At 40.3% G+C, this 72089-nt stretch overlaps 2 protein-coding genes across 2 annotated transcripts; both read left to right on the top strand.

The window, feature by feature from the left end:
• The first annotated feature begins 32361 nt into the window (after positions 1-32361).
• Positions 32362-46865, top strand: LOC121890623 (NACHT, LRR and PYD domains-containing protein 12-like). Its single transcript, XM_042403082.1, has 8 exons — positions 32362-32484; positions 35910-36095; positions 37328-37501; positions 38178-38345; positions 42077-42253; positions 45583-45756; positions 46419-46589; positions 46845-46865. Exons 1-8 carry the CDS (start codon positions 32372-32374, stop codon positions 46849-46851), a joined length of 1170 nt encoding a protein of 389 aa, XP_042259016.1. The 5' UTR covers positions 32362-32371; the 3' UTR covers positions 46852-46865.
• Positions 46866-47675: 810 nt separating this feature from the next.
• LOC121891260 (ribonuclease inhibitor-like) lies at positions 47676-54552 on the top strand. The gene is made up of 5 exons (XM_042404086.1): positions 47676-47689; positions 49322-49474; positions 52182-52349; positions 53202-53381; positions 54424-54552. Exons 1-5 carry the CDS (start codon positions 47676-47678, stop codon positions 54431-54433), a joined length of 525 nt encoding a protein of 174 aa, XP_042260020.1. The 3' UTR covers positions 54434-54552.
• Positions 54553-72089: the final 17537 nt, after the last annotated feature.

Here is a 72089-nt window from a genome sequence, read left to right as displayed (position 1 = left end):
CATCCAGCTGCCCTAGGATGAAGAAGGGACCTTCATATGACGGGAGGAACTTCCTGACCCTGTTCTTGGCCTTCTTTGTGCCCTTGATGAGATACCACACCGCATCTCCGACCTGATACTGTGTGCGGCAGCAGTTCTTATCATACTGCCTCTTTGCACGTTTCACGGATTAACCGAGTGCATCCCTGGCGATTTGATGCGCCAGCTCCAGCCGCTCACGGAGGCGTTGAACATACTCAGGAGCAGAGGGGGCGGTTTCAGAGTCAGGGGGCAAGCCGGTTACGAGGTCTACCGGCTCACTCACTTCCCGGCCAAACATCATGAAGTTGGGGGTGAATCTAGTGGAACTGTGCCTTGTCGCTCTGTAGGCCATGACAGCATAGGGGATCATGAGGTCCCAGTCCCAGTGACAGCGCTCCGCTGTTATGGCCAAAATCTTTTGCAGGGTGGCATTAAACCTTTCTACTTGGCCATCAGACTGAGGTCGAAAGGGCGTGGTGTGTGTTTTCTCGATACCGAACAGTGTGCACATTTTCTGGAACACTTCTGACTCAAAGTTCCGACCCTGGTCGCTGTGCAACATCTGTGGTGCCCCATAGCGACACACCCACTCAGAGGCCAGCACTTCAGCCACAGTTACTGCCTGGTCATTGGGTAAGGGGAAGGCTTCCACCCATTTTGTGAAATAGTCCTGTATCACGAGCACATAACGGTTCTTGCGCTCTGTCTCATTCAGTGGCCCCATAATATCCAAGGCGACACGCTCCATTGGGGCTCCCACCCTGACGGTTCCCATGGGGGCCTGTGGTGCCTTAAGGGGCCTGGCTTTGGATGCACAGCTGGTGCAGGTGTGGCACCAGAGGGCAACATCCTCTCTCATTCGGTACCAGTAGTATCGAGTCTGCAGCCGTGCCACAGTGCGCTCCACACCAAAATGTCCACCAACTGGTCCCTCATGCATCTGCCTCATGACGTCAGGCTGGAAGGTGCGTGGCAGCACCACCTGTGGATAGTACTGGGTGTCATCCAGACAATAGAACCGCCTGACTAGTATTCCATCTCGGACGTAGAGCCGCTTCCACTGGCTCCAGTAGGCCTTTGTGGCTGGACTGTGTGGGGAGACTGTATTCCATGAGGGACACTCGCCACTGGCCTCCCTCCATGCCCTGATAGGCGCAATGTCTGGGTCAGCCTCCTGGGCCTGTTGCAGCTCTTCCAGGGACCAGCCAGGAAACAGTGCAGTCTCCCTGGTCCTAGTGAGATAGATTCTCTCAGGGGGCTTTAAATTGTCCATGCCTGTGTGTAAGGTTTCCTCTACCCTCACTGGAGTCACTGTTGTCATGGCTGGATGTCTCTCTACCCCCACTGGACTCTGCACCACCTGGTTGATGTCAGAGTCCAACTCACACTGCACAGCTTGGTGCCTGATGTTTGCTGGAGGAGGGGCGGGGCCCGGCAGTTTACATGGACAGTTCTGGCGACACGGCTTCCTGGAGAGGCTGTCTGCGTTGTTGTGCAGCCGGCCAGGGCGATGGATGATCTCAAAGTCGTACTCGCCGAGTCTCTCCAGCCATCTGGCGAGCTGTCCTTCTGGCTCCTTCATTCTTGTCAGCCACCGGAGACTGCTATGGTCAGTGCGCACGATGAAAGGACGCCCCAGGAGGTACTGCCGGAAATGTGACGTGAACTCCACCACAGCCAGAAGTTCCCGCCGTGTGGTACAGTAGTTCTGTTCAGCTTTAGACAGTTTGCGACTTCCATAGGCCAGCACACGCTCCCTGCCCTGCTGGACTTGTGACAGAACGGCACCGATGCCGACATCGCTTGCATCAGTGTCCAGTATCATGCTACCCTGGTCTAATGGGTAACCCAGGACTGGTGTGGTGGTTAGCAGGTGCTTAAGTCTGTCGAACGCCTCCTGGCATTCAGTTGTCCACTGGAAACGGGCGTACTTCTTGGTCAGGGCATGGAGGGGCTCTGCCACAGTAGCAAAGTCTTTTACAAATCGGCGATAGTATGATGCCAGGCCGATGAACTGACGAATCTCCTGGATGGACTTTGGTGTGGGCCACTCCTGCACCTTCTGGACTTTGGAGGGGTCAGTAACAACACCATCTTCTGAGACAATATGACCCAGGTAGGCTACTTGACGACGGAAGAGGCAGCATTTAGCAGGTTTGAGTTTCAGGTTAGCTTGGTGCAGCCTGTGGAAAACCTGGCCAAGTCGCTGCAACATTTCTGGCACATCCCGGCCCAGCACAATGATGTCGTCCAAGTAGACTAGACAGGTCTCCCACTGCATACCGGCTAAGACACGGTCCATCAGCCGTTGGAATGTCGCCGGAGCATTGCACAGTCCGAATGGCATGACATTCCATTCAAAGAGTCCACTCCTGGTGCAGAAGGCTGCCGCTCGGCAAGCTCTGGGGGTCAGTTCAACCTGCCAGTAGCCAGAGGCAAGATCCAGCGTGCTGAACCATCTGGCGGTGGAGAGAGTGTCAAGGGTGTCTTGGATGCGGGGCAGTGGGTAAGCATCTTTAATGGTACAGTCATTTAGGGCCCTGTAGTCTATGCAGAGGCGGTACGTCCCGTCTTTTTTACGTACCATCACTATGGGTGAAGCCCAACTGCTGTGGCTACGACGGGCCAGTCCAGCCTCCAGGCTCTGCTGTATTTGTTGGTCAGCATCCTGTAGTTTCTCCCCCGCCATCCGGCGCGGTGGCTGCTTAACTGGGACACCTGGCCGAGTCACAATGTCGTGCTGCACCAGGGACGTGCGGCCAAGGTCGCTGGGTCCAGTTGAGAACACACTGTCATAGGTGCACAGCAGCTGAGCTAGCTGGAGCTGCTCCTCTTTGTTGAGCTCGGCTGAACTCTGGTTGTAAAGCTCCTGCAGGTGCTGGGGAACGGTGGGATGTTCTGGCTGCTCTGGCTTGGCTGTGGTGGTGTCAGGCTGCAGGGCTTTTGCAGGTTGGAGGAACCCTGCGATGACCCCCTTTTTGAGGGTTACAGCTGTATTGCCCGGATTAAAGATGCGTAGGGGTACAGCTTTAAAGGGGTGTGACTCCACCAGGACACGGGCAACTAGCACTCTATGTTTCTCAACAAAACCTTTGGTGGGGCTTAGCATCATCTCCCCCTTTACAGGTTCTCTAATGCGGGTCTGGCCTCTTACCACATACTCCCGCCCAGCCTCCAGTACCACAGTCCGGGCCACTCTCACTGCATGTGTCTTTGGTTTGCTTAGGGTGTGGAAGTATGGCACTTCCTCACCGAACAGTACAATGCGGTGGTTTCCAAAGTCCAGGCGTGCTTGGGCTTGGGTGAGAAAAGGGTGGCCTAGGAGGGCCTCGTCACTGGCAATGTCAGCAACCAGGAAATGCACGCTCACCTGCCGGTTATTGATCTGAACAGGGATGTGGGCCTCCCCCATCACAGGAACATCTCCGGGCCCAACACCTAGCACAGAGTCTTTACAACTGACGGCTGAAGTGGGGGACGGGCATCTGGGTGAATAGCATTATAATGGTGCAGAGGCAACACACTTTTCCGTGCTCCACTGTCCAGAACAGCACAGACATCCAGTTCATGCACTAGCATATGAATGCTCATTTCTTGATCATGGGTTTTAAGATGAAGCACAGTGGGCTCTGGGCAATCATGGGTGGCTGTTGGGGCTTGAATTCTGGTCATTTTCTTAGGGGAGGGGCAATTTCTTTTCATGTGGCCAATCCCAGAGCATTTATGACAACGAATATCCTCCCACTTAATATCCTTGCTGCTTTTCTGTGGAGTCGATGTGCGGTGGAAGTCCAAGGTTTTTGGCTTATAACTGACAGCTGGGGTGGCCACAACAGTCTCTGCTTCCTCTCCCTCAGTTCCTTCCCTAACCATAGCAGCACGGGACCTCCGTTCTGGTGTATTATATGCCACTGATTGCATGAGGCTGGTGACCCGCGACACCGCCTGCTTGGTGGTTTCGTGGCGGCGCGCAATGTCATAAGCTTGGGCTAGTGTGCGGGGTCGCCGTTCTAATAGTTTCTGTACAATCTCTGCATCCCCTACAGCATTTGTAAAAACTTCAACGCCTATGGCGTCCTGCTCATTATCAGTCTTGTCACTGTAGGCTACTGACACTTGCTCATATATGTCATCCCTCAACACATGAAGAGCTTCACCTGGTTTGCGGACCCGCTGTCTCAGTTCAATGGCCACGGCAGCAGCGTGCTCTGAACAGGGGCCATAAGCAGTCTCCATCTCCTCCACCAGACGGCTGTAGTCCCACTGAGAAGACCGTGGATTTCTGTGGATTACTGCCCCTGCTGCACCCACCAGACAGAACTTAAGCTGAACAGCCATAGTCTTTTTGGACCAGTAATTTGCTTTAGCACAACTCCCAAACCGGTGAATGAACTCTTTCCATGGAGTGGTGCCATCATACTGACCAGGACGTAAGGTGGGGATTCTATCCTTGTGATCATAGTCATCCTCACTTTCAGATGAAGGCTCATAGTATGTAGGACTGGGCTGATGTGCACGTGACTTGGGCCGCTCACATTTGGGGAAGGAGTGCTTTAACTGCACAGTTTGATTATTGCCCTGCTCAAATGAATGTCCATAGTTAGTGTCTTTGAGTGAACAGCAGCAAGGGGTGTGCAACTGTGGGTATGTTGGGAGTGAAGAGTAACAGGGGACTGGTGTGCTCTGAGCAAAACTCCCTGGATGGGCTGATGCAAAGGGGTTTGCACTGGGTGTTGCAGTGGCCGCAGCTGATGGCAAAACTGTGCTGTATAGCTGTAATGGCTGGACATGGGCATGGTGATTGAGCACATGGGGGTACGAGTCTTTGCTTTTTGTGTCTGCCCCACAGTCTTGGAAGCAGTAACTTTCCCCGTCGGCATCAACAAAGGGATTAGTGCTCGCTAACTTTAGCCGAGCTGGCACATAAGATGTCTCACTCGTTTGCTGTTTCACTGTAACAGTCTCACTTTCACATAGAAAGGGGTTATAATGTCCATTATTTCCGTTCCTTTTACTCACATAGTCCGTTTTTATTTCCATTTCACTTACTGCAGTCAGTGACATGAACGGATTGGAGTGACTGGTTACGTTTCCAGACTGACTGTGCCTGTTATTGGCCGCGGTGCGCTGGTTAGCTGCCGCCATTTTAGCTTAGCTTCTTAGTCAGGCGGGGAAACACAGGAACTTTTGCGGACTTTTCCGGTTTATTTCACCATTTTGCTCACCACTGCTGCTGCTTATCCTGTCGTGAGAGGGTCCCTTCGTGGTCGCCAGTGTTAACCTTTCCTGCTTCAGCGTCCAGACCGTGGTCGGGAAGCACAGGGGAGACTTAGTTTACTGCTCCAGGGCCGAAGTCACCGCTAACTTCGGGGTTAACTCCCTCCACTTTATCAACAGGTAGCAAGCAAGAAACGGGAACTCAGCTTCAATCTTGAGGAGTTGCAGCATTTATTCTCTGTCAGAACAGCTCGAACTGTACATACACTGTACTATTACTGTCACAGCTAACTGCTAACTTAACTCTCTCTCTCTGCTCCGGTCGCCCCTAACACAGTCACACCCGCTCGCTCGCTCGCTCTCGCTCGACCACACACATGCGTCATGCGCACTTCCTATGCACTGGGCTATTTCTTAAAGAGACTACGCCACTCGTATAACAACTGCTACAGTTCTGGAGCACATGTTGACTACAGACCAGAGAGGAGAGCTGCCCAAGACTCTGACTGACATGTACTCACACTTCCTGCTGGTTCAGACAAAGAGAAAGAAGATGTATCCATGGTTTTGTAAAGAGGAAGAAGCACAAGTGCAAGCTGACGAAAGCTGACAGGATAGTTCTTCTGAAGCTGGGGAGGCTGGCATTTGAACAGTTGGAGAAAGGAAACATATTCTACCAAAAAGATCTGGAGCAGTGTGGTCTTGATGTCACAGAGGCCTCAGTGTTGTCAGGATTTTGTACAAAGATCTTAAAAAGAGAAATCAAGATCCTCCAGGAACCAGTCTACTGCTTTGTTCATTGGAGCATTCAAGAGTTTCTGGCTGCAGTCTACATGTACCACTGTTACACCAAGAGAAAGACAAAGGTACTCAAGGGGCTCCTGGGAAAAGACTACAAACACAAGGAATCAAAACTAAAGTCTTTCCTCAAGAAAATTTCAGCTTTTTTCAGAAACAATAATAGCTGTGACCCATTTCTGGATGTCTTTCTGATGGGAGCCATGGAGAAATCTCTAAAAAATAAAAATGGCCACCTGGACCTGTTTGTTCGCTTCCTTCATGGCCTCTCTCTGGAGTCCAACCAGAGTCTCTTAGGAGGCCTGCTGGGTCAGACAGAGAACAGTCCAGGAATCATCCAGAGAGTCATCAACAACCTGAAGGAGATGAACAGTAAGGATATCTCTCCTGACAGAAGCATCAACATCTTCCACTGTCTGATGGAGATGAATGACTGCTCAGTACATCAGGAGATCTCTGAGATCCACTGCTCAGCTCTGGCCTACATGCTACAAATCTCAGAGGAGGTTCTGGATGAGTCTGACCTGATGGAGTTCAACACATCAAAGGAAGAACACAGAGACTGATCCCAGCTGTGAGGAACTGCAGAAAGGCTTGGTAAATCCAGTTGTGATTAGGTGGGCAGAGTGCACAGTGAACTCAGCAGCCACACATTTCTCTGTTCTCTATTTCTCTGTTTGCGTCTTCAGGCTAGGCTAACCCATTGTTGTTAACTTTGGAGCTAACTCCCTTCACTCTTCCAGTACTTGGGGAAACAACAGACGTGACTTTTTAGTATTTATTAACTGACACACTGTAGTCTGTGCTGTACATTTACTGCCAGACTGACAACTTACTACTAACCTTTTCCTCTGCTCCGCTCGCATCCACCGTCACTTCTCTGCCGCTCGTTCTTTCCCACTTGCTACGCAAACATACTACGCAATTTTGTATTCCTTAATGGAATAGTTTCCTAGGTAACAACATAGAGGGTGACTCACATACCGAACAGTGCTGCTCAGAGACTCCCAAACGGTATTGATTTCCGAATGAATGGATATTTGGCGTACATTTTTGCATTAACAAATATTTTGGCCTGGCAGGGGTTCTTGTTGTGATAATTATTGGAGAAACACTGATTCAGTAAACGTTCAGTACGTTCATTAAACGTTGAGCAGTCTCCATCTGGTTGGGTGAGTTCAAAGTTGTGAAAACATCGGGGGTGTTTTGAATACACTGCATTCACAGCTAATTTGTTAGTCTGTCCCTCCCGCCGCAGAAAATAATGGATTAATCCTGGTGAAGCTGCTGATGTAGCACTTTTCTCCTTATGAAAGTAACACAGAGATTATTTGACCAATGAGAATTTAGTCGGACGAGAGCATATCGACCAACTAATCGACCAGTTGACCAGGAGACTACAGCCCTACCGATAATGTAATAAAAGGTCCTGGCAGATATTTTAATATTTTTACCAACAATGTATTATTTGTAAAAATAAATTACCCACCTTTCAGATGGCTAATTTATTTTTTAAATCACATGATGTAAAATTTTGATGGATCATGTAATAATGTAATTAAGTATGCTTTTTTCCCTCAGAAATGTACTGTAAGCATACAAAATTTATAATACTGTTAGTGTCATGTTAGACCACTGAAAACACACGGCTTTATATGCGGTTTCTAATTACAGCATCATTTAGGTGTGTGGTGTCTAATTAGTTTATAACTGTGTTCATTTACTGTCTAGTAAAGAACATATTATTTCTAGTTTTGGTCTAATTTGATACAAAGTACAATTTATTATTTCTTCTTAGTATACCATAAAACAAAGTGCAACCAATAATTATATACAATTTGTTTAATGTAAACCCAATAATTAATTTCAAACTAGAATGTAACAAACAGTCAATAAAAAATCTAGCCTGTAGCCTACCAATTTATCCTCATATCCTATCAAACTTTTTCTGATAAACTTCAGAAATATGCAGGAATTGATGCTGTGATATTTCATACTGTATTTTCCCAAGTGATCATATCCTACAGGGAGAAAACTTCAATGCAGTGTGTAGCTACTGATGGAGGTATTTTCAATTTAGCTCCGCTATAGCTCCACCTGGTGGCCAAAATGATTGGCTGTTTGTTATATTATTTTGACTTAATGAGGAACACGCAAAACAATGTCAGTTGTCATAAAGTACTATCTCATTTTGATGTGTCATAATATATCAGTATGACAGTATCTGTTAACTGAACACTATGTTACTTGACATAGAGGATGATGTCAGTTTGACATTGAAAGTGACATTATTATTATATAAAAATGATTACAAGACAAACATTTATGACTGGTTGTGTAACATAGTCTTGTTTTTAAGTCTTTCTTATATTTTGTTCCTCACAGAAAGAAACTCTGAGGTGTTTTCTATTTTGTTGGTGTAGAGAAGAGTAGTAGCAGGTAATGCACAGAAGCATGCAAGTAATTGCAACGGCTGACCGCTTGAAGTCAAGTCTCCCAGTATAATTAATTAGTATAATTTAATGTTTCAAAACTTAGTACCTCCAGACCACCATTCCTTTTTACATTGCATAAGATATCTTTTCTTAATATAACATTTGTTCCTCCAAATTAAATGAAGTGAAATCTTACCTAATTTTTGTGTATATTTTAGCAGGCGTTTCTGTTGTCCTCTTAAAACAGGGAAAATAGTGAGGAAAGAGAGATGAAGAAACCCACACACTGCTCACTCATCTGCATTGAGTCTTAATTATATACAGTACAATATATATACAGTACACTCAGTCACTCAGTCTCAGGACCTCCGTTTCCACAACTAAGTTATGTAAATTATATTTTTAACCAGTGTTCAACATAGACTGTAACTTACATGAAATAAATTTACCTTTTTAACTTTGGTATTTTAGCTAAATGATGAACTGATGAACAAAATTTGCTCTGAAATTTAAAAGAATCATAAAGTAAATTAACTAGAAGTATTTCTGAGGAAAAGTGTGTGACTGCTGTGAGGACTGATGATAACTAGCATATATTTAGAGTATCCAACTCTTCATCATTTACACCTAAATTATATGTTTGTTAGCTTTGATTGTTGCTTATGCAGTCAGATTTGCTCTTTATTCCAACAAATCCTGGTATAATGTGGATTTATGTGTCTGTTAACTTCCTGCATGTTCTGCTCTCGCCTCTCAGACAAGAATCATAATGAAAATAAAGTTTGTCTTTGCTTTTAAGGGAAATATAGACCCCTAAAAATAATGATGAGGTGACAGAGGTGGAAGTACAACATGTACTAAACATTTCTTCATGTGTGGTAAACACTTGTGAAAGTTTCACTCTGCAAAAGGAAAGTCAGATCTTTCTCTGAACATTAACAGCATCAGTCGTGTGGTTTTCACAGTGTGCTGTAGTTGACTTTTAACTATCAAGGATGAGATGTGGCATAAAAATGAGATGAACTTTCTAACTTTTTGCTTCTATAATTGTAGTGATAACTAAGTTGAAGAAGGTTTATGTTGCTGAAGCAGAAGGAAGCACATCTCCCACCATACATGTCAATTATGTTCTGTTTTTTTTTTTTTACTTTATATCTTTCTGGAGGAGGTTTGATGCTTTGTGTATGTGCTCACATAGACTGTCCCTGAATGAGGAAGTAAGCAACGTGGGGGCCTGTACAGAACTGAAAGATAACAAGAAGCGGTGGTGGTTTGTGAAATATGCACGTAGCTTTTTTAGGGTGGAGGGGAGTTCAACAGGGAGGAGAAAGAGGAAGTTGAGGTCAGAACAGCGTGTATCTCTCTGTGACTAAACAACGGAAACTCAAAAACAAGTTTAAGACGGAATAATTTAACTGTACCGTTCATCTTTCTACATCTGAAGAATCCTGCTTGGTGAGTTTTATTAAATATAAATATAAAAACACATTTATCTGTGCTCAAGTATAAAATTCCTCCATATTGATGGTCTTTAAATTATATACGTGATTCTCTTTGTCTCTGCATTCTGCTGAGGTTGAATTTGGGAAGATGACTTTTTCCAGTCTTGTCTGATTAATCCTTGCTGTTCAAAACTTGTGAAGTTTATTTGAAATTAGGTATTTTCATTGGCAGAGTTTACTAAACGACACACAGGCTTTTAATGATGTGTCTAATGTAGATATGCAGTCAGATTTGCTCTTTATTCCAACAAATCCTGGTATAATGTGGATTTATGTGTCTGTTAACTTCCTGCATGTTCTGCTCTCGCCTCTCAGACAAGAATCATAATGAAAATAAAGTTTGTCTTTGCTTTTAAGGGAAATATAGACCCCTCACCATAATGATAAGGTGACAGAGGCAGGAAGTACAACATGTACTAAACATTTCTTCATGTGTGGTAAAGACCTGCAGAAATTCTCATGAGGAAGTTTCACTCTGCAAAATGAAAGTCAGATCTTTCTCTGAACATTAACAGCATCAGTCGTGTGGTTTCACAGTGTGCTGTAGTTGACTTTTAACTATCAAGGATGAGATGTGGCATAAAAATTAGATGAACTTTCTAACTGTTTGTTTCTATAATTGTAGTGATAACTAAGTTGAAGAAAATTTATGTTGCTGAAGCAGAAGGAAGCACATCTCCCAGCATACATGTCAATTATGTTCTATTTTGTTTTCTACTTTATATCTTTCTGAAGGAGGTTTGATACTTCGTGCCTGTGTTCACATAGACTGTCTAAGCGAGAGAGAGGGGGGCGGGGCCTGTACAGAATTGAAAGATGACAGGAAGTGGCAGTTTGTGAAATGTGCACACAGCTTTTTAAGGAGGGTGGAGGGGAATTCAACAGGAGGAAGAAAGAGTGACTACAGAGCAGAAACTTCATCTGGAAACTCAGAAGCAACCTTTAGTTGAAGTGTCAGATGGAATAATTGTTCATCTTTCTACTTTCTCACAGTAAATTATTAGCAGACTCTGCAGTTCCCCTCAGCTCCAATCAGCCTTTTACACTGTTTGAACTCATTGTTTTGGTTTCACACATTTAGAGACTTGCTGGTGAATAAAGTAGAACAGCTAAAGAGATTCATATTTGTAGACATGAACAGAGACACCACTCCACACTGAAGCTAATGTTGCTCAGTGGCTGCTATGTAAAACAAGACCAGATCAAACCTCGTATATGTCTGGACCATGTATGTTAATGTGTTACAGTGATGGTCAGAGGCTGGTCTATAATGTGAATTCCTGGATATTAAATGTTTATCTGCAGTTTTCTGTACTGGTCCCAGTAATATTTACTGAAGTAATATCACATGACTGGTTAAGCTACGTTTGAGTAAAAAAAAGGTTATAAATGCAGTTGGAAGAACAAAACTTTCCACTCATATCTTGGGATGTTTGATTTGAAAGAGAATCTTATTTTAATTCTAATTATAACTATTCTAATGATCTGTTAACTCCTCCTGATCTTTCATCTGTTTCACTCTTGTTTTTCTGCATTGAGTGTTTTGTCAGTGATGGTTATTTGGGTCTTTAACTGTGTTCTCTCCTTCAGGCCTCTATGAGACTTTTTTCTGCCTCTTTACTGGTTGATGATCATGGAGGCTGTGGTGGAAATTGTGAATTAAAGTTTTAGCAGCATTTTGGTTGCAAATTCAGGAGGTTTATCTCCACCCGGTTACTGCAGTTACAGTCAAATGAAGCGCACCTGCAGAGCAGCCGTCCCACACTAAACTGATAAAACAGCTACATGAGTCTCGTGTTTTAGCTGCAAGACTCGTGTTTTAATGCTGTTGTTCATCGTTTGTGATGTGAAAACATCAGAGAAATAAACAGCTTGTGTCCTGCTATCAGTTCAGTTATAAAATCCAAACACACCAGCTGTGTTTCCCCTCTGAGTTTTTTCAGGTTGGTGGTAAACCACCTGAAACTATTAGTGGGCATGCAGGGTTTCCCTGCTGTAGGTTCATTGAGGGCTTAGATGTGATTATCATTAAAATATTCATCAAAGCCTCAACACAGGTTGTAGTTTTTCACTGTGCACTCAGAAGAAAAGTGAAACAAATATGTTCACTGATGAAGTGGGAACGATGTCCTGAAGTTATCTATTACATTTTTGTGAGTGATTTCACTGTGCAGCATAAAAAATAATAATCAGAATATAACATTATGTTGTAATTACTCTATGTATGATTATACCCAAACAGACATGGCAGGATCTGCTTCAGCATGAACAGATGTTCTTTATTCTCTTTCACACAGAAACAAACTGTTCAGACACACAAACATGGTTTCTATGACTGTCACTGAGTTCACACAGGCATTTATACACATTCATACAATAATTTCCCTCACATGTGTTTGTAGCACAGTGGAAACTGCTTACAGTCATCACGGTTACAGTGATCAACTGCTTATATGGATCAAAAAGCTCAGAACAGAATCAGTGAGCTGTTTAAATAATTAGCCTGTAGTAATCAATAGTCCACTTACAGTGTTCATTTTGGGTCTTTTCATACATGAAAACATGTGGAAAAAACATTTTAAAACTACGGTAATTACTCCCATGATACAGTGTGATATGCAATTAGCGGTTGTGCAACATTATCAGGTATATCACCACTTACTTACTTACTTACTTACTTGTAATGTTATCAGACGGAGAGAGATGTTCTCCCTTCTTCCTAGTAAAGTTTTGTCCTCCCTTAAGGCAGAGTTACAGCTTTATCAGTCTGATCTGTGATTGGCCACCGCGTTGATTGTGGTTCAGCTGCGGCCTTCTTCCCCACAGCTTCATTTATAGTCCAGAGTGGACGCGCACACGGACCCACAACCCGTCTGCTGCCAGCTGGTGACCTGAGGCTGCTGCTGCCTGCACATTGAGGTCATGACGGGAAAAACATCGTCTCCTTAAAACTTATGACAAACCAAAAACGAGCCAACGAGATGCAACAACGAAATAACAAACAGTTGAAACAGCTGTGCTGTATTTTGAAATGGTCAATACACTTCAGTAAATACCGAATCTGCCCGTTTATTACTTTATATTCATGTAATAAATATACAAATGTCAATTAGATGGTAATTTGAATACGAAATAAGGAAAACTATTTTTTAATCAGTAATAATAATATAATTATGACATATGCTAATGTTTTATTTTGTCACATTCTTTAGTTTGACACTTAAAATCAAAATGTCAGATCACTGCTTTTCCTTCAGTTAATACCACAACCACACAGGTGCACGTCTACCTGTTCACTAACAGGAGAGTTCAGGCTGGATCACATGGTAGCAGTGAAATAGAAATTAAATTATAAACACTGAATTACAAGGTATTACACTGATACATGAAATATTCCTCAGCACAAAGTCATTCATTAACAAAGTATTAGACTCTTACAGAATACATCTCAATAGAGAAAATGGTTGTTTCCTACAAAAGCAATGAATTTAAATTATATCATTCTTATAATAGTGTTATACTATTATTATTATATTTCAGAATATGAAAACCAATATAAAAAGTGATTTTCTCCGTTATTAAACTAAATTAGTTTATTTCAACTTGTGTGTTAAAATATGTAGTATTGAGTATATGTGGGGATATGTATGAGGTAAAACCTGTGTTCTGTTCACTCACTTGTTTACTTCTTTATCTATATTTGAGCTGGTCTGACGCTGTGGCCAAAGGGCTGCATGTGTAAACCCAGAAGATGATGAGAAGTGTTGGAAATTCCTTGTCCTTTTCTGTGGTTTGCAGAAATGTACAATGCCAACATTTTATTCTGGCGACCAGGCTGAACAGTCAGAAAACTTTTCACAAAGCTCTTAAATTAAATTCAACACCCACACTTTAAGCTGTAAGTGATTCTAGACACACACACACACACACACACACACACACACACACACACACACATATATCTACATATTTATTCACACAATCTCTCACACACACGTGACTTCCAGTAAAGAAGGGAGGAACATTGAAAGTGAAAGTATTCAGTCAGACTCCATTTTAAAGTCAACAGAACAGTGTGAGGCAGGGTGAATGTTAATATTAGAGCTGAACATATTGATTACTGTCATTATTGATCAATCTGATGATTAACTGACCTGAAGATGATTCAGTGAGACGGTTTCATTAAGGTTGTTGTGTAGATATGAAGGAAACACAGTGGAAAGAAATAATGAACTAGCTTCCATTCAGCTGTAATCTAGAACAGATCTTCATGTACATGTTAACCAGAGACAGAGACAGGGCTGCTATTGCTATTTGATTTTCCAGTCTAACAATCTAAAGTAGTAGCAGGTAACCCAGGGTGATATTTACTAAGGATTTAGTAACAAGTCACATTGTGTCTCCTTATTTACTAAAGGACTGCACCGGGGTTTTGTGAAGGTTGATGTGTCTTAATGTGTTCCTGTTCAAAGACACAAAATATGGGAGGAAGTAATGTAAATGTATACAAACAGCCTGCTGCAGCTGATTTATCACTGCAGACTGACCACTGCAGCAGAGGAAACTGAGTCTGACATTTAACGTTTGGGAAAAGTCAAATGTATAAAACTGTTGTATGACACTGACACAGAGGGAGAGAGATTATAGCAGAAACAGTGAGAGAGAGAAACACAAATGAAAAGATGCATTATGAAGATATTTAGCAGAGCTCTCTGTTCAGCACCACAACACAAGACTAAAGAGCAGCAGTCTGTTATTTTTCACAAGTGGACTTTTCTGTTTTGCTCAGTTGCCTCCTGCTTATTTTTCCTGATTTTTAATGTCTCATAGAAGCTTAAAGGAGCCAAAACACATTGTGTGAATCCTTGTGGTCTAACAAATGTGTTGAATCTATTTCCCTCCTCATGAAACATTTGCAAAGCCAATTTTTGAATCTAGTATTTTAAATCCTGTATTGTTTACATCCATGTTTACTAGTTTGCACTCTTCTTCTTCTTCTTCTCTGCCTTTGTTGGCACATTGTTGTGTCTGTCTAATTACTTTCGAACCCTTGTAATAATAATATATATTATTTTATTTAAACTGAATGTGCTGAAGCTCAGAGCCTGAAGAACAAAAAACTGTGTAACTGTCCAAATACTGACAGTCTGGACTGTTTATGGAGGGAAAGAGCTGCATCAACTTGTGAGCTGTCGGTTGGCCGCCACTAATGTCATGTGTCATAAAGAATGTGTTCATGTCCACAGAGAGAGGAAGAGGAACAGGAAGAGGAAGAGGAAGAGGAGGGATGTTTCTGTGGAGGAGCAGCTGTCCTGCTGTTCTTTGTGTCAGGACGTCCTGAAGGATCCAGTCTCTACCAGCTGTGGACACTGGTTCTGCAGACAGTGCATCAGCTCATACTGGGACCAGTCTGCTCCATCAGGAGACTCCTCCTGTCCCCAGTGTGCAGAAAGATCCAGAACCAGACCTGGACTGCAGGTACCAGTTAGCCAGTTAGGTAGCTAGCTTCTCCCAAAGTTTTGTTTGTTGATTTTAGTTTTCTGGTTTTTCAGATTGACTTGAAAATTGACCAAATTGTTCCCAGATTCTTTACATTGAATTAAATATAAAACTTGTTACTAAACTTGATCTAAAAGCAATTAAATGATTTGCTGAAGTAGGAACTCTCCAGCTGTTATAGGAAAGCAGTGCTGAATCAGTGGAGTGCTCTTTTAGTTATGCATTCACGACGCCACCTATATTACTGATTCTATGTCTGAAGGGGTCATAGTGCCGACATTGGATGGTTAGAAAATAGTTATTCTATGTTGGGCCAACTGTGAGCAAGGGCACATATATTGTAAAAAATATAGATCATTTTAAAAAATTGTATAATGGAAGATCATTCCAAGAAAGGCAGTAAGAGGGAGCATCCTTCAACAATGTCTTGTTCAGAGATTATGTGACGTAAAAATAGAAAAGTTTATCCTTAAATGTGCTGTAATACCAGCAGAGGGCAGCACTTCATAAAACATGATACTGCCCACCAACAGTGCAACAATAAAAATGAGATCTACTCATCTGATATGAAATACAGACATCAAAAGCTTCACACTTGGAACGTGGCTTCAGTTTGTTGTTTGCTTCCTCACAGAGGATGTAAATGTATTCAGCTAGAATTCAGGTGATAATGTGGATGTAATGAGTTTTGCAGTGATGAAAGACTGAAACTATGGAAATAACCAAAGTTGTGACGTGTTTGTTCAAGCAGTAGATGATTTACATTTAACATGCACATGTACAGAAGTCATATTGGTAAAGTGTCATGAGATGAGAACTGAATACATGTCCTTCCTGTTTAAAATGTCTCTTATTTTCAGCAGGGGGGCATAATGGCGAAACTTAAAGAGGAGCTCTGGAAAACTCTGCAGGAATTAGAAGAAGATGAGTTTAAGGATTTCAAGTGGTACCTGAACCCAGAAGGCATCCCAAGGGCTAAGCTGGAGAAAGCAGGAAGGCAGGAAACAGTGAATCTAATGGTGCAGAAACATCAGGATCATGGAGCTCTGCAGCTGACCATGAAGGTTTTAGAAAAGATCAGCAGGAAGGATCTGGTGCAGCGTTTACAAAACTCCCCCTCAGGACCACAAGGTAAGTTAGGAGAAGGAATCTGAAAAGCAGTGTCACATACATTTCATACATTATTACATGAGTTATGAGTTACAGTGTTCTATTAATAGTAATGTGTTAACAAAAATATGTAGAAATAATGTTAGATATTGATTTGTCATTCTTTATGGTACCACCTTCATCAAAAAGAAACAGTAGCAGGACAAAGAATATTTCTTAAATGATTCACAAACTAAAATAAATTTGGTTAACTGGTTCACAACATGAAAACACAACAACTCTGTTTCTTTTTTTTACCTGCAACATCCTTGTTGCTGCTGCAACCAGTCATCTGTTAGTCTCACTCTCCATCTTATCCTTACTGGGAAGCAAAACCCCAAGATACTTGAACCTCCTCACTGGGAAACCCCCGACTCAGAAGAGATACTTTAACTTTTTACAGCCTCTTGGACTCTAAACTGCTTCACACTTGACTACAAATAAGATAAGACTTTATTGTCCCAGAGAGAAATTTGCCTTGGACACACAAAGCTGCTGCTGTACAGCACGAAATAATTCAACATTACTACACATCATACATCTAATAAATACTGTGAACTCTTGTCAGGTGGGCAGTAATATATAATTTCTGACGAGTGGTCCTACAAAGTAACTGTTATTTGTTACTGTAATCGAGGTTGTGGATCAGAGCAACTTTGAGTTTCACTATGCATTAAAAGTGTTGTACAAATTAAATTATTATTTTATTAAATTTATTATTTCCCCGGGTAGATTTCTCCTGGAGAATGTTATTTTCTCCGCCATGTATATACACACAGGCGACTGGACATTAGTGGCAGGTGGTGACATGAAATGTTGTTATCAATTTTCAAATTTGCATCTGCTATAATTTATTATCTATGAATAAAGCATCTTCATTTAGTTCATTTCCTACGGTGGCCGGCGTGAACGTGGGGCTAGCCTCTCTCTCACAATGCAATGTGTATTGAACGCGGGAAAATATGAATACGCATGCTCAGAGTGTTCAAGTGGGGCAGACAGCCGGTAGCCCCACTAAAACGTCATTTCATATTTCAACGTTGATTGGCTCTCTGTCTGACAGAGCGCGAGCTTAGAATTTACAGTCGGCAAAAAGAGGGGAGACTTTCTTAGCTAACGCCAGCTAACTTGGAAAAAATAAAGTGGATTTCATACTCGAGCACAGGGTCTAAATCCTTTATTTGGAGGAGAAACTGGAATTAAGGCGCCTCGGAGCCCACCAGCCACGGAATACTGTCATCACTCAAACGGCTGGTAAAATTAACCGCGGGTTTAACGTGGTGAAGTTTGCCGGGAGGAAAAACCGCCATGCTGCCCTTTTCTGAGCCGTCAGCTGGTGAGTGAAAGCATATTTGATCATCCTGCCTTGGTGGTTCTGGTCCGTGCATTAGTCATATTGTTGTGCTGGATCGATTGATATAGATGGTGACGAGTGTCAGTGTGTCCATGCTTATCTATTGAGGTTGTTGTCATAAAGTTGTTGTCACTGAATGGATTAGTATCCTCCTCTTTGCTGTTCGCTTATGGTCCTGTAGGCTCATTTGTTCTGAGCTTGGTTGTGTCGGCTTATTAGTCGATTATACAACATTTACCAACAAAATAAAAGATATAAACAAAATGTATTCATATTTTGAGGCAGTTCGCTCTAAAAACAAAAAACTTTTTGCTTGTGTTATCTCCGTTTCCATGGAAATACATGGAGTATGACTAATACCTGGAAACAATCACTCACGTCAGTAGACTCCTATGTAATGAAACCAAGTTTACTTCTCCAGCAAGTAGACTGACCCTTAGTAACGACCAAGCAACAGAGGCGATTTCTAGTCCCTGCTGACTCAGCCAGCCGACTTCAGCTAATGCTTTCTAGAGATCACGACATTTCCCAAACTGAATAAATACCTCACATATAAACACAAAACTGCTTTGCTAGCTCAATCTTGTTGTAACTAAGACATCCACTGAAAAAATATTTTTTCATGGACAGATTTAGCTGCTACGTTCGCAAACTTCACAGACATTTTTAAGCTAGTATCTCCGTGTCACCGACTCACCGGCACAGCTGATGGAGGATGCCGGAGTGGGAGCTGAGATTCTGGGTGCTTTTCATTACACTAATGTGTCTCCTCGTTTCCTTCACTCACGTCTCTTCCCAGCGAGGATGAGAGACGTGAGGAAGGAGGAACTTAATTTATCAAACAGGACGTCCTCGATCACTCCAGCGTCATTTTGAGGTTGTCATGACGCACTTCACCCTATATGTCAAATATGAATAAGTCAGCAATATAATTACTAAGTAACAGTTTAAATTCTAAGTTTGTAATTAAAATTCATATAAAATTAATGAACACTTTACACTGTTAATAATTTCTACATACTGATAGCTGGAAGGAAAACAGCTGATAACTGCTCCAATGTTTTATCATCATCATCTGTCTGTCACAGAATAAGACACAAATAGACAATTTAAATCTGTTAATTACTGAAAGAACAGAACCGACTTAAAGGAACAATAGAAACAGCTGCAGCCTGCAGAATATGTTTAAATAAAATGTTGCTTATTTAGTTTGTGAAAGTCTGACGTGCTTTTCAGGCTCAGGATGATTTTATAGGAGACGCAGCTGTGTGACGTCATGTTTTCCTGAAGGAGCTGAGACGCTCAGAAACAGAGAAGAAGAAAGGAGAAGCCTTGTGGCTCATGAAGAAAAATAGTGTTTTTGATTGATTCATGATTCAGTCATCTTTATTTTATGAATAAATAGGCTATGAGAAGCTGCTGTTGGTGCTTTCATTCCTTCTCCACAGGTAGTTTTCCTGATCTGCTGTATTACAACAACAGCCCGACTGTTTACTGTCCCGTCAGATCAGCTGATCAATCAATACACATTTTGGATCAAAGGGGTGTTGCTGTCCGTTAAAACACTTCCGCTAGGATACACCTGTGTTTCCTCGCTCCTCTCTCCTCGTCTCCTCCAGGAGCATTTAAAGGATTGGAAGATCCTTCATGATGGGTCACGGACGAGAGAGGACGCGAGGAAGCATAGAATTAGCGTATTGAAAAGCACTCATACTCTCAACTGAAGCGAAATGGTTAAGTTTAGCTGTGTATGGGGGAGCCGGATAACGATAAAGAGTGGAGAAGGGTTCGGCTTTTTCAGTGTGTGTGAGTCTAACTCGTCTCTGTCAGAGTTCAGTCCACTCAGTAAAGGGTCCGTTTTGTTTTCCCACAACTCCTAATCAGTTCAGTTCAATCCAGTTTCACAAACATGAAAGAAAGACAACTCAAAGCTCTGCAGTTCCCCCACAAAACAAAACAAAACAAACCAAAGACGCTAACAAAGCAACACAGTACATAAAATAAAGCCAGCAGAAGCGTCAGATAGGTCGGACCACCGTGTTTAACTACATATCTTCAAACGTTACAGTTACGACTGAAAATGACAACAGAAAAAAACAAGTTTGCCACGTTCACAGATCTCCACAACTCAATCAACCACCAGTCATCTACCCGGAAGTGACTGTTGTTGTTAGCGTGACGTCACAGACTGTAGTTCTAATGAACGGCGGAGTGATATTTTTACTGATGAGACTTTTTTCATTTGAGCGCGGCTACGTGTGCTGTCATGCTGATTCGAGCTCGTTCTAAATGTCAAGTTGACCAATCAGATGGTCGATCGATCAGAACTACCTGTTGTATTATTTAGGCTTCTGACAGTAGTGATGTAACTCTCTCACTCACTCACTCACACACACACACTCTCTCTCTCTCTCACACACACACACTCTCCCTCTCTCTCACTCACACACACTCTCTCTCTCTCACTCACTCACTCACTCTCTCTCTCACACACACACACACACACTCTCTCTCTCACTCATTCACACACTCTCTCTCACTCACACACACTCTCTCTCTCTCTCACTCACTCACTCTCTCTCTCACTCATTCACACACTCTCTCTCTCACTCACTCTCTCTCACTCTCTCTCACACACACACTCTCTCACTCACACACTCTCTCTCTCTCTCACTCACACTCTCTCTCTCATTCACACACACTCTCTCTCTCTCACTCACTCACTCTCTCTCTCTCACACACACACACTCTCTCTCACTCACTCACTCACACACTCTCTCACACACTCTCTCTCTCACTCACTCACACACTCTCTCTCTCACACACACACTCTCTCTTTCTTTCTGTCACACTCTCTCTCACTCACTCTCTCCCTTGCTCACTCTCTCTCTCGCTCGCTCATACTCTCTCTCTCTCACTCATTCACACTCTCTCTCTCTCTCTCACTCATTCACACTTTCTCTCTCTCTCTCTCACTCGTTCACACTCTCTCTCTCTCTCTCACTCATTCACACTCTCTCTCCCTCTCTCTCTCTCTCTCTCTCTCACTCATTCACACTCTCTCTCTCTCTCTCTCTCACTCGTTCACACTCTCTCTCTCTCTCTCACTCATTCACACTCTCTCTCCCTCTCTCTCTCTCTCTCACTCATTCACACTCTCTCTCTCTCTCTCTCACTCATTCACACTCTCTCTCCCTCTCTCTCTCTCTCTCTCTCTCACTCATTCACACTCTCTCTCACTCATTCACTCTCTCTCTCTCTCATTCACACTCTCTCTCTCTCTCTCTCATTCACACTCTCTCTCTCTCTCTCTCACTCATTCACACACTCTCTCTCTCTCTCTCTCTCTCTCTCTCTCTCTCTCGCTCTCTCTCTCTGTCTCTCTCTGAGTGCATGCTGGGAGTGAGCGTGGTGAGTGCGGTGGTGAGTTTGCTCTGTGAGTGACTGAGTTTTTTCTATCTTTTTATGTGTATTTTCTTGTGTATGTAAAGTCACTGTGAATCGTGTTGTTTTGTGAGTCTTTCACTGTGTCTGGGTGAGGTTTGGGTGGTGTAGGTGGCGTCAGCTGCCAGCTTTGCTGGTCAGCATGACAGCAGGTGGAGGCTCCGGCTTGGAGAAGCTAACTCGCCGGCACGCCATTAAGTTGGCTCCGGCGGTTAGATGCAGTGTGGAGGAGTGTAGTCTGGCTGTTGGGGAGGTTGTTGGGTATGGCAGCATTAAATCTGCCTCCCGGATGAACAACTCTGTGGTTGTATTTCTGGACAGCGTGGACAAAGTAAACCGTGTGGTTGACAGCGGCGTGGTTATTCAGGACACCTTCACTCCGGTGTTTTCGTTGGTGAACCCCGCTAAAAAAGTCATCATTTCAAATGTTCCACCTTTCATTAGAAATGAAGTGCTGGCGAAAGAGTTGTCAAGGCACGGGCAACTCGTATCGCCCATAAAACTGATTCCTCTGGGCTGTAAATCCCCTCAGTTAAAACATGTCATGTCTTTCCGCAGACAAGTTTTCATGATTCTTAACAGAAATGAGGAAGACTTACACCTGACTTTCAAGTTCAAGGTAGATGACTTTGATTACACTTTACACGTAACAACTGATAATATGAAGTGCTTTGGTTGTGGTATGGAGGGGCACCTCGTTCGCTCATGCCCAGAGAGGGGAGGGGCGGCCGGTCCGGCACCTGGCGCGGAGCCGCCGGGGCCGCCGGTGCAGCCGGGTCCGGCTCCTGCTGCGGAGCCGCCTGGGTCGCCGGTCCGTGCTGCGTCGAGCGGGGCAGCGTCTCAAGATGAAAACATACAAGGTGATACAAACATAAAGGAGAAAGCTGACGGGGGGTCACCTGATTCACAAACAGATTTGGAAGCTGAGACAGGTGTCAAACAGGGAAACGATAGCAGGAATCAGGAGGAGGAAACTGTCAGGAAGGAAATGAGCAGGATGGGACAGACTGCTGCCAGGGTGGCAGAGTCTGTGCTAGAGGAGGAGGAGGAAGAGTGCATGGATGAGGATGTGGTGAAATCATCAGTGAAACGGAAGAATACAGAAACCAAACAAGTTGAAGGCAGAATAAAAAAGGTGTCAAAGTCAGTGACAGAGTGTCCATCCTCTCAACCAGAGGAAAGGTTCCACTCTGACTGTGAAAACCAGACCTCTGACAACTTAGAGAGTGGATATTCTTTCATTAGAGTACAAAAGTTCTTACAGGACACAAAGGGGCTGAGACAAGTCAAGGTGGACAACTATTTTCCAGACTTGCAACTTTTTCTGGACTCAGTAAAAGGTTACATGAAAAACACAGAAGAGTTTGGGCAGCCTGTTTTCTCTGATCAAGAGATCTACAGACTGAAAAAAATAGTTCTGAGGGTGAAAACTCAAATACGCACTGATGAATAATATGTTTGTAAGTTTTCTATTTTGTGTGCTTTTATCCCACGTTTGGCCCATTTTGCACATGTGCACTTTAAATATTGGCACTTTAAATCTGAATGGAGCGAGGGATATCACCAAGAGAGCCTCTCTGTTTAGTCTGATTGGTATGAAACATTTGAATGTTACTTTTGTTCAGGAAACTCACAGTACTGAAGAAATTGCTGCTGAATGGAAGAGAGAGTGGGCGGGGGAGGTTTTTCTCAGTCATAAGAGCAGCATGAGTGGTGGGGTTGGAATTTTATTTAACCAAAATTTTAATCCCATTAACATTGATGTTGAGGAAGTTGTGGCAGGAAGAATTTTAAAAGTAAGAGCTGATTTTGGAAAAGTTAAAATGGTATTTATCAACCTTTACGCACCAACTGTAGGGTCTGAAAGACTTGACTTTTATGACATTTTAAGTGATGTAATTAAAAAATGTAATTCTGATGAGTTTCTGTTCCTTGGAGGGGATTTTAACTGTACGGAAAACCCAAAAATGGACAGGAACCATCCAGAGTCACACGTGGCTTCTAAAAATTGCATTTTAAAGTTAAGTGAAGCTCATGAGCTGAGTGACGTGTGGAGAGTTTTTCATAAAAGCCACCGTCAGTACACCTGGGTCCACACTAAGGACAACCTTCTGTCCATGGCCAGGCTCGATAGGTTTTATTGCTTTAAACATCACTTAAATGTTTTTAGAAGTTCTTTTATAAGTCCAGTTGGTTTTTCCGACCACTCTTTGGTTCAGTGTTCTGTTTTTATCAAGCAGATACAATCTGGCAGTGCTTATTGGCATTTTAACACATCGCTTTTATCAGATGGAAATTTTAAAGATGTTTTTAATTTCTTTTGGAAAAATTTTAGAGAAACAAAATCCCTCTACAGCTCCTTGCAACAATGGTGGGATAATGGGAAAAGTCAGATCCAGAAACTATGTCTACAGTACACTTTCAATGTCTCCAAAAACATGGCCAGGTCTATAAGAGCTCTGGAGAGAGAAGTGGTGGAGTTGCAGGCTTTTGCAGACTCCACAGGAGAAAGAGGACACATTGAGAACCTCAAGACTAAAAGGTCTGTCTTGGCTGACTTGCTGGGTACCTCTGCAAGGGGCGCTGTGGTGCGCAGTAGGTTTCAAAACATGGCTTTGATGGACGCTCCCTCTCACTTTTTCTTTGGGTTGGAGCGGAAAAATGGGCAGAGGAGGCAGATGATGGCACTACGCTCACATACTGGGCAGCTGCTGCAGGAGTCGGCTGACATTCGCAGGTTTGCAGCGAGTTTTTATGGTGACTTGTTCAGGTCGGAGTACACCGAGAATCCGGAGGTGTCTCATTTCTTCTATGCAGATCTGCCAAAGGTCTCGGAGGACGCCAACGCAGAGCTGGGGAATGAGATATCTTCTGAAGAACTGTATGCTGCACTGCAGGGTTTGCGGGGTGGAACATCCCCGGGCATTGATGGTCTGCCTGCCGACTTCTATAAGACTTTCTGGTCGGTGCTTGGTGGGGACCTCCTGATGGTCCTCAATGACAGTGTGAAGAAGGGCCGGTTGCCTCAAAGTTGCAGAAGAGCAGTCCTGACTCTCCTCCCTAAAAAAGGAGAGTTACAGGATATTAAAAACTGGCGTCCTGTTTCTCTCCTCTGCACCGACTATAAGCTTCTGTCCAAGGTTCTGGCCAACAGGATGAGGAAGGTGATGGAGCAGGTCATTCATGTGGATCAGACCTACTGTGTACCTGGCAGGTTGGTAACAGACAACATAGCATTAATTAGAGATGTTGTGGACCTCTCCAGTTCTTTGGGGTTAGATCTTGGGCTGATATCCATAGATCAACAAAAGGCTTTTGACCGGGTTGAACATATGTACCTGTGGCAAACACTCAGAGCTTTTGGTTTCAATCCAGGTCTGATAGCCCAGATCCAGGCTTTGTATGGAGACATTGAAAGTGTACTTAAAATAAATGGTGGTTTAAGTGCTCCTTTTAAGGTGGGGAGGGGGGTTAGACAAGGTTGCCCCCTCTCAGGCATGTTGTACTCATTGGCCTTAGAGCCTTTTTTACATAAACTAAGAACACGACTCTCTGGTTTTAATCTCCCTGGTTCCAACTCTGTTGTTAAGCTTTCTGCCTATGCTGATGATGTCATAGTGCTGGTCCAAAAACAGAGTGACATTGACTCTTTAGCTGACAGTGTGGAAAACTTTGGTCTGATCTCTTCTTCAAAAGTTAATTGGGAAAAAAGTGAAGCTCTGATGGTAGGTGATGGTTTAAAGCAGCTCAGCTTACCTGGGAGGCTCACCTGGAAAAAAGGAGGCATCAAATACCTCGGGGTATACCTCGGAGATCCCACCACTGTCTCTAAGAACTGGGAAAATGTTTTAGAGAAAGCTGAAGGCAAACTGAAAAAATGGAAGTGGATTTTACCAAAGTTGTCTTTTAGAGGTCGTGTTCTGGTTATTAATAATTTGATTGCTTCTATGTTGTGGCACCGTTTGTACTCTGTTGATCCTCCAGCTAACCTTCTGTCAAACATCCAGAGGGTGATCGTGGACTTTTTCTGGGATCATCTCCACTGGATCCCACAGAGTGTATTGTTCTTAGCTAAAGACGACGGAGGACAAGGACTGATTCACCTGGCCAGTAGGGGTGCTGTTTTCCGCCTCCAGCACATTCAGAGACTGCTGACCGGCCCTGCTGATCTGGTGTGGAGGCCTGTGGCTCGGGCGATCCTGGGCCAAGGTGGAGGTCAAGGACTGACTGAGAATTTGTTTTTAATGGATCTACAGAACCGCAGACTGAGTGGGCTTTCTGATTTTTATCAGGGGCTGTTCAAGGTGTGGGGCATGTTTAAGAAGCACAGGCCGCTGAGTGAAAGCTCATTGTACTGGATTTTAAAGGAACCTGTCGTCTATGGTCTACGTTTTAAAACACTCTGTGGACTGGGAACCTCAATGATGGAGAGGTTTGTCTCCTCCGGAGTCGTCACACTGGGTCAGCTGGTGAGACTGTGTGGACCTAAGCTAGAGATGGTTTCTGCTCTGGCTTCTCAGCTAGGAGTATTTTCAGAGAGACTACTAGCCAGCCAGCTCAGAGTGTGGAGAGACCAGCTCTCACAGACTGAACAGAACCTCCTGGTCTCATACTGCCAGGGCTCTGTTCTACCCACCGACTCTGATCCTTTTCCAGCAATCACACTGACTCCTGATTTTAAAGACTGTTCTGGTGTTTTGTTGAACTGTGCTGTACCTGAAGGTGCAAACTTGAATGTTTTAACTGGAAAAATGATGTACCAGCTGTTGGTAAAGATGGTGAACAAAGCCAAGTTGGGGGGGCGTACTGACACACCATGGAGGTCTCACCTGGGTCTGAGTGCTGAGGTGAGGCCTCAATGGAGAGCACTTTATAAAACCCCGTTAACCAGGAAAGTGGGAGACTTACAGTGGAGGGTTTTACATGGCGTCCTGCCTGTAAATGCTTTTATTTCTATTTTAAATCCAAGTGTTTCTGAGTGTTGTCCTTTCTGTCCTCAGAGAGAAACTGTTTTTCACTGTTTTTTGGAATGTGTGAGGTTAACTCCTCTGTTTCTGTTCTTGGAGAGGCTCTTTGGTGAGTTTGGGGAATTTTTCTCCAAACAGGTTTTCATCCTGGGTTATAAATACTCAAGGAGGACTCGCGACAAGTGCCAGTTGTTCAACTTTCTGTTGGGCCAAGCTAAGATGGCCATTTATATCAGCAGAAAGAACAAGATAAATGGTTCTTTTGCTTTTGATGTTATCACCGTACTGATCAGAATGATAACCAGCAGACTAAAAATTGATCACAACTATTACAGGTTGATGAATGATCTGGACTGTTTTGTTTCTGTGTGGTGTTATAAAAATGTTCTGTGCTCCATTGATGAGGAGGAGCTCTGCTTTGGACACATGCTGGGCTGAATCTGTTGTTGTTTTTTAATGCTTGTTGATCTGACGACTAGATAAATAAAGGTGTTTTAAAAATTCAAATTCTCTCTCTCTCTCTCTGTCTCTCTGTCTCACTCTCTCTCTCTCTCTCTCATTCACACTCTCTCTCTCTCTCACTCATTCACACTCTCTCTCTCTCACTCATTCACTCTCTCTCTCTCTCTCTCATTCACACTCTCTCTCTCTCTCACTCATTCACTCTCTCTCTCACTCATTCGCACTCTCTCTCACTCATTCACTCTCTCTCACTCATTCTCTCTCTCTCTCTCACACACTCATTCACACTCTCTCTCTCTCTCTCTCTCTCACTCATTCACACTCTCTCTCACTCATTCACACTCTCTCTCTCTCTCATTCACACTCTCTCTCTCTCACTCATTCACACACACACTCTCACTCTCTCTCTCATTCACACTCTCTCTCTCTGTCTCTCACTCATTCACTCTCTCTCTCTCTCTCTCTCACTCATTCACTCTCTCTCTCTCTCTCTCTCATTCACACTCTCTCTCTCTCTCACACACTCATTCACTCTCTCTCTCTCTCACTCATTCACTCTCTCTCTCTCTCTCACTCATTCACTCTCTCTCTCTCTCTCATTCACACTCTCTCTCTCTCTCTCTCTCTCACTCATTCACTCTCTCTCACTCATTCACACTCTCTCTCACTCATTCACACTCTCTCTCTCTCATTCACACTCTCTCTCTCTCTCACTCATTCACACTCTCTCTCACTCATTCACTCTCTCTCACTCATTCACACTCTCTCTCTCTCTCTCTCTCACTCATTCACACTCTCTCTCACTCATTCACTCTCTCTCACTCATTCACACTCTCTCTCTCTCTCTCTCTCTCACTCATTCACACTCTCTCTCACTCATTCACTCTCTCTCACTCATTCACACTCTCTCTCTCTCTCTCTCACTCATTCACACTCTCTCTCACTCATTCACTCTCTCTCACTCATTCACACTCTCTCTCACTCTCTCTCTCTCACTCATTCACTCTCTCTCTCTCTCTGTCTCTCTCACTCACTCTCTCTCTCTCTCACTCATTCACTCTCACTCTCTCTCTCATATCCCCACTCTCTCTCTCTCACTCATTCACTCTCTCTCTCACTCATTCACTCTCTCTCACTCATTCACTCTCTCTCACTCATTCTCTCTCTCTCTCTCTCACACTCATTCACACTCTCTCTCCCTCTCTCTCTCTCTCTCTCACTCATTCACACTCTCTCTCACTCATTCACTCTCTCTCACTCATTCACACTCTCTCTCTCTGTCTCTCACTCATTCACACTCTCTCTCACTCTCTCTCTCTCTCACTCATTCACTCTCTCTCTCTCTCACTCATTCACTCTCTCTCTCTCTCTGTCTCTCTCACTCTCTCTCTCTCTCTCACTCATTCACTCTCACTCTCTCTCTCTCTCTCTCATATCCCCACTCTCTCTCTCTCACTCATTCACTCTCTCTCTCTCTCTCACTCATTCGCACTCTCTCTCACTCATTCACTCTCTCTCACTCATTCTCTCTCTCTCTCTCACACACTCATTCACACTCTCTCTCTCTCTCTCTCTCTCTCTCACTCATTCACACTCTCTCTCACTCATTCACTCTCTCTCACTCATTCACACTCTCTCTCTCTCTCATTCACACTCTCTCTCTCTCTCTCACTCATTCACACTCTCTCTCACTCATTCACTCTCTCTCACTCATTCACTCTCTCTCACTCTCTCATTCACACTCTCTCTCTCTGTCTCTCACTCATTCACACTCTCTCTCACTCATTCACTCTCTCTCATTCATTCACACTCTCTCTCTCTCTCTCATTCACACTCTCTCTCTCTGTCTCTCACTCATTCACACTCTCTCACTCTCTCTCTCTTTCACTCATTCACTCTCTCTCTCTGTCTCTCTCACTCTCTCTCTCTCTCTCACTCACTCATTCACTCTCTCTCACTCATTCACACTCTCTCTCTGTCTCTCACTCATTCACTCTCTCTCTCTGTCTCTCTCACTCTCTCTCTCTCTCACTCACTCATTCACTCTCTCTCACTCATTCACACTCTCTCTCTGTCTCTCACTCATTCACTCTCTCTCTCTCTCTCACTCATTCACTCTCTCTCTCTCTCTCTCTCTCACTCATTCACTCTCTCTCTCACTCTCTCTCTCACTCTCTCACTCACTCATTCACACACACACTCTCTCTCTCACTCTCTCTCACTCACTCATTCACTCATTCACACAGTCTCTCTCTCTCACTCATTCACACACACACTCTCTCTCTCACTCTCTCTCTCACTCATTCACTCTCTCTCTCTCTCACTCATTCACTCTCTCTCTCTCTCTCTCTCTCACTCATTCACTCTCTCTCTCACTCTCTCACTCACTCATTCACACACACACTCTCTCTCACTCTCTCTCACTCACTCATTCACTCATTCACACAGTCTCACTCTCTCTCTCACTCTCTCTCTCTCTCTTTCACTCTCTCTCACTCTCTCTCTCACTCTCTCACTCTCTCTCACTCACTCATTCACACACACTCTCTCTCACTCACTCATTCACACACAGTCTCTCTCTCTCTCTCTCACTCATTCACTCTCTCTCTCTCTCACTCATTCACACACACTCTCTCTCTCACTCATTCACACACACACTCTCACTCTCTCTCTCTCACTCATTCACACTCTCTCTCTCACTCTCACTCATTCACTCTCTCTCTCTCTCTCTCTCATTCACTCTCTCTCTCTCACTCTCTCTCTCTCACTCATTCACTCTCTCTCTCTCTCTCACTCATTCACTCTCTCTCTCTCTCTCTCTCACTCTCTCTCTCTCACTCATTCACACACTCTCTCTCTCACTCTCTCTCTCTCTCTCACTCATTCACTCTCTCTCTCTCTCTCACTCATTCACTCTCTCTCTCTCTCTCTCTCACACTCTCTCTCTCACTCATTCACACTCTCTCTCTCTCTCTCTCTCTCTCTCTCTCACTCATTCACTCTCTCTCCCTCTCTCTCTCTCTCTCTCTCTCTCTCTCTCTCTCTCTCTCTCTCTCTCTCTCTCTCTCTCTCTCTCTCTCTCTGTATGTGTGTACAGACCTGCTAGAAGCCACTTTGTTGTTAAAAGTGTTTTTTGGATCCGTGTCTTTAACAAACACATCAGTATTAAGAGCAAGTACTGTAGTTTTCCTGCTATGCAGCCTATTTATTGAAGTAGTTGGTGCCCCACCAATGTTTTACATAGAACACGCCACTGTAAATACATAACATGTAATAAAATACAATGCTGTAGATGGGAAAGTGGAGCAGCTGAATGAAAGGAGAGATCATTACACAGTGATTTATTCTTGTATTTAAAGTCCAACTAAAACTTCAACTAACACAAAGTGTCCTCTAGAAGTCTAAATAAGTTGGTTTCCACCGTTTAACATTTCACTGTTTGTTGAATTCAGACTCATTCATGTTGTGAGGAAAAGTTCTGACTCAGACACACAAAGCAAAACAGACGAAAAAGTCAGGACTAACAAACGTCTTCTATCACTAATACTGATAAAATAAGAAAGTCATGCTTTGAGAATAAGGTCAGTGTAGAGGAGAAATCTGATCACTGATTGGCTGCTTGTACACACAGATTTACAGTAACCAGGTTTCTACTGTGCATGTTAACATGTTCCCAGATTACCCACATAACCTGGTTTCTCTGAGTAACCTGGTTATGTAAGTGCATGTAAACACACTGATAGATGTTCAAATCTATATTTTTCTTCTCTTTCAGCAGAAACTGGTCTGCAGGATGTTTCAGAATATAAGAACAGTCTGAAGTTGAGATGTCAAGAAGTGACTGAAGGAATTGATGAAGATGAAAGAACCCTCCTCAATGATATCTACACTGAGCTCTACATCACAGAGGGACGGAGTGAAGACGTTAATACCCAACATGAGGTGAGGCAGCTTGAGACAGCTTCCAAGATGAAGACCCGCCATGACACTCCAATCAAGTGTCACGACATCTTTAAACCCTTACCTGACAAACAGAAATACATCAGAGTCGTTATGACGAACGGCGTCGCTGGTGTTGGAAAAACCTTCTCAGTGCAGAAGTTCACTCTGGACTGGGCAGAGGGCTCGAAAAACCAAGATGTCAGTCTGGTGATTCTGCTTTCATTCAGGGAGCTGAACTTGATCAAAGATGAGCAGTACAGTCTCCTCATGTTGATCCATAAGTTCCATCCAACATTAAAGAAGGTCACAGCAGAGAAGCTCGACTCTAAAGACTGTAAAGTTTTGTTCATCTTTGACGGCCTGGATGAAAGCAGACTTTCACTGGATTTCAACAACAGGAAGGTCGTGTCTGATGTCACACAGCAGTCATCAGTCAACGTGCTGTTTACAAACCTCATCAAGGGGAATCTGCTTCCCTCGGCTCTCGTCTGGATAACTTCCCGACCTGCAGCAGCCAATCAGATCCCTCTGACATGGGTTAACAGGGTAACAGAAGTACGAGGCTTCACTGACGACCAGAAGGAGGAGTACTTCAGGACGAGATTCAGTGATGAAGATGAAGAGCTGTCCAGCAGAATCATCACACACATCAAGACATCCAGGAGCCTCCACATCATGTGTTACATCCCAGTCTTCTGCTGGATCATTGCTACAGTTCTGGAGCAGATGTTGACTACAGACCAGAGCAGAGAGCTGCCCAAGACCCTGACTGACATGTACTCACACCTCCTGCTGGTTCAGACAAAGAGGAAGAAGCACAAGTATGATGAAGGACATGAGACGAGTCCACAGGAGCTGACGGAGGCTGACAGGGAACTTCTTCTGAAGCTGGGGAGGCTGGCGTTTGAACAACTGCAGAAAGGAAACATCATGTTCTACCGAAAAGATCTGGAGCAGTGTGGTCTTGATGTCACAGAGGCCTCGGTGTTATCAGGATTTTGTCAGAAGAAGATCTTCAGAAGAGAGAATGTGATCTTCAAGGAAACAGTTTACTGCTTTGTTCATCTGAGTGTTCAGGAGTTTCTGGCTGCAGTCTACATGTACCACTGTTACACCAACAGCAACACAGAGGTACTGAAGGACTTCCTGGGAAAAGACTACAAACACACAGAATCAAAACCAAAGTCTTTCCTCAAGAGGATTTCAGCTTACTTCAGAAACAATGACCCATCCCTGGATGACTTCCTGAAGAGAGCCATGTATAAATCTCTCGAAAGTGAAAATGGCCACCTGGATCTGTTTGCTCGCTTCCTTCATGGCCTCTCTCTGGAGACCAACCAGAGTCTCTTAGGAGGCCTGCTGGGTCAGACAGAGAACAGTCCAGAAACCATCCAGAGAGTCATCAACAACCTGAAGAAGATGAACACGTCCAATACCTCTCCTGACAGAAGCATCAACATCTTCCACTGTCTGATGGAGATGAACGACCGCTCAGTACATCAGGAGATCCAAGAGTTCCTGAAGTCAGAGAACAGATCAGAGAAGAAACTCTCTGAGATCCACTGCTCAGCTCTGGCCTACATGCTGCAGATGTCAGAGGAGGTTCTGGATGAGTTGGACCTGCAGAAGTACAACACATCAGATGATGGACGACAGAGACTGATCCCAGCTGTGAGGAACTGCAGAAAGGCTCTGTAAGTCCAGATGTGATTAACATTATAAATCAGTGCAGATTAGTAGTTTAGTTCTTCAAATATAAATAATATAAAATTCTTATTATTGTTAAAATAGTGCTCTACTTGTTCATAGCTGAAATAATATGTCAGTTATATTTAATCTCAGATGTTCTTGAGCTGTTTCAAATTCAGTCAGTTCAAAGTCATTCAGTTAATCTATTTATTTCTAGTAATTATTGGATTTTACAGTCTTTTCTTCTATTTATCTTCCTTTGGGTGACGGAGGCGTCATTCAAACCTGGTAAAACAAATGAAGGACTTTAGAGGTTGTGGTTGAGGTTTTATTACAGAACATATATCAGTATTTTACAGTTATCAGTGAATGTAGTGAAGTTATTATTACATGAGAAGCTTCTGCAAATAATATATAATCAGACAGACACTGTTTTTACTGCTATGATTAAGAGTTTAAAATAAGATCTGTATCATTTTCCAAAGGTGATTTCTGAAGTCACAGAGATTTGCTTTCATTATCATTTTTTTTCTTAATGGTTTCTGAGTCATTTCATAGTGAGCACGAGGGATCAGCAAATCACCAAACTGATTCAGTAATTAAGTGATATTACACGTGATGCTTACCGCATCACTGTCGTGTCAACAATGACGGTAAATCACACCCTCGAGGGTAATATTGCGATTATACAACATTTACCAACAAAATAAAAGATGTAAACAAAATGTATTTATATTGTGAGGCAGTTCGCTCTAAAAATAAAAAAACTTTTTTCTTGTGTTATATCCGTTTCTATGGAAATACATAGGGATATGACTAATACCTGGAAAACAATCACTCACGTCACTAGACTGCTATGTAATGAAACCTAGTTTACTACTCCAGCAAGTAGACTGACCCTTAGTAACGACCAAGCAACAGAGACGATTTCTAGTCCCTGTTGAGTCAGCCAGCCAACTTGAGCTAATGCTTTCTAGAGATCGCGACATTTCCCAAACTGAATAAATACGACATTTATAAACACAAAACTGCTTTGCTAGCTCAATCCTGTTGTAACTAAGATATCAGCTGAAAAAAAATCCATGGACAGATTTAGCTGCTACGTCCGCAAACTTCACAGACATTTTTAAGCTAGTAGCTCCGTGTCACCGACTCACCGGCACAGCTGATGGAGGATGCCGGAGTGGAAGCTGAGATAAACTCAACTGAAGGGAAAATGATTCAGTTTTACTGTTTATGGGGGAGCCGGTTAACGATAACGAGTGGAGAAGGGTTCGGGTTTTTCAGTGTGTGTGTGTGTGTGTGTGTGTGTGTGTGTGTGTGTGTGTGTGTGTGTGTGTGTGTGTGTGTGTGTGTGTGTGTGTGTGTGTGTGTGTGTGTGTGTGTGTGTGTAACTCGTCCCACAGTCTCAGAGTTCAATCCACTCGGTAAAGGGTCCGTTTTGTTTTCCCCACAACCCCTAATCAGTTCAGTTCAATCCAGTTTCACAAACATAAAAGGAGGAAAACTCAAAACTCCGCTCCGGGTTTTCACCGCAGATCCCCACAAAACAAAATAACCCAAAGACACTAGCAAAGCAACACAGCACATAAACGGTCTACAGTTCTAATGAACGGCGGAGTGATATTTTTATTAATTCAACTTCAATATCACATACAGATAATATAAATGGAGTAATATAACAGAAATATAGAACAAACAAATATACAACGCCAGGGATTACAGATAAATATGAAATGAAAATGAATAAATAATAAATAAAGATATAAAAAATAAATGTACACATTACAATTATATTAGTTTATTAAATTTGGAGCACAAATTTATAATCTTCACAGCTTTTCTATTGCATGAGGTAGACAATGTTTTAATGTAGGATTCTGTTTCTTCTTTAAATGAACAAAAAGAGGGTTTAACTTTTAACACCTTACATTAATGTATATAAAACTTGGCCAGCAATATGATAAGAGTGATGAGGCATTATTCATTTGAGCAAGTTGATGAAATTTACGTCACGCGGACCCTCACGGACGCAGAAACTATAATTTCAGCTTCAGTGTGCTGTCATGCTGATTTGAGCACGTTCTAAATGTCTAGTTGACCAATCAGATTGCTTGGTCAGAACTACCTGTTGTATAATGTCAGTTATACAACAATATGTAAAGTTTGCTAACATTAACCAACATTAGCCTCCGTAAACTACTGGTCATACGAGACAAAACCCCTGAGTGTGTTGAACCGAGCAATGGTGCCTTTTATTTCTCATGAATTCAACTTTTTCTTTTAAAGAGGGAAGTCATGTTACACAGTCTTGTTTTTAAGTCTTTCTTATATTCTGTTGCTCACAGAAAGAAACTCTCAGGTGTTTTCTCTCTTGTTGGTGTAGAGAAGAGTAGTAGCAGGAAATGCACAGAGGTCTGATGAAGATATAAGAGCAGAATGATAGAATTCAGACTGTTTAAAGAGATCTTATACACATTAAAGGTCAATGTTATATTTTAATGCTGATACCCTGATAACATCTTTCTGATGACATCATGATGAAAATAATTCAACCTTATTGGTTTGTTAATTGTGTTTTTGTGCTGAATCAGTTTTTCAGATTCTCAGAAAAGAATGTTGACAACTAAACATCATGCAGTCATCTGTCCTGCACATCTAAATATTGAATTACATTAATATTTGATATGTACAGGTCTGATATTGTCAAGCCATTTGTTTCATTTGTGTTTGTCAACAATAAATTTTTCCGCTGATGGATGTGAACCTGACAGCAGCAGGTAGCAAAGAGAGATGATCTTTCTCAACTGTAACTGTTCACTGAGTTGAACTGAGTAAAAATATCCTGCAGTCAAATTAAAAATTAAAAATAGTGGACAGTAAAAATGTTTTTCTTATCAAGATGCCTCATGCTGACTTTGTGGAGACAGACATGGGATCAGATCACACAGACAGACTGAGCACATTATGGAAGCCTCAATGTAACTCCATTTTCTCTCCCTTCATCTGCAAGATTAAAGCAAAACAAAGATTAAAAGTCTGCAGGTATGAGAGAGAGTGATGAGAATTATTGTTTCATCCAAGCACAGTGAGATACGATTAGCTGAACTAGGAGTGCTCTGGTAGCCTACTGGTTAAGATACATGTCATATAACCACAATATCAGTGGTTTGATTCAGGTGACTGACCTTTGTTGCATGTCATTCCCTGTCTCTCTCTCTCTCCTCTTGTTTCCTGTCGCTTTACATTAAAGGAATAAAATGCCTCAGAAAAATTTTTTTTTTAAAAAAGATGAGCTGAATCACTGATGTGAAGAGCAAATGTTAATCAAAATAGGGAATGTCAAACTGTTTTGTCATCAAATGCAGGAAGTAAATATAAAGTGTCGTCTTTCATGATAACATATGTTGTAATATATGTGTCATTACAGACTTTCTGGTTGTCGACTCTCAGAGACTCACTGTGAAGTTGTGGCCTCAGCTCTGAAGTCCAACCCCTCCCATCTGAGAGAGCTTGACCTGAGTGGAAACCTCCTGAAGGATGGTCTGACTGGTTCAAGATTTGAGCTTCTATCTGCTGGACTGGAGAGTCCAAACTGTAGACTGGAGACTCTGAGGTCAGTTCACTGGCTGTAGCTTTGGCAGTTTTTTCTATATATTCAATTCAAATCCTTCACTGAAGTTCACATGTTTGGTTAATACATTTTTGGTATTTCCCTGAGCACAAATCTGTAGAATTTAAATTTAAAATCCACAGTCTTATTCTGTGTAAAAATGATTTCCAAAGTTTAAACTAATATGAGTCTTCAGCAGTCTGAGTTACACATATCAAGTAAGTATTTTTGTGTTTCTTCAGTGTTTCCTTGCTGAGCTGCAGTGGAGGGATCATAACTCAAAGAGGGAATTTTGAACTAAATAGTCTGTAACTTTGAGTCAGACAAATCAAGTGGGAGTCTACCAAACTGTCAAAGCCTCATATCAGCTTCAGCAGAACTTATGAACTCATTTCCTACAGTGTAGCTGTGTTAGGAAGAGACCACTTCACAGTCAGTATGGACAGGAGGAATCATTACTGCCACCAGTAACATGTTTTAATTACACAAACCTACTAAACTACCAAATACAGGAAGAAGGAGGTCATGTAATAAATAATGAACAGGTTTAGTTCAACATGTCTGATTTCATATTGAACCTCTAATTTCAGACTTGACTGAGTTCAGCAGCATTTTATGAATGAACTCATGGAAGTCAACTCAATATATATTATTATTATGATTATTATTATTATTATGATTATTATTATTATTATTATTATTATTATTATCACAATAAAGGGAGTTAATCTATGGAACAACCATAATGAAGAAATGAAAACATGAAGAACATTAAGTAAGTTTAAACAAATCTTTAAAAATAACATATTGAACAGATATAGAATGGATGAACAAAGAGGTGGTCTGGAATAATATGATTTGGTACAGAGTGTCTTTTTGACTTGTGTTGTTTTTGTTTGTTGTTATTGGTTCTATGCAAGTTATCTTTATTCTCTTGTGTTGTTTTGAATGTTTTTGGCTTTGATTTGATTGATAAATTATAAAAAGGGGTAGGACTAGAAAAGTTCCATTGAATGGTTATTGTTTAAGTTGCTCACTTAAAGTTTGCTGTTATTTTTATTTCTTTTGTTTTGCTGCCTATATATTTTACTTTGTTATTTTAACATGTTCAAACTAAAAAATAATCTAATCTAATGAATCAGGACATAGTAATGTTGAACTACACATTTAAAACCTGAACACATCTGATTGGATTATAAATGGATTTTAATCTACATCATTTATTCTTTATTCAGATTGTGGCTCTGCAGGTTGTCAGAGACCAGCTGTGCTTCTCTGGTCTCGGCTCTGAAGTCCAACCCCTCCCATCTAAGACATCTGGATGTAAGAGGAAACGACCTGAAAGTCTCAGGATTAAAACTACTGTGTGATTTTCTGGAGAGTCCAGACTGTAGACTGGAGACTCTGAGGTCAGTTCACTGACTGTCTGTTACTATTGTTGATCTTAATGTTTAACAACTGAACCTCATTTATGTACATACATAAGTTACATCCATGAAGTTCATTTTCTTTTTTCCATATTTTCATTTTTTTACTGTACAAAGTTTAGTCTGTAGTTATAAAAGATGACTGATTCTTAAAGAAACTGTAGAAAATGTCCACTGTTAGTTGTTAAAATAGATGAATGCTTATAACTTTTGGTAAAGAGTCACATCTGTATACAGAAGATCCTCTCAACTAATATCTGTTTTGAATTGATCAAGTTTACTTGCTGAAGGAGAAATATTTCTTTTATTAGATTATTTAATGTTTTTTACACAATAATGTCTGATAATTGATATTGATCCTTCACAATAATCTCTCTCACACACACACACTGATCTAAATGCAGGTGTTTAAAGTAATTTTTATGAATCAGTGTTGACATGAATATGTGTCTGAATGTTGTGGTGACATTTGGATGATGTCTGTAGAAGGCTGACATCATGATGATCCACAATAACACAATGACAAAGTTACTCTGCTCAGTTTAGTGAAAAGTTCATTGATGAGGACATAGTAATGTTGAACTACACATTTAAAACCTGAACACATCTGATTGGATTATAAATGGATTTTAATCTACATCATTTATTCTTTATTCAGATTGAGTTCCTGCAGGTTGTCAGAGACCAGTTGTGCTTCTCTGGTCTCAGCTCTGAAGTCCAACCCCTCCCATCTGAGAGAGCTGTATCTGGGAGGAAACGACATGTGTGACGTGAAGCAGCTGTGTGATTTTCTGGAGAGTCCACACTGTAGACTGGAGTCTCTGGAGTAAGACACCATTTTTTACTTCTGTGCTGAGATTAATATGATGTGACAGTTGTGGTGACACTAAACTGCAGACATAAAGCTGATATTATGCTGATCCACACTGAGGATCTATTTTCTTCTTCAGTGGTTTAGTCCATTGACTGTCAGAACAATGTTGAGCTGCACATTTAAAACCTTCATATAACAAGAAAAATCTACACTGGATAATTCACTCTGAACCTCTGAAACTTTTTACATTAAATTTCACCTTCACTTTAGGGCTGGGCGATATGACTAAATCGATATCAGGATTATTTCAAACTTTTACCTCGATTATGATTAATGAACACTTATTTATTTTATATGCTTTTTTTTTTTACACTGCCCTCATAGTTCGCTGACAAGGTCTGTACTGTAAACATGCTGAACTACTGGGATATTTTTTTCCAATGAAACATATGTTAACTTTGTGTTTTTTAATTAATTTTTGAAACACACACAGATAAACTATTTATGGTTATTTATTGAATATTTCAAATAGTTGAAATCAAAGCACACATCACTTGAAATGAAAATTTTAGTTCTAAAGTAAAAAGCAAGTTCCCTAAAAAAAAGTAGAAAATAATAACTTGCATCTCTTGCAAACAAAATAAATTATTTTAAATAACGCCATGTGTGAAAATGTTAATGCAACACTGCTGATTAAGAGCAAGAGAAAAGCTTGGACAAGACACCTCCAGTGGATCAACAGGCTGTATCTGAGGCATGTGACAATGTTTCCTCCTGAACTGAAAACCCCTCAGATGGCGAGCTAGTGGCTGGCATGCGAAAGTACTTTTTTACCACCTTGCTTTTAGTTGTAAAGTGTACATGATTCTTTCTCCACCATTCCAGTGGATTTTCCTCACTATCCAGCATGAGAGACACCAAGTAGCTGCTCAGCTGTGCTTCTACTGTTTGCTGAAATGACACAGTGGGTGCAGTTGAAAGGGTTGCCTCACTTCCTTTGAAAAAACTTCCTAATAACCTCCTTGGTTTCTTTGCTTATGATGAAGACGTAGACGGCTCTGTGCTCTCTGGGGTACTTTCCCTGTGGACTGCAGCTGCTGACTCCATCATCTCTGTTCTGACTTCTTCCTGAATGGTGGGGACATGGTGTGCAGAAGTGTATGCTTCCAGTAGCTCTTCTGTGATGGGTTCTGAGAACTTCTCCTTAAGGTACTCAAGGATGCAGGTTTTGATTGTTTTAGTCAGCTCCATGTCATCTTCGTCCTCAGCCAGCACTCATGAATGGAGGATGTGTAGGACAGAGTTCACAAATGAAATGGTCACATACTCTTCTCCTGACAGGGCATCTGTGAACTCCATCAATGGGGAGAGAGCTTTGTTGACAGCCTCTAAGACATCCAGGTCAGCCCAAGATGGAACAAGTTGCCTTGATTTCTCATCATCACCGAGGACCTGTGTGATGGCTTTCTTTTGCAAAGATCCTTGCAGTCATCATTTGCATTGATCCCCATCTGGTGGCACATGCAGTTTTCAACTTGTGTTGTGGCAGGTTCAGCTCTTGTTGTGCCTTCACAAGCGCCTTCTTCTTTTTCCAACTATAGGAAAAAGCACTGACAATCTTTTTGCAAACCCTCATTTCCCGCTGCACACGTTGATCTTCCGTTGCATTTTCTGAAATACGCACACATGAAAAGATGAATTATTATTTTATTGAGGGTTTGACTTATACCTAAAGACTTTACAAACTGTAAAACTTAAGCAAAATAATAGATGAGGAGAAATCTCTTAATTCAAAGCTACTTAATTAATAATAGATTAATAACAGACTTCTAGAGTAATTTTTATTTCTACTTTAATCATGACTCAATGTAGCGTTGTTTTACATTGTAATGTGAAGTTAACATTGTAATATGAAGCACATTGTAACATTAAGAAAAGCGCTATATGAATAGTTAATTATTATTGTCACAGTATTTATTTAAAGTGAACTAAAAGATAGCTCTAGCTCAACTGTAGCATAGTGTCTGATCAGCTGATGTGTTACCTATCGATTGCCAGGTGCAACCTGTGTCCAAAACATTGCTCCCGTGTCCGTCCATTGAGCTGTGTAGCTTTGACGACATTAGTGCTGTTGTCTGTCGTAATGGTCATGAGGTTCTCTTCCATGAGGTCCCATGCAGACAGCATATTTCTCAGGCCCTGTGCAATCATTTCTGATGTGTCATCATCTGCAAAATATGCCGTCTTCAGGCATCTGTTGCACAGGTTCCATTCATTATCAATGTAGTGCAACGTATGGCTCAAGTATGGCTCCATCCTTGTACTTGACCAGAGATCAGACGTTCCTACAAAGTACTGAACAGATTTTAGTTCAGCGGCTACCTTCTCACGACATGTTTTGTACATGTTGGGCACCGCTGTTTGGGAAAAATATTTTTGCGATGGCACAGCGTATCTTTTGTCGAGGGTTTTAATGTTTAAACCCACTTTGTTCCACAGTAGCTATGGGATCCATATCCTTCATGATGTAATATGCAATAGCATCAGTTATTTCTTTCCATCTTCTTGAATCCTTTGCATAATGTGCGGCATTTGTAAATGCTTGTGTTAGCGTCAGCTGCTTTGTGGAAGCACTTTAGCGTTTGTCAGTCTCTCTCTTTATTTGAGCCATGAACTCTTCATATTCAGTAATGTGATTGTGTTCCAAGTGATTAAACAGATTGGTGGTGTTACCTTTGGTCACTGAAATTGTTTTTCCAAAGTGTTTACATTTGACTTATTTTTGCTCTGTGTCGTCTTCACTGAAGCTGAAATGTGTCCAAACCACAGACACGGTATTCTTTTTAGTTATAAGCTGCTCAGGTTGAGGCCTATTTGTTGGCTCAGTGTTAGTGCTTGTGTCATCCATGGTGCCAGCTTGCTTTGAGTGAACTCACACTAACGTTAGTTGGATGGGGCAGAGGCACATGACTGAACACAACATAGTATTGTTTTAAAGGGACAGTTCATGAACGCACGCATTGAGGAAATTATTAACCGACTTAACCAACATGAGAAAGATTAAGTCAGTGAGAGGGTCTTAATGTCGGTCTTGATACATTTTCGGTTAATTGCCCAGCTCTACTTCACTTTAAATTTTGTTCTTTAAATTTAAACCAAAAACCTCAATCAGACAGCAACAAATATAATATCCAGTATTTACTTGTTGCAACACTATTATGAAGCTGTGCAGTGTTTATATTAACAGAAATATTTAAACACAAGATGCTGTGATTTTTTTCATGGCGACATCATTCCATTAAATGTAAATAATGTCGATATGTTGAACATCATTTTCCTCCTATTTTCCCAACATCCATCCGGACATATTTGATATCATTATAAATGTTGGGATCTTGAGTAGAATCTGAAATATTCATGTGGATTTTTAACTTGTGTTTGGCTGCACAACATGAGTTTGTATAGATGGAGTCACTGGTGGAGCTGCAGAGTTTAAGAGATGAAGTCACTACGTCTTTATTGAAGTAGCAGCATGTTGTCATTAATATTAATGAGAGCTCTTTTTCACTGTTTGTATTTGAAAGTCTTTAACCTGCATCCTGTTGGGTTCAGCTGTTTGGAGTTTCCATTTTCTAAACTTCTACATTCTAAACCTTCTTCAGCTCTGAACAGATTATGAAACTTTGCATGATTTCAAACATGAACTTTGTTTTCTAAAGTGATGTCATTTATTCTTTATTCAGATTGAGTGGCTGCAGTTTGTCAGAGATCAGCTGTGCTTCTCTGGTCTCAGCTCTGAAGTCCAACCCCTCATCCCATCTGAGATATCTTGATCTAAGAGGAAATAACCTGAAGGACTCGGACATGAAACAGCTGTCTGATCTTAAGGAGAGTCCACACTGTAGACTGGAGACTCTGAGGTCAGTTCACTGACTGTAGAAACTGTAGAAAATGTCCACTGTTAGTTGTTAAAGTAAATGAATGTTCATAATTTTTGGTAAAGAGTCACATCTGTATACAGAAGATCCTCTCAGCTAATATCTGTTTTAAATTGATCAAGTTTACTTGCTGAAGGAGAAATATTTCTTTATTATATTATTTAATGTGTTTAATGAATAATGTCTGATCATTGATATTTATGTTTTAGAACACACACACACACACACACACACACACACACACACAGGGACACAGAGAGATCAATACAGGTGTTTAAAGTATTTTTTATAAATCAGTGTTGACATGAATATGTGTCTGAATGTTGTGGTGACATTTGGATGATATCTGTAGAAGGCTGACATCACAGCCAGCAGGACAGGGGGGCACTGGGGGGCAATGTCTGTCCAATTGGGATGTTGTGCCCCACCCAAACTTCAGATTCATGGAAACTTCCTGTCTTACTGTACGTGACTGAAGTTAGGCTACATCACGCACGCACTGTCACAACACAGTTTCATGTAGCTAACAGCTAGATGAAAGTTGGAAACTGTGGCTAAGCAGTTATGTTTGAGCCACTTTTTATCAAAAACTCATCCAGAGGATGAAGCATGTTGGGACCAGGCCATGCCTTAAAGTGAAGTCACAGCAGGATGGTTGAGACATATGTTGGCTCTAAAGTAGGGCTGCTCGATTATGGCAAATATCATACTCACGATTATTTTGGTCAATATTGAAATCACAAGTATTTAACACAATTTCATTTTGACTCATGGAACAGAAACGCTTCCATTTTATTAAATGTAGCAGTCGACACTGACTCTGAGTGTCTCACGGAGACTCCATGTTTTTTTTTTTTCTGTTGCATTTAGTGAAACGTAATCTGCACAGACAGCTGTTTAAATCACAGAAATATCCGGCTGTATATGTGTTTTAGGCATGCACGATATTGGATTTTTTGCCGATATCCAATATTTTCCATCTCATTTTTGCCGATGCCGATATATGTGCACATTTTATCCACCTGGCTGAGGAGACTATTACACCTGCAATCATAGATTGTACTAATGATCAAGAAAGACAATATATGAAGGAAGAACTTATGAAGACTGGAGTTCAGGAGCTCAGCATTAAAAGACATGAACCTGCCAAGTGGGTGGAGCAGTAGTTTTCTTTGACTTTATCAGACAGACAGGAGTAATGTGCAGGATTTAATCTTTGGTCCACAGTCCGAAGCAGAAGGTGGCGGTAATGCACCTCATACGCTGGTTGCCAATAGCTGTTATAAACCAAAAAGAAAACGTTTTTTCAAACAGAGTGGTACATCCTGTCAGCCGAGGTGTTTCCTATCTCTGCAGCCGAACACAGCAGCTCCTCTGCGGACTGTTTCATCCTGACGGTCCCGGTGTTTCCTCCGCAGGCTCCACTTCACTCAGCTGCCCGACAGACCCGCTGCTTCTTCCCACTTTAACCTGAATAACAAACCGGGGCTCGGTGCTCCGGTTGGATCCAGACGGAGAGCCAGGGCTAGCTGGGAGGCTAGCGGAGCGTTAGCCGCAGCATGACCGGAGGGAAGCACAGCCAGCTAGCCTCCGCTAGCCTCCCAGCTAACGTTACCTCCGGTTTCACTACAGGCAGATTCACTCGCTACAGTGGGCGAGGAAATAAAACCAATGAATCAATAAGTACAAACACTGTTGATTTCTTCCCGTGGAGCCGACATGCAAACTATTTAGGTTCAGTAAATCCCAGCTGTCAGTCAGCCTGGTGAAGGCAGGTTAGTCTGTGGACAGAGACGCTCAACGCCTGTCGGAGGCGTTTAAGGAGGAGCGAAAGCGCACCGCTGTAAAGGAAAGAGGTTTGCTGGATTTAGAACACAAGACAAAACGAGAGCATCACTGCGAAATGACAATAATAAACAATAATCGTTTTATCTCCATTATCTTGTTTTCATAATCGTTGGAAGCCAAAATCGATTAATCGCACATTCCTACTCTAAAGGACCCTTCAGTCACCAAATACGGGGTAACAACAGATCCAGATCATCCATGTTGACTGGACACCTGAACAACTTGACGTTTTTGTCTTTTGAAAGAGAACTAACTGACACTTGTGATTACAAAGACATAATCAACCTTTCCAACTCAAAGCCCAGAAGACTCGGCCTTGTGTAGGAATAGTAGCCGCAGGTAAGCCAGTGTTATTTATCCTGGCCCGCCGTGGCATGTTAGGATTGTGGTTTCTGTGAGGAAGTTCTGAACTGTAACATATTCATTGTTCAATTTGTTTCAAGAGTTATGCAGTGTTGGTTTGGTTATTACAGTGGAAACCGCCTGTATTGATCACAGTTACAGTGATCAATCGCTTATATGGATCACAAAGCTTGAGACTGAATCATTCTTATACAAATGTTGTTTAAATAGTTTGCTTATACTAATCAAGTACAGTGTTCATTTTGGGCCTTTTCATACATGAATCCATATGGAAAAAATTTAAAACCACAGTAATTCTATTTTTTTTTTTTTACTCCCATGAAACATGTTTGATATGTTCCTGGCGGCTGCGGCACCATTACTGCCTCGTGGTAACCCGTCTGCTTCCAGCTGGTGACCTGAGGCTGCTGCTGCCTGCACATTGAAATCATGACGGGAAAAAGAAAATCATTTTCTCTCAATGAAAAACGTTGTTTCCTCGAAGCTCATGACAAACTGCCAAAAACCAGCCAACGAGATGCAGCAGCGACACAACAACCAGCGTTTAAACAGCTGTACTGTATTTTAAAACAGTCAGTAAAATTCATTAAATAGAGAAGCTGCTCGTTTCATTACTTTATATTCATGTAATAAATATACAAATGTCAATTAGATGGTATTCTGCATGAGAAATAAAGAAAAGATGTTTAAAAATCAGTTATAATAATCATCTGTTGATAGTGATCAATTTGATCCAGACAGATGTGATCAATATAAACAGTTTCCACTTTATTGTGTTATTTCTTCTTTTATGTATAGAAAGCCATTCATCTGACTCATTTACGTTAAACTACCAAAAAAAAGAAAGAAATGTCTGATCTATGAGGATGTAAAAAGGAGTGCCCACCCGTGACGACCTTGTGCCCCCCTGCTGATAATTGTCTGGCGCCTGGCTGACATCATGATGATCCACAATAACACAATGACAAAGTTACTCTGCTCATTTTAGTGAAAAGCTCATTGATGAGGACATAGTAATGTTGAACTACACATTTAAAACCTGAACACATCTGATTGGATTATAAATGGATTTTAATCTACATCATTTATTCTTTATTCAGATTGACTGACTGCAGTTTGTCAGAGATCAGCTGTGCTTCTCTGGTCTCGCCTCTGAAGTCCAACCTCTCCCATCTGAGAGAGCTGTATCTGTCTGGAGGAAAGTTTCAGGAATCAGACGTGAAGCTACTGTGTGATTTTCTGGAGAGTCCAGACTGTAGGCTGGAGACTCTGAGGTCAGTTCACTGACTGTCTGTTACTATTGTTGATCTTAATGTTTAACAACTGAACCTAATTTATGTACATACATAACTTACATCCATGAAGTTCATTTTCTTTTTTCCATATTTTCATTTTTTTACTGTACAAAGTTTAGTCTGTAGTTATAAAAGATGACTGATTCTTAAAGAAACTGTAGAAAATGTCCACTGTTAGTTGTTAAAATAAATGAATGTTTATAACTTTTGGTAAAGAGTCACATCTGTATACAGAAGATCCTCTCAACTAATATCTGTTTTAAATTGATCAAGTTTACTTGCTGAAGGAGAAATATTTCTTTTATTAGATTATTTAATGTTTTTTACACAATAATGTCTGATCATTGATATTGATCCTTCAGAACACACACACTGATCTAAATGCAGGTGTTTAAAGTATTTTTTATGAATCAGTGTTGACATGAATATGTGTCTGAATGTTGTGGTGACATTTGGATGATGTCTGTAGAAGGCTGACATCATGATGATCCACAATAACACAATGACAAAGTTACTCTGCTCATTTTAGTGAAAAGTTCATTGATGAGGACATAGTAATGTTGAACTACACATTTAAAACCTGAACACATCTGATTGGATTATAAATGGATTTTAATCTACATCATTTATTCTTTATTCAGATTGAGGTCCTGCAGGTTGTCAGAGATCAGCTTTGCTTCTCTGGTCTCAGCTCTGAAGTCCAACCCCTCCCATCTGAGACATCTGGATCTGTCTCACAACAACGTGTGTGACGTGATGAAGCAGCTGTGTGATTTTCTGGAGAGTCCACACTGTAGACTGGAGTATCTGAGGTCAGACACCATTTTTTACTTCTGTGCTGAGATTAATATGATGTGACAGTTGTGGTGACACTAAACTGCAGACATAAAGCTGATATTATGCTGATCCACACTGAGGATCTATTTTCTTCTTCAGTGGTTTAGTCCATTGACTGTCAGAACAATGTTGAGCTGCACATTTAAAACCTTCATATAACAAGAAAAATCTACACTGGATAATTCACTCTGAACCTCTGAAACTCTGTTTTTATCTTTTCTATTTGACAGTTTTTAACCTGCATCCTGTTGGGTTCAGCTGTTTGGAGTTTCCATCTTCTAAACTTTAGGACAAAAAAATAGATTTTCAGATTAATTGCGATTCTTATTTGAATGATCAATAATTGATTCTTGAAATCCAGAGATGGATCTTTGCATTTGTGTCTTTACTCAGTAAACATGTACATGTGCTCTGTGTTGTGTGTGTGCAGTGGTTACTTGTTGTAAATGGTTCAGTTAGAGCAGCATGATGTGTAAAAGGTCCACTTTGTTTAAATCCAGTTATTACAACGTGCACAAAAATCTTATTTTAAGTGTAAAAGTAACGTAGATGCTAGCTGCTATATTAGCTGCCTTGAGTCACCACAGTCCCGTAAACCGTGACGTGAATAGTTTCAGTCTGTGGACCCGCCGCAGTTTACGGGACTGTGGTGACTCAGGATGGTCAGCTGACTCTGGCTGTCTCGTAGGGGATCTAGAGATCACATCTACAAGAGGAACAGACTGAAAAAAGACTCCACACACTGATCTGAGCTCTGGGTTTGTGTTTGTTAACGAGATATTATCTCTGACTACGAGATGTGAAAGCGTGGAAGTGGACTGAACAGTGTGCAGATTCTACTGTATTCAGTCTGTCTCTACCTGCCGGGGAGCTAACGCCAGCCAGCAGCTGTCTGCAGGTATCACACTGATGTCAACACAAATACAAACAGTGCAGATGAACTAATGAGCAGACTTTCAGTTTCTGCTGTCTGTGCTCAAAGTGATAAAGTTGAAACAGCAGGTACTGACAGTCCATGTGTTGCATTATGGGATAGCATTTATGTGTTTTAAATGTACATAATGATGAAGCTCTTGCAAGTGATGCAGGTCTTTTATTATTCTTGCTCAACTGTTTTGCACATGTAGACCTAAAACATATAAATATGTCGTGTTTTAGTCTTTTGACATTTTTACTTGTGTTTGGCTGAACAACATGAGTTTGTATAGACGGTAGGGCTGCTCGATTATGGCAAAAATCATAATCACGATTATTTAACACAATTATTTTTTGACTCTCATTTTTGCCAATGCCGATATATATGCACATATTTTTTTCCACCTGGCTGAGGAGACTATTACACCTGCAATCATAGATTGTACTAATGATCAAGAAAGACAATATATGAAGGAAGAACTTATGAAGACTGGAGTTCAGGAGCTCAGCATTAAAACACATGAACCTGCCAAGTGGGTGGAGCAGTAGTTTTCTTTGACTTTATCAGACAGACAGGAGTAATGTGCAGGATTTAATCTTTGGTCCACAGTCCGAAGCAGAAGGTGGCGGTAATGCACCTCATACGCTGGTTGCCAATAGCTGTTATAAACCAAAAAGAAAACGTTTTTTCAAACAGAGTGGTACATCCTGTCAGCCGAGGTGTTTCCTATCTCTGCAGCCGAACACAGCAGCTCCTCTGCGGACTGTTTCATCCTGACGGTCCCGGTGTTTCCTCCGCAGACTCCACTTCACTCAGCTGCCCGACAGACCCGCTGCTTCTTCCCACTTTAACCTGAATAACAAACCGGGGCTCGGTGCTCCGGTTGGATCCAGACGGAGAGCCGGGGCTAGCTGGGAGGCTAGCGGAGCGTTAGCCGCAGCATGACCGGAGGGAAGCACAGCCAGCTAGCCTCCGCTAGCCTCCCAGCTAACGTTACCTCCGGTTTCACTACAGGCAGATTCACTCGCTACAGTGGGCGAGGAAATAAAACCAATGAATCAATAAGTACAAACACTGTTGATTTCATCCCGTGGAGCCGACATGCAAACTATTTAGGTTCAGTAAATCCCAGCTGTCAGTCAGCCTGGTGAAGGCAGGTTAGTCTGTGGACAGAGACGCTCAACGCCTGTCGGAGGCGTTTAAGGAGGAGCGAAAGCGCACCGCTGTAAAGGAAAGAGGTTTGCTGGATTTATAACACAAGACAAAACGAGAGCATCACTGCGAAATGACAATAATAAACAATAATCGTTTTATCTCCATTATCTTGTTTTCATAATCGTTGGAAGCCAAAATCGTAATCGGAAGTTAAATTTGATTAACCACACAGCCCTAGATCAAGTTCATATATTGAAGGAGAAATATTTCTTTATTATATTATTTAATGTGTTTTAATGAATAATGTCTGATCATTGATATTGATCCTTCAGAACACACACACACACACACACTGATCTAAATGCAGGTGTTTAAAGTATTTTTTATGAATCAGTGTTGACATGAATATGTGTCTGAATGTTGTGGTGACATTTGGATGATGTCTGTAGAAGGCTGACATCATGATGATCCACAATAACACAATGACAAAGTTACTCTGCTCATTTTAGTGAAAAGCTCATTGATGAGGACATAGTAATGTTGAACTACACATTTAAAACCTGAACACATCTGATTGGATTATAAATGGATTTTAATCTACATCATTTATTCTTTATTCAGATTGGGGGGCTGCAGGTTGTCAGAGACCAGTTGTGCTTCTCTGGCCTCAGCTCTGAAGTCCAACCCCTCCCATCTGAGAGAGCTGAATCTGTCTGACAACGACCTGTGTGACGTGAAGCAGCTGTGTGATTTTCTGGAGAGTCCACACTGTAGACTGGAGACTCTGAAGTAAGACACCATTTTTTACTTCTGTGCTGAGATTAATATGATGTGACAGTTGTGGTGACACTAAACTGCAGACATAAAGCTGATATTATGCTGATCCACACTGAGGATCTATTTTCTTCTTCAGTGGTTTAGTCCATTGACTGTCAGAACAATGTTGAGCTGCACATTTAAAACCTTCATATAACAAGAAAAATCTACACTGGATAATTCACTCTGAACCTCTGAAACTCTGTTTTTATCTTTTCTATTTGACAGTTTTTAACCTGCATCCTGTTGGGTTCAGCTGTTTGGAGTTTCCATCTTCTAAACTTTAGGACAAAAAAATAGATTTTCAGATTAATTGCGATTCTTATTTGAATGATCAATAATTGATTCTTGAAATCCAGAGATGGATCTTTGCATTTGTGTCTTTACTCAGTAAACATGTACATGTGCTCTGTGTTGTGTGTGTGCAGTGGTTACTTGTTGTAAATGGTTCAGTTAGAGCAGCATGATGTGTAAAAGGTCCACTTTGTTTAAATCCAGTTATTACAACGTGCACAAAAATCTTATTTTAAGTGTAAAAGTAACATAGATGCTAGCTGCTATATTAGCTGCCTTGAGTCACCACAGTCCCGTAAACCGTGACGTGAATAGTTTCAGTCTGTGGACCCGCCGCAGTTTACGGGACTGTGGTGACTCAGGATGGTCAGCTGACTCTGGCTGTCTCGTAGGGGATCTAGAGATCACATCTACAAGAGGAACAGACTGAAAAAAGACTCCACACACTGATCTGAGCTCTGGGTTTGTGTTTGTTAACGAGATATTATCTCTGACTACGAGATGTGAAAGCGTGGAAGTGGACTGAACAGTGTGCAGATTCTACTGTATTCAGTCTGTCTCTACCTGCCGGGGAGCTAACGCCAGCCAGCAGCTGTCTGCAGGTATCACACTGATGTCAACACAAATACAAACAGTGCAGATGAACTAATGAGCAGACTTTCAGTTTCTGCTGTCTGTGCTCAAAGTGATAAAGTTGAAACAGCAGGTACTGACAGTCCATGTGTTGCATTATGGGATAGCATTTATGTGTTTTAAATGTACATAATGATGAAGCTCTTGCAAGTGATGCAGGTCTTTAATTATTCTTGCTCAACTGTTTTGCACATGTAGACCTAAAATATATAAATATGTCGTGTTTTAGTCTTTTGACATTTTTACTTGTGTTTGGCTGAACAACATGAGTTTGTATAGACGGTAGGGCTGCTCGATTATGGCAAAAATCATAATCACGATTATTTAACACAATTACTTTTTGACTCTCATTTTTGCCAATGCTGATATATATGCACATATTTTTTTCCACCTGGCTGAGGAGACTATTACACCTGCAATCATAGATTGTACTAATGATCAAGAAAGACAATATATGAAGGAAGAACTTATGAAGACTGGAGTTCAGGAGCTCAGCATTAAAACACATGAACCTGCCAAGTGGGAGGAGCAGTAGTTTTCTTTGACTTTATCAGACAGACAGGAGTAATGTGCAGGATTTAATCTTTGGTCCACAGTCCGAAGCAGAAGGTGGCGGTAATGCACCTCATACGCTGGTTGCCAATAGCTGTTATAAACCAAAAAGAAAACGTTTTTTCAAACAGAGTGGTACATCCTGTCAGCCGAGGTGTTTCCTATCTCTGCAGCCGAACACAGCAGCTCCTCTGCGGACTGTTTCATCCTGACGGTCCCGGTGTTTCCTCCGCAGACTCCACTTCACTCAGCTGCCCGACAGACCCGCTGCTTCTTCCCACTTTAACCTGAATAACAAACCGGGGCTCGGTGCTCCGGTTGGATCCAGACGGAGAGCCGGGGCTAGCTGGGAGGCTAGCGGAGCGTTAGCCGCAGCATGACCGGAGGGAAGCACAGCCAGCTAGCCTCCGCTAGCCTCCCAGCTAACGTTACCTCCGGTTTCACTACAGGCAGATTCACTCGCTACAGTGGGCGAGGAAATAAAACCAATGAATCAATAAGTACAAACACTGTTGATTTCTTCCCGTGGAGCCGACATGCAAACTATTTAGGTTCAGTAAATCCCAGCTGTCAGTCAGCCTGGTGAAGGCAGGTTAGTCTGTGGACAGAGACGCTCAACGCCTGTCGGAGGCGTTTAAGGAGGAGCGAAAGCGCACCGCTGTAAAGGAAAGAGGTTTGCTGGATTTAGAACACAAGACAAAACGAGAGCATCACTGCGAAATGACAATAATAAACAATAATCGTTTTATCTCCATTATCTTGTTTTCATAATCGTTGGAAGCCAAAATCGTAATCGAAAGTTAAATTTGATTAACCACACAGCCCTAGATCAAGTTCATATGTTGAAGGAGAAATATTTCTTTATTTTATTATTTAATGTGTTTTAATGAATAATGTCTGATCATTGATATTGATCCTTCAGAACACACACACTGATCTAAATGCAGGTGTTTAAAGTAATTTTTATGAATCAGTGTTGACATGAATATGTGTCTGAATGTTGTGGTGACATTTGGATGATGTCTGTAGAAGGCTGACATCATGATGATCCACAATAACACAATGACAAAGTTACTCTGCTCATTTTAGTGAAAAGCCCATTGATGAGGACATAGTAATGTTGAACTACACATTTAAAACCTGAACACATCTGATTGGATTATAAATGGATTTTAATCTACATCATTTATTCTTTATTCAGATTGAGGCGCTGCAGTTTGTCAGAGATCAGCTGTGCTTCTCTGGCCTCAGCTCTGAAGTCCAACCCCTCCCATCTGAGACATCTGGATCTGTCTGGAAACAACGTGTGTGACGTGAAGCAGCTGTGTGATTTTCTGGAGAGTCCACACTGTAGACTGGAGACTCTGAGGTCAGACACCATTTTTTACTTCTGTGCTGAGATTAATATGATGTGACAGTTGTGGTGACACTAAACTGCAGACATAAAGCTGATATTATGCTGATCCACACTGAGGATCTATTTTCTTCTTCAGTGGTTTAGTCCATTGACTGTCAGAACAATGTTGAGCTGCACATTTAAAACCTTCATATAACAAGAAAAATCTACACTGGATAATTCACTCTGAACCTCTGAAACTCTGTTTTTATCTTTTCTATTTGACAGTTTTTAACCTGCATCCTGTTGGGTTCAGCTGTTTGGAGTTTCCATCTTCTAAACTTTAGGACAAAAAAATAGATTTTCAGATTAATTGCGATTCTTATTTGAATGATCAATAATTGATTCTTGAAATCCAGAGATGGATCTTTGCATTTGTGTCTTTACTCAGTAAACATGTACATGTGCTCTGTGTTGTGTGTGTGCAGTGGTTACTTGTTGTAAATGGTTCAGTTAGAGCAGCATGATGTGTAAAATGTCCACTTTGTTTAAATCCAGTTATTACAACGTGCACAAAAATCTTATTTTAAGTGTAAAAGTAACGTAGATGCTAGCTGCTATATTAGCTGCCTTGAGTCACCACAGTCCCGTAAACCGTGACGTGAATAGTTTCAGTCTGTGGACCCGCCGCAGTTTACGGGACTGTGGTGACTCAGGATGGTCAGCTGACTCTGGCTGTCTCGTAGGGGATCTAGAGATCACATCTACAACTTTCTAAACTTCTACATTCTAAACCTTCTTCAGCTCTGAACAGATTATGAAACATTGAATGATTTCAAACATGAACTTTGTTTTCTAAAGTGACGTCATTTATTCTTTATTCAGATTGAGTAACTGCAGTTTGTCAGAGACCAGCTGTGCTTCTCTGGCCTCAGCTCTGAAGTCCAACCCCTCATCTCATCTGAGAAAGCTGAATCTGTGGGGAAACTACGACCTGACGGACTCGGACATGAAGCAGCTGTCTGATCTTAAGGAGAGTCCAGACTGTAGACTGGAGACTCTGGGGTCAGTAGAGAGTTGGAGTCAGTCTGTGCTGGTTTCAGCAGTATTGTATTAAACACAGTTAGTATCAAAGCAAAGATCCAGTATTTCCTGGTGAACCTTCAACCTTCTCAGTGGCTGCTTTCCTCAGTGAAGCTGTGAGAGGAGAATGGTGACAGGCTTCAGGATTGGACAGAAAGACAGAGAGAGAGAGAACAGTCAGCCAATCAGATCAGCCAGAAGCTTGTTGTGATCATGTGTTTGAGTTGATGTGAAGACGACTGTTGTTGTTGTGTTCATGTCTGCAGGAAATAAAGCTGGATTACAGCTGACAGCCTTACAAGATGTATAGAGACAGTGGTCCTCATCATCAAACTGTCCTACCATCAAATCTGATCTGAAAGTGTTTGTTCTCTCATTTCAACACTAAAGAATTGATCAGTTCATCTTTGTCAGAGCTCTAAGATCAGTCTGACTGCAGCCTGCAAATCACTGGCTCTGATTTCACACAAGCATCATTACGTTTAGTAACCATGTGGTCTTTATACAGACCAGAACCTCTGCTGAAGTCCAGGAATCACAGCAGCTGTTTAGCTGAGAGCTCTGACTGATTGTCATGTGATGATTTAACAGCAGGAAAGATCTTCAAATCCCACAGAGACTCTGTAGCTTTCAACTTTTCTAACAGTTGACATGTATCAACAGTAAATCCATCAGTAAACTGATGAGTGAATGTCTCTGTTTCTGCAGTAATGATGTGTTCATGACTCTCAGCACTTTATTTCCTCTGTGTACTTGAGTGAAATCTGCAGAGTAAACACATTTGATAGCAAAAGTCTGTGCAGGTGTGTGAGCTTGGAGCTCAGTGTGTTCACTCCAACACGTTAACATGAGAGCTGAAAGGAAGCAGGCTACGCTGCACAGCTGTTCCACTTCTGGTCTGAACAGGACTGAAGTCCCTGCTGCTCTTTATACTGGATGTGCTGCATCACTGACTGACAGCTGATGAAGTGAGTCTCACTAAACACTGATTTATGACCTCTGTTGTTTCTTCTTCTCTCATCAGATGGGATTGATGATCTCTGTCAAAGAGTGACTGAACATCCAGGAGTGAGTGTTGAGAGAGGATCAGCTGGATCCTGATGATCCATCTGGACCGGAGTCTGGATCTGGATTTTGTCATCTTCACTTAAGTCTCTTAACTGACTACAAACTGAACAGTTATCTCTGGATTTTGTTGAATCAGCACTTTACAGATGTGTTATACATGAGCTGTTTGATGCAGAAAAGATTAAAAACAGGTGTTATAAGTCAGACTCTGACCCTGGGCCCATATTTATCAAGCGTCTCAGAATCACACTGAGAGTTAACGAGGACTAAAACTAATTAATGAAGCAGAAGAGAATTTACTGTGACTGTCAGCAGGAGAAGGATTACTCCTGGGAGAGAGTGAGACGTGGCTGTTTTACCACAGTCAGAGCAGCAGAGTTGCTCTGTGTGTAAACATTAAAGGTATCCATTTTTATGCAAAAATGTATGTCAAAATGAATAGTTTATATCTCATAACGATATTTAAAAAGTCATTTGCATCAGGCTGTAAGTAAACACTGATCAGCCAATCAGGAGTCTTTAACAATAACTATATAATTTAAACCTGTAGGTGAGATCATGTGATCCAGCCCTATCCAATCACATCCTTTACATCTTTTCTACATTAGTGCAGCATCTTGCATGTTTTGTACAACACTGCACACAGTGATAATGATGCAAACGGACTCTGTATATATATTTGAAAATAATGTTAAAATGTATCAACTCTTCAGGTGTGTCTCTTTTTCTTATTGTTTTTTGATCTAGTTAACTTTTTATAGAAGGGTGTAAAGACTTAATACCTGTACAGGAATTTAAGGTTTCTTCTCTCTTTCTTGTCATTTACTAAAATATATTTTTGAATGTAGGTGATGTAGATTTTGATATATGGGATGATGAATCTGATAGAATGTTTATATATAAGATGAATGTTTGATATTTTGAAGTATGGCTTTTGTATTACTTTTCTGTGTACTTTATTGAATTCTTGGATGTTTAACCATAGAGTTTGTCATGATGTATAAATATGGGTGTGTTTTCTATTTTTTAAACAATCTGGCCTGACGAAGATCCAAGTGGGATCAAAACGTTGCCATTATTAAACTTTGTGTGCAGACGTTACCTTTTTTCATTATTCACTGATCTACTGATTATTTTTGTTTCATATGCTAAATTTGAATCTTATTTTTGTTTTACTGGTTTATTTTCTTCCTGTATGTTTGTTAGTTTTGTGTAAAACATTGTGTAACGTTGGTTTTGAGAAGTTTTATAGACTTGTGAAGGGAGGGTGGTGGGATGATGATGGTGGGAAACAAAGACCAAATTCTAATAAACATCAGTGGAAATAAATGAACTTGCAGTGTTTTTATTCTGTGTCAAGCTTCAGCTTCATGTATAACATCTATTTTTATTGTAGTTATTTTTTCTGTCTTTGTGTATAAATGAAGCATATTTGATTGAATCTGTGTTCTTTGTTTTGTTTCTGTGGATCTGTTAGATGTTTTTGTCGAACCACTGGACCACCAGGACGCCATCTGAGTTTATGGTTACACTTTATTTTAAAGCTCCATTATTCTTATAATTTCTTATTCATTTCCTCAAAGTTTCCAGGAATAAATTGTCTGTGTAATTTGGTCTATTTATAGATTTCCATTTCCACCTGAGTTCATATTTATTCATCAGTCTTTTATTATTGGAAACTTTATTCTCATATATGTTGAATTGTGTGTTTTTCTGTAGATGAAACATGTTTGCATGTTTGTCTGACCTGCTGTGAACTGACTAAAAGACTTTAGCTTATGCTAGCTTAGCAACTGGAATTCATTCATTGGAAGTGAACCAACTGAACACTGTCTTTATTTGACCTATAAATTACTGCTAAAGTACTTGGTTCTTTCCAGGAAATTAACTAACTTTAGATTGTCTGTGTTTTCTTTATTCTTTAACTTTATTGCTGAAATCAAGTGAAATATACAAACAAGGAAACAGCGCCACCATGTGACGATACAAGAAAACAGCAATCCATACAGACTGAACACACATAACAAGGAGGAATAAATACATGAAAACAGACATTTTAAAACATGTGAGGAGAGGAGAGTAAATCTAGTTAGAGATGTCTCTATTCATCATTTTGTCTATCAAATGACAAAAAATAGAGAAAAAATTAAGATTAAGAAGGAAATTGGTTTGCAGTGTTTGTCCAAAACAAACACAATAAAAGAAACACACACACTAAGAAGAAAAAAGCAATCAAGACATCGTCCACACATGGCACACATCCTTCATAAAACACACTAAACTACTACACAGCAGCGTCCAGCAGTGCTCCTGGAGTACAAAGATTCAATGTGAGAGAAGACACAATGCAGCCCAGAAATATACACAATACCATACTTTCCACTGTGCAGCACTGACTACAGTACTGCTGTGAGTACCAGGAGTTTTTATGTGCTGCTGTGTGTTATAGAGAGCGATGGCTGATGGGATAAAGGAATTCCTCGCTCTGTTACTGTTGCAGCTGGAGGCCTGAAGACGTGGGCCTGATGGGAGGAGCTGAAGCTCACTGAACAGGGTGTTGTGGGTGAAGCAGCAGGTTTTCAGTCTTTGACAGGTTCCGGGTTTGGGAGATGTCCTTCTGTGCAGCATCAGTGTTACCATGGCAACAGAGGATGCAGAATGTCATAATACTCTGAATAAAACACATATAAGAAGATCTCAACATAAAACAGTCAGAATCAAAGAAGCTGTTTTTGTCTTTTCTTCAAAATAAAGTCAGTGTGATAGTTTGACTTCAGTTTGTTATCAGTGTAGATCTCGAGGTGTTTGTTCTCCTCCACTGCCTCAATCAGCTGAACACTTAACAATGTTGGTTTTACTGCTGAGCAATTTTTTCTAAAATCAAATGATCCTCACATTTTCCCAAAGCCTGAGTTGACGTCTTCAAATTTCTTCATTTGTCCGACCAACAGTCCAAAACCCAAAGTTAACAAGTTTACTATCATAGAAGCAAAAATAACTTGTCAAAATATTCACATTTGACAAACTAGAACCAGTTTTGGTGTTTTTTTCAAAAAAATGATCAGAATAGTTCCCCATTCTGTTTGATTAATTTACTAATCGTAGCAGCTCTAAAGGGATGTTTTCTTTCTTTTAGTAAATTTACATTTGTGAAGGTAAAATGTTGCAATGATAAAACTTAAATTCATAATAAAATAAGAGTCATTGTCTTAATCATGTAAATAGAAACTCAAAATAATATCTTAGAAGAAAAGGGGAAAGTTTTGAACTATGAAGGTCTTCATGTCTTTCCAGAGTTTATGGGTGAACCTGCAGCTCCACAATAAGAGAGAAACAGTTTCAGGTTGTAATTCACAGAAAGAAAACATCACATCAGTATCGTTTTTAACTTCTGAAGGAAAAATGTTACAGGATAAAACTCATGAATCAACTTTTAAACATGTATTTGACCTCATCAGATATGAAAAAGCTTTGCTGTGGAGTCCAAACTTTTCTCCAGTTTCTATCTTTCACATAATAATTCCAGTATGATATTGTACAGGGAACAGCAACAATGTTGTTCTGAAACAAAGCTCTTATGTTGTCGTTATTTCTGCTGGAACCAGAAAAACAACATCTGGTGGAATCCATGCAACCAAGAATTGAGGTTGTTTTGGGAGCAAAGGGAGGCCCTGCCCAGTATTAGTGTGCTGTTCCTAATAAAGTGCTCAGTGAGTGTATATTCCTTCATTCACAGTTATTCAGGAAGTACTTATTAATAATTCATCAATTATCAGGATTTGTAATTTGCTTTTTCTTTGGTAACTTATTGTAAAATGTTAAAAACACAACCGTTAGCAGCTCTACCCTGGATGATATTTCATGTGTTAGTGAATGAAATATTGATTGTGGTTGTAATGTATTCTTGTGGACAGCAGCAGGTAGTTTGTTGGTTTGGACAGCAGGTGGTGCTGCTGCATCAACAACGAGCTGACACTCAAACATACAACAGTGTGTTTTTGTCTCACAGGGAGACAAGCTGGGTTCAAACCTGTGACATGGACACAACTCCAATAAATCTACATAAATATCAGCTGTGAAACAGGAAGCTTTGACATTTTATGAACCTCTTCTAATCCAGTTTCCACCTTATATTTCCCCTTCAGTAGCTTTAAGGTTGTAAAACTGCTGCAGCAGCTGGATTAGATTCAGTGTTGAAGTAAAACATCAAACCATCATCTTTGTTTTCTTTATTTCCACTGGTCCATTTACTCAAGTACTGTACTTTACTACAATCATCAGGTACTTGTACTTTACCTGAGTACACACATTTTAATAATACTTTATACTTTTTACTGCACTACATTTATTTCACTTATTTTTACTTTTCAGATTTAGATTTTACAAATGCAGGACTTGAACTTGTAACAGAGTATTTTTTCACTGTAGTATTGATACTTTTGAGTAATTGATGTGAATACTTCCTCCACCTCTGTTTATTTCACAGAAGAAGCTCCTCGTTAGAGTCCAGCTTTAAGATTTGATCAGTTCTGACTCTGATTCTTGTCTTATTATTCCAGTCAGAAAATAAAGCAAAATAAAATGTATTTTCAGCAGATTCAAGCTGCCATAATAAGTCATTAATGATAAATGATGATGAATGAATGAAATAGTATCAGTTTAGTTTTTATTCTTATTACTGGTCACAAACTGTGGCTGGTTTTTCAACATTCATTCAGTCTCAGCAGCTGCTGACTCAGTTTTTACTGCCACAGCATCTCTGACCTCATGTTCTCACATTAAAATGATCCCAATCAGGTTTACAGATTGTAATTTGGGGAAAAAGAGAGCAGTGGTATTGATCGGTACTCAGTATCAGCAGATACTCTGAGTACTGAGAGTCAGTATCAGGAGAGAAAAACCAAGAAAACATCTCTGTTCTGTCATTTGGAAAATGAATCCGACTTGGATTTGAATAAAATGGTGGATGTTTTTCTTCAGAGGAAGGTGAGAACAAATCATCTGGTTTAAGGTCAGACAGCTCAGTCTGTGTTCACTTTAATATTTAGTTGTACCAGTGTGTCTCTGTGATCAATGCTGATCAATAAATATCAGGTTGTCCTGTGTAATGTTAATAATGAATATCAGTGAGGTGTTTTTGATACTTGGAGCAGTTCTGCTTTCACATGTAAAATGCAGCGTTAGATTTCACTCTCTGATCAGCGTCACTGTTCATGTTGTTGAGTCTAACTGATAAATGTTAGTCAGTCCTGCTCTGACACATACAGCACAGATACTTATGGCTGGGACTTTGTCTATGTACAGTGCAGCTAAATAACAGCTGGCAGGTGTGTTTTTCTTTGTAAAGCAGGAATTTGATGAAGCTGCAGGTGTTTCTGATCTGTGCTTGTTGTGTTTTTAATACAGTGTGTTTCTTTGCTTCATGCTGTCAACAGTTAACCTGTTAAGCAACATTTCAGCCTCGGTGGCTTGATTCATCTCTCTGGAGTCTTCTGAATCACATCAAAGCTATTTGGTGTAAAATAATGTGTTGATGTGTGATAAAGGTTTGAGAGTCTCCAGTCTCTCTCCTCCTCCTGCTCTCCTGTACAGCTCAGGTGGATCATTACAACATTCTGCAGCAAAGAGACACAACCGCTGTCCAAGCTGCTGATCCTGGAACAGTCAGGGATCATCAAGCTGTCTGATGTTACTCTGTCGTCCACAAGCTAACAGTTAGCATTCCCTCTGCTGACAAATAACAGCATGCAATCTTCAAGACTGACAGATTTGTTGTTGCTCAAGGTTATCTGAAGGTTATCTCAAGGTTACTAACTGCTGATGTGAAGAGAGGAATCACTGCAGGACGTCTGATTAGTCACTGTTTCTTAGTTTTAGCGGTTAAATGACAAACTTTGACAAACTTCATTGTTGCCTCATTTAAAGGTGTATGAGGATAGGAGGGTGTGTGCTTCTGAAACACATATAAAAGGAATATATAGCGAGTGAAACAACTGCAAATAATAATACTCTGATGCACGTTATTGAGGAAATTATCACTAATTTAACTTATCAGCCAAAGTGATGAAAAATAACGAGTAGCAAAGAGTAGTTCAACCACTATCAATCAAATCATATAATAATGTAAATTATCTTTCATTACTACTATGCACAACATAAAGAAAAGTTGAGATGTATAATAACTATTAGATCTAACCATAGATTTTACAAGAATATGGTATTTAACTTTACTAATAAAGATAACATGCACACCGAGCCTTAACTGGTAACACCTGCATGTCATACAGCTCCTGCCTCACCATTCACCACACATCATTATAGTTTAGTGCAATCATGGCAATTAACAGCAAATCACTTCCAATAACTTCACTATATACATAACTTCCACATCTGTAACTAACAATAACACTGTGATTTAAAGGCCATTAAAAGCTTACAGCATCTGCTTTTAACCTAAATTGGTCATTAACAACTTCTCTCTCTCAAACTCAATAAACAGAAAGAACAGAAAGATGATTGATCACCTACTTTTGTTGTATAAAATGAGACAACTTAAGTCCCAAAGCAAAGAGGTGATCAATAACTGTCAACTTGTGATAAATAAGTTTCCAGGTAAGAGATTAAGACATGACAGAAGAGCAGCATAACTAACAAAACAGGAAGTGGAGTAAGAAAACGTTTTACCGTTTAAATATCAAATAATCTAATCATATAAATGCACACCTCGCTTTTCAGTCTGGAGTGAAATTAAAAGGCGATTGATGACAATATTGATCTGATGGGTTGTAAAGTTAGAACACTCATTGTAGTCATGTGAGTGTTTATTTTAGATTGACTGTTACAAGTTGATGTTTAATTCAGTCACAGTGATTATTGTTCAGGATCTTATGAACTATTTGTGCTTTTCATGTCTGTGCTTCTGTTCTTCATGTTTCTATTAGTGTCTAAATTTATATTAACATTAATATTTCCCAATTTATTGCTTTATATGTCTTGTATGATGTGTTTCTGTGTCGCATATTTTAAATAGTAGCTGACAATGTAGTATGATGTGCTGCATGCTATTTTTTAACTAACATTAATATGTTTATTAATATGTATTTTGATTGTTAAATAAACCAATAACTAAGTAAATAAAAGTCATCAAGTTAATTCAATAATAATTTTAATATTACACTGTACACCTACAAAAATTACTGAACTTCTGTTAAATGTAAAACTTCCAGAAATTGATGAGAAACGAGAAGGTTTCCCATGTGTCTACTTAACACATTAATAGTTAATAAAACCGTTACAGAGAAAATACATTTTAATATGTTTCACAGAAAATGTCTGTTGTAGTGGACATAAACAAATATAAACAGATGAGTCAACATTAAAATGAGATTTGATTTCTACATTGCAGACGGGTGAAAAAAATATTAATGACTTCTAATTAGTTTTGCACTATTTTTTACAATAATTTATATTGTTTACATGTTAAACAAAAGGGAAATATGATATATTTTGACATATATTTCACATATCAACATGATAACAACTGATTTGAACATTATAGAGCTGGTGTCCGTTTTACAAATGACTGTTACCTGCAAATTGTAGACACATTTATGAATAGTGCAGTCCTCTTTCCTGCTAATGCAGGGTCACAAGTACGTTGTTCCTTTTGATTAGTTAAATGGGTCAAAATTAACTCACATGTTCCCGACACACAGTGTGAACTTCTACAGAAATATTTACCAGTAGATTATTTCCACTAGTTGGTGACGTTGGGGATTTATACTGTATGTATGATTCAAGTGCAAAGGAGGTTTCAATCCTGTTTTTAACTTTACATTGAGATCACACACTTTGTCTTTAACATATATTCTATTATTTACGTAATTCATTATTTGTGGTTAAAGTTGTGATTAATGTCTTGTAGAAAAAATGTTTTAATTAATGATATGATGCACTTTTTAAAAAATAAATGTTTAAAGATAAAAAATCAAATAAAAAATAGGAGAAGCAAACAAAACTTGATCTAAGATATGCGATGCAGACATCACAGGTAAATATGAAGTAAAAAACAAATGATTCTACAAATGATTGAGGGTTGAACGTATATGAGAGACAGTTTTTATGGCATAGAAAGTCTCTGCAGTATAGTTCAGAGTATCCAGATACTAAAAGTGGCATTAAAACATACAAGTTTGGTGTTTGGATTGAGAATTTTCTGATATGAATGTGGCACTTTCCAAAAATCAAAAGCAGGTTAATGCTGTATAAATATCAGTCTTTAAATGGTAATTCCCTACTCCAAACAGCACAGATTTATTTATTTATACTTCTTTGAAGAGGGTCCAAAATATTTTACTGTATGCAGAGCCGGCTGTGACCAGTTTGGTGCCCTCGGCAAGAGTTTAGCTGGTGCCCCTTGTATCACAACCACTTCCACCACCAAAGTTCATACACTCACACAGACACTGCACAGCTTTGTGTCTCAGAGATTTTCTTTATTTTAGAAACAAACAAAAAGAAAAAACAACAAAAACAGAAACGGGATCCTCATTTAATTCATCTGCTGCTGATCCACGTCCAGCTCATCATTAATGAGTCATTAGTTATGATTGTTATAAACTGACAGGAAGTGATGACGAAAATGTGAAATGAATTTAAATTGATATTTATTTCACATTGCACCAGGTAAATAATTCCAGCCCTTATGATCATTAATGGTTTTTATTGATATCTTTAATACTGTGACAGTGAAACATGTATTAAATTGCATTTTTGTGATATTAAAAATGTCTTAAAAAGTCTTAAATTTAATCTGATGAACCTGCAGAAACCCTGTCAAGTCCAGGAAGCTGTTTAATCCTATTTTGTGGAGTTTCAATCAGCACCATAATAAGTATTATATTTTGTGGATGTATGTGCATATTTGCATGTTTGTGTATCTGTGTAGTTTAATTTTGTCTCACCCATTTATTTGTCAGACTTCGTATGTTGTGGTCTGTGTTTTCTGTGCAGTTTTGTTGGATAACTGTGGATAAAATATAAAAAGAAAAAAAGAAAGTGAAAGTTATAGTTTTATCAGAAAAAAGGTACTTTAAGTTCATATTCTGCAGAAAATTGTCCCCTGCATTAGTTATTATAATATATAGTATGCAGCGTTTTCCCGCCTGAAATAAAGAACGTCTCTGCTATCGTCTATAAAAACTATAAAAAACTGTTACAATTTTATCTTTTTAATCTGATATTAACCAGATCAAGATTCAGATAAAACAGGCAGTGGAGCTTCATCACACAGCAAAGGCCACATATTTAATGAGTGAGCTGATTGTTTCCATATAGGACGAGATACAAATCAAAGTGTCTTTAAAGGCCGAACAACCAAGTTTCTCAGTTATGATTGATGTGATTCTACATGAACACAATTCTCTGCCAAAGTTTAGATTATTTTACACGAGAGATTTCTGTACTTCTGTTTTTCACTCATACAGTCCTTAGAGTTTAAAATATTAAACTAAATTATATGTTTGTTAACTCTGATTGTTGCTTATGCAGTCAGATTTGCTCTTTATTCCAACAAATCATCGTATAATGTGCATCCAGCCTCAGTCTGTAGATTTATCTGTTAACTTTGTGCATGTTCTGCTCTCGCCTCTCAGAAAAGAATCATAATGCAAATAAAGTTTGTCTTTGCTTTTACGGGAAATAAAGGCCCCGAACAATAATGATAAGGTGACAGAGGCAGGAATTACAACATGTACTAAACATTTCTTCATGTGTGGTAAAGACCGGCGAAAATTCTTGTGAGAGAGTTTCAGTCTGCAAAAGGGAAGTCAGATCTTTCTCTGAACATCAGCATCAGTCGTGTGGTTTCCACAGTGTGCTGTAGTTGACTTTTAACTATCAAGGATGAGATGTAGGCATGAAAATTAGATGAACTTTCTAACCCTTTTATTTTATAATTGTAGTAATAACTAAGTTGAAGAAGGTTTAGCTTGCTGAAGCAGAAGGAAGCACATCTCCCACCATACATGTGAATTATGTTCTGTTTTCTACTTATATATCTTTTTGGAGGTGGTCTGATGCTTCGTTCCTGTGCTCATGTAGAGTCCCTGAAAGAGGAAAATCCCTCAATATTGGTGGTCTTTAAATTGTATATGTAATTCTCTTTGTTTCATTCTGGTGAGGTTGAATTTAGGAAGATGACTTTTTCCAGTGTTGTTTGACCAATCCTTGCTGTTCATCCCATATGAAGTTTATTTGAAATTATTATTATTATCCACAAGTTGTTTATATCTGTGGCAATAAAATGTCAAAAGAAAAAGGTAAATAAATGAGTATGTTCCTCTGGTACCAAGGATACTTAGACCATAATTAAATGTTGTAAGTTACAACTTATTTTTAAAGAAGGAGGTAAGATGCATTTTTGTAACGGCAGGAAAAAGGTTTTAAAACCTTTAAAAACAACAGAAAATACTGGAGCTTTTGTTTTCTGTCTGATAAAGTCTCAGATGATTTGAGTTGCATTTACTGTGCAGGTCTTGAACAGTTGCACTGGTGAGAAGGCCTGAGATGAAATAATCATTAAATCCATATCTGTATAATTCACATGTTTATATGAACAAAGGATCAGATGAGGGCTGTACATGTGATGTGGAAGGTTGCACGTAGTGATGAACCCACAGTAAATTATTAGCAGACTCTGCAGTTCCCCTCAGCTCCAATCAGCCTTTTACACTGTTTGAACTATTTTTTTTGGTTTTACACATTTAGAGACTTGCTGGTGAATAAAGTGGAACAGCTAAAGAGATTCATATTTGTTCACATGGACAGAGACACCACTCCACACTGAAGGTAATGTTGCTCAGTGGCTGCTATGTAAAACAAGACTAGATCAAAACCTGGTATAAGACTGAACCGTGTATGATTAATGTGTTACAGGGATAGTCAGTGTCTAAATGTGAATTCCACAATATTAAATGTTCATCTGCAATTTTCTGTAGTGGTCCCAGTAATACTTATTGTTAAAGTGACTGAAGTAGGATCACATAACATGGTTAAGCTACGTCTGTTAACTCATCCTGTTCTTTTATCTGTTTCACTCTGCATTGAGTGTTTTGTCAGAGTGATGGTTATTTGGGTTGCTTTAACTGTACACTAGGGGTGTGCCCGAATACAAATACGTTATTCAGCAAAGCACAAATAGTGGATTTTTTTACAATAATTTGTTTCATAAAAATAAAAAAAATCAAATACCAGCGTGCAGGTCGGTTACATCGCTACCTCAGTCTCTCTCCTCTGCTCCGCTGTTACATCTATCAGGAGGTTTCAACGAGGAGAGTCACATTCACCTGCATCTACAAGTGTTTATGAAGCAAGAGCACACTGCATAACATGGCTAACATTAGCTACATAGGCTACAGTAAAATCACTATATATGGCTCTCAAACTATATGCTGTGTATTTACATAAACACAGAGTCTTCCTCGTGAGTTGGCGCCTCTGCCAAACGTGCATTTAGAGGGGATCTGTGCGCGGCCATGACCGGAAGTAATCCTTGAATGTAGGTGTGACGATAGGTGAGACAAGCGGCCCCTGTGAGCCAATCAGATGCCCGCGGTCAATAGGTGCAGATAATAATAAAACCGCTTTGAAGACAAAAACGGAAAAAGCGCATGAATTTCCGCTTTTTAATCCACACGAAAAACAGAAAATAAATGAAATAATGAATAGTATAATTGTTCATCCCGTTATCAAAAATATTTAACAGAGCTTTGGCCGGAGGGTACATGGACCCCGCGGACCTCTGAAGAAAGGAGGAATGGAGCCGCGTGCACGTGCAAGTGCATTAATTGGTCTTTACAGTGACGGCACATTATGTCACTGAGGGAAAGATAAGACAGAAAGTACTCAACAAAAACTGAATTGAGTCGTGTTGCATTGTGGGTAATGTAGGCACCAAGTTTTGACAGGAAAAAAGAACATGTGGAATAAAATATATCTGATTGATTTCAATACTGTTTTTTAAACGATCCATTGTGAATGTTATAGGAAAACAATGCTGAATGGCTTTAGTGCTCTTTTAGTTATGCATTCATGACGCCAGCTATATTACAGATTCTGTGATTCTGATTCAGATTCTGTGTGATTAAATGTGACCCCGACTACACACTGCTTTTTGTAAGACGTCAAAAGCCAAAAAGGTTGGAAACCACTGGTTTCATCTTTAACAATGTGTTGTATTTTAAAAGCTTGTTATATTATCCATTGTGTCAAATCTTCATCTGAAAAGTAACTAAAGCTGTCAAATAAATGTAGTGGAGTAGAAAGTACAATATTTCCCTCTGAAATGTAGAAAGTAGCATCACATGGAAATATTAAATCAAAGTACAAGTACCTCAAAACTATATTTAAATATAGTACTCTGTAGTCAGTTCCTCTCCAGCACTGATCAGCAGTGGGTTACCAGCAGGGTTTTAAGGTCTGATCAGGGTTGGTTGGTTGCTCTTTACTCCAGACTCCAAACTAAAGCAGTCTGAGTCTTTGACTGCACTTTGAAACTGTCTCCCATTGGATTTAAGATCTGTGGACGCCTTTAAAAAGCAGCTCAAGACCTGTTCAGACTTACCTTTGAGTAGTGGTGTTCTATTTATCTGATTCTATTTTATTTACTGTTCTTATATTGTGTCTCTATTTTCTTCATCTTTTATTGTGAAGCACTTTGTGACATCTGACCTAAAAAGTCGCTTCATAATAAACTTTACTTACTTGCTTAAATTATTAAATGTCGGCCCTGAATCCAGTTAAGACAACTAAGTCAAACATCCTAATATTCATACGTACGTTTAATATGTACACACACACACACACACACACACACACACACACACACACACACACTCACACACACACACACACACACACACACACACACACACACACACAACCACATCCAGGTGACTTCCAGTAAAGGAGGAGCAAACAGGTAGAGAGTAAAGGTGAAAGTATTCAGTCAGACTCCATTTTAAAGTCAACAGAGCAGAAGGAGGAAAACAGTCTGAGGCAGGGTGAGTGTTAATATTATTGATCAATCAGCTGATTACCTCTCAGATTAATTGTTTAATTGATTAAATTGTGTCAGAAAAATATGAAGTCACAGTGTTGACGTCTTCAAACGTTGTTTCCTTTGTTCTTTTCCTGGTTTCTGCGTCCTCACAGTGATGTAACGTGACACACTGGTTTGGTTTAAAATAGAGAGAAGTCACAGTTAAGAACGACTCAGATGTTTATCTGAAGTCTGTTTGTTGGATTTAAACCAGAGTCAAAGTTTATCTTTGTGATGCTGGAAAACACACATGGTTGTAGTTAAAGTCATGTAAACTAATAAGAAGCTGTAAAAGTAGTGAAAGATTTTCCTTTTTGTTTGCCGTCTAGTCATCGATTTCATTTCATTTCATTTCAAACTTTATTTAAGATTCTCGGAAAACCTTTGAGGGTGACCTTCATTTACAATGATGTCGAGTTTACACATGGAAAAACAAACAAACAAACAAACAAAGATAAAAAAACAAGGAAACATACAGTCAAGGAAATCAGTTAAAACAATTACAGACAGGCAGTGAAGACTTATTCATTATATCCTGAAGTGTCCAAGAGGTGTGAGAGTATTCAGTTTTAGGTCACATTGTAAGAGTTTCCATGAGTTTGCTGCACCAACACTAAAAGCTTCTTTCCAAGTTCAGTCCTGACACGAAGTACCTGAAGAGCCAGACAGTCACTGGAGCAGCTTAGAAGTGGACCAGAGTTCCAGTATAACAGAGATGTGATGTATGATGGTAGTTTTCCAGTCAGGGTTTTATAGATATACAGATACCAGTGATTAATGCGTCTCAGTCAGAGAAGGTCAGCCGACCTTATCATAGAGGACACAGTGGTGAGTGTTGAAGGCGTCACCGGTAATAAATCTCCTGGCTGAGTAGTAAACTGAGTCTAAAGGTCAAAGTGTGGATGCAGCAGCATTTCTGTAAATTACTTCCCTATAATCTGACTGATAAGATAGTTGATTCAACAGTCCTCTTTCTACAGATCGGAGGGAAGGTGGATTTATTTCTGTATAGAAAGTCATTTTTGTGTTTTAATTAGTCAACAAGGTTCTTGATATGGTGATTGAATGTGAATCAGTCGTCCAGCCAGATGCCCTTTAGATGTTTGAACCATTGACAGTAGAGATATGCAGATTGCTGTAGTCTGAGTTTTTAGATCTTGAAAAAAACATACATTTTGTTTTATTTGCGTTAAGTATCAGTTTGAGATTAATGAAGGAATGTTGCAGTTTCTCAGATGGCTAATTGAACAGAACCAGTGATACAGTATAAAATAGTATCGTCCGTGTACTGATGGGTTTGGCAGCCACGTATGGAAGACACAATTTCATTTATATAAATGGTGAACCGGACAGGGCCCAGAATCGATCCCTGCGGTACGCCCTTAGTAACAGGCAAGAATCCAGACTGGGCTCCCCCCATCCTCACACACTGACGTCTGTCTCACAAGTATTCTGGAAACATCTGTGAGCATCCTTATCGTAGCCAGTGGTGAGCAGTCTATCTACAAGTAGAGAACAGTCGACTGTGTCTAATGCTTTCTCTAAGTCTATGAATATAGCAGCACAATATTTCCTGTTATCGAAACTGGTGATGAGATCATTTAATACAAGTGTGACAGCTGACGTGGTGCTATGATTAGAACTTAGGATGGAGTATTCTGAGAGGAATGATTTCAGCTGACTATTTACTAATGATTGTTGGATTTTTGAGAGACAGGACAGTTTTGAAATTGGACGATAACCGTTGCTATCTCCACCTTTGTGCATAGGGACTATGTGGGCTGATTTCCAAACATTGGGAACTATGCCAGATGAGATACAAAGGTTGTAAATATGTGTGATGTGTTCCTGCATAATAGGTGCAGACAGTCTTAAAAGAAATGGGTCCAAATTATTCTCACCAACTGACTTCCTGATGTCGATGGCTTGCAGTGCTTCATGAACATGATCAACGGGGAAAGGTTGAATAGAGAACTGAAACTCCAGTCTAGCCGTATGCACACAGTCTGTAACTGTGAAAGGAGTCCCTGTAAGTCTGTCCTCAGATAAGTGGGCAATAGCGGTAAAGTGATTATTAAAAGTACATATAAGTAGGAAATTACAGCTACATACATTACAGCACCAAAACATTTTAGTTATTTTTTCTTCTTTGTGGTGGCTTAAAAATGGTCTTACGGGATTGGATGATGCTGAGGGACATCTGAAGGACATGGACTCTTCAGTATTTATAAAATCTTGGCTATAGTTCTTCTTCTAGGAGTACCAGTAAAGTCAGTACTAGTACTGCTGGTAGAAACCTCGTTTAATTACTGAAACATGTTTTGGTTACAATAGTAACCTACAACTAAGACCGTTATATATATTATTACTGATAAAGTAAAGTAAAATAATGATGTCTAAAATAGATTTTTCTTTTTGTTTATGTATATTGAGCTGATGCAGCCTGAGTGTTACAGTATTATGATCATTATCTCACAGTCAGAGGGTCTAGTTTAGTCTCTCTGTGGATTTATCTGTTTGACTTCATCTGTTGATGCAGAACACAAGTTTACTGAAAAATAACTGTTTTTAGTACAATGAGGAAGTCTGTGTGTCTGTGTTTGTATCTAACAGCGAGCAAACAGTCAGAAAACTTCTCAGAAAGCTTTAACATTAAATTCACAGCTCGCACTTTAAGCTATAAGTGATTCTAGAGACACACACACACACACACACACACACACACACACACACACACACACACACACACACACACACACACACACACACACACTCACATAACCACATCCAGGTGACTTCCAGTAAAGGAGGAGCAAACAGGTAGAGAGTAAAGGTGAAAGTATTCAGTCAGACTCCATTTTAAAGTCAACAGAGCAGAAGGAGGAAAACAGTCTGAGGCAGGGTGAGTGTTAATATTATTGATCAATCAGCTGATTACCTCTCAGATTAATTGTTTAATTGATTAGACTGTGTCAGAAATCAGTGTTGACGTCTTCAAATGTTGTTTCATTTGTTCTTTTCCTGGTTTCTGCGTCCTCACAGTGATGTAACGTGACACACTGGTTTGGTTTAAAATAGAGAGAAGTCACAGTTAAGAACGACTCAGATGTTTATCTGAAGTCTGTTTGTTGGATTTAAACCAGAGTCAAAGTTTATCTTTGTGATGCTGGAAAACACACATGGTTGTAGTTAAAGTCATGTAAACTAATAAGAAGCTGTAAAAGTAGTGAAAGATTTTCCTTTTTGTTTGCCGTCTAGTCATCGATTTCATTTCATTTCATTTCAAACTTTATTTAAGATTCTCGGAAAACCTTTGAGGGTGACCTTCATTTACAATGATGTCGAGTTTACACATGGAAAAACAAACAAACAAACAAACAAACAGAAAAAACAAGGAAACATACAGTCAAGGAAATCAGTTAAAACAATTACAGACAGGCAGTGAAGAGTTATTCATTATATCCTGAAGTGTCCAAGAGGTGTGAGAGTATTCAGTTTTAGGTCACATTGTAAGAGTTTCCATGAGTTTGCTGCACCAACACTAAAAGCTTCTTTCCAAGTTCAGTCCTGACACGAAGTACCTGAAGAGCCAGACAGTCACTGGAGCAGGTTAGAAGTGGACCAGAGTTCCAGTATAACAGAGATGTGATGTATGATGGTAGTTTTCCAGTCAGGGTTTTATAGATATACAGATACCAGTGATTAATGCGTCTCAGTCAGAGAAGGTCAGCCGACCTTATCATAGAGGACACAGTGGTGAGTGTTGAAGGCGTCACCGGTAATAAATCTCCTGGCTGAGTAGTAAACTGAGTCTAAAGGTCAAAGTGTGGATGCAGCAGCATTTCTGTAAATTACTTCCCTATAATCTGACTGATAAGATAGTTGATTCAACAGTCCTCTTTCTACAGATCGGAGGGAAGGTGGATTTATTTCTGTATAGAAAGTCATTTTTGTGTTTTAATTAGTCAACAAGGTTCTTGATATGGTGATTGAATGTGAATCAGTCGTCCAGCCAGATGCCCTTTAGATGTTTGAACCATTGACAGTAGAAATATGCAGATTGCTGTAGTCTGAGTTTTTAGATCTTGAAAAAAACATACATTTTGTTTTATTTGCATTAAGTATCAGTTTGAGATTAATGAAGGAATGTTGCAGTTTCTCAGATGGCTAATTGAACAGAACCAGCGATACAGTATAAAATAGTATCGTCCGTGTACCGTTGGGTTTGGCAGCCACGTATGGAAGACACAATTTCATTTATATAAATGGTGATAACATATTTTTGGGGCACAATGTGACGCTGTTTCCACTAGTGTTTACTGCTCAGACTCTATAGACGACTGTCTCAAGATGCAGAATCGGCCTCCTTTACTCTTTCATATTTCCACTGTGGGTTGTTTGGACACATTGTCCATGTATGTTAAAATGAATTGTATATTGATCATTTACACAATGTAGATACATATGTAACAGTATATACAGTCAATACTTTAAAGATGATCAAAATATGAAAGTGAAATATA

Source organism: Thunnus maccoyii, chromosome 23 (genome assembly GCF_910596095.1).
Source record: "Thunnus maccoyii chromosome 23, fThuMac1.1, whole genome shotgun sequence".
NCBI classification, from domain to species: Eukaryota; Metazoa; Chordata; class Actinopteri; order Scombriformes; family Scombridae; genus Thunnus; species Thunnus maccoyii.
The sequence above is the reverse complement of the archived record's forward strand: the minus strand, read 5'-3'. Positions and strand labels throughout refer to the sequence as shown.

Excerpts from the sequence above, each read along its gene's own strand:
- LOC121890623 (XM_042403082.1), top strand. The coding sequence starts at position 32,372 with ATGCTGCAGATGTCAGAGGAGGTTCTGGATGAGTTGGACCTGCAGAAG. Across the intron at positions 38,346-42,076 it reads TGTAGACTGGAGTCTCTGGA|ATTGAGTGGCTGCAGTTTGT; the intron begins GTAAGACACCAT and ends TTCTTTATTCAG. Across the intron at positions 42,254-45,582 it reads TGTAGACTGGAGACTCTGAG|ATTGACTGACTGCAGTTTGT; the intron begins GTCAGTTCACTG and ends TTCTTTATTCAG.
- LOC121891260 (XM_042404086.1), top strand. Across the intron at positions 49,475-52,181 it reads TGTAGACTGGAGACTCTGAA|ATTGAGGCGCTGCAGTTTGT; the intron begins GTAAGACACCAT and ends TTCTTTATTCAG. Across the intron at positions 52,350-53,201 it reads TGTAGACTGGAGACTCTGAG|ATTGAGTAACTGCAGTTTGT; the intron begins GTCAGACACCAT and ends TTCTTTATTCAG.